This window comes from Meriones unguiculatus, chromosome 9 (genome assembly GCF_030254825.1).
Source record: "Meriones unguiculatus strain TT.TT164.6M chromosome 9, Bangor_MerUng_6.1, whole genome shotgun sequence".
Lineage (NCBI taxonomy): Eukaryota > Metazoa > Chordata > Mammalia > Rodentia > Muridae > Meriones > Meriones unguiculatus.
Window position 1 is genome coordinate 13,796,954 of NC_083357.1, and position 72,089 is coordinate 13,869,042.

Consider the following 72,089-nt stretch of genomic DNA (forward strand, 5'->3'; position numbering starts at 1 on the left):
AGTATGCAGTATGGTCTGAGGAATTTTACTAAAAAGAATTTTTTTTTTTTTTTAGAATACAAACTAAACGTAAATTGAATGGTTCTTGTGGAATACTGAATTAGGCATCCAGTTTTTAAAAAATCAAATAGATATATTTTAATGCCTAAGGAAGGAAATTTTCATGAGAATAAAAGGAATAGATGAAAAAAGAGATTAAAAATAACTGATACATAAAATATCATAATTATAAATAAATGTATGTATATAAATGAGACAGATAAAGCAGAAAACATGTGTTACTATATTTTTAAAGCCAGATAAACATATTTTCTACAGAGAAGAGAAAAGGCTAAGATCTCAGATCCATGACTTTGCTTGCAACAGCATGTCTGTACTCCTAAGGAGAAAAAGAGCCATGGGACAAAAATTCTTATACCCAGACAAAAATAATCATCCACCCATGAGAGTAGGAAAGGATATGCAGGTGTATGTACCTGGGCATGCTTGTGTCTGTACCTGTGTGTGTGTCTCTTCACATATGGAGAAAAATATAGAAATATGATTACATTTATCAAATAATAACATAATTAAACATTTATATTACAGAATAAAAAGTGAAAACATAAGCAAAGACCCTCAAAATATTTATGCATACATTTACATACATCCATTTAAACACATGTTTAGAGTAGAAACAAATAACATGACTGACTGATAATTTGTATTCTAAAACTCAACAGAAATACATAAAATATGTTAAGTAGAACAATATGGATAAGCTATAATGACGTGAAAATAAAAGAGTTCAGAATAACCTCAAAACAGGCTTAAGATTCATGATTTCCAACTGGATAGATTTAAAAGCCCTTGAATGGTTTTCTTTCTTTTCTTCTTTCCTTTTTTTCTTCCTTCTTTCTTTCTTTCTTCCTTTCTGCTTTCCTTTCTTCCTTTCTTTCATTTGTGAAGGTGGTGTGTAGTATTCAGAGATAAAAATCTTCATTATAAATAAATACTATTTGTTACTGATATAAAAACATAATATAAAGCAGGTTATCATTGAGGGGTAGTTGAGGAAGGCCATATCTATATGGTTGGCAGGATAATAATTGAGATAAGTAAGATATACTATAATCTCAATCCATAGACCCAGAGAGGTTAGGCAAAAAAGGAAGAATCTAGGGGCAACATATGTATCTTTCTGGAGGGAGATATAAAGTAGATTTATGGGAAGACTGGAGATAGGTGGGAACAGGAGCAGGCAGAGGTGTAGGAATAGATTGCAGGGAGAGAGGGCTGAAGTTTGGGGGTCGCTGTGGGGTGGGGTGGAAAACTAGTGTAGTTGAAGTGTTCTAGAAACTCTGAAGGCAATCCTAATGAGACTCCTTGTCTCATCTCCATAGGGGAGATGGAGTCTCAACTGGACATCTCTTGCAGCCATGTGAGGCTTCTAGGAGCAGGACTCGGTTGCATTAATTCAGTTGTTGGCCAAGAGTATCTAAAGGAAATCCCCAAGTTACCAAGACTGTTGCTAAGACAAAGGGTGGCTCGCAACAAACTGACAGTGGTTGATGACAACACACAAACAACATGAACATGAAGAAGTTGAGCTGGCGTCTACATGGAACCTTCACCTATATTTTCTATGCTTCTGAAAGAGAAATGTGAACACCAACCCAGCCACAAAACCTTTGACCTACAATCTCTCCTGCCTGAAAAAAAAAATGCCAGGGCAATGGTGGCACAGAACTTGTGGGAGTAACCAGTTAATATCTGATTTGATTTAAGGCCTAATCCATGCAAAGAAACCCATACTCTATACAGCTTTGGTAACCAATAAACAAACCGGATAGCCCAGAGATCTAGGGAAAAAGCAATCAATACTGCACTGAAAAAAACATCAATAAAATGTTTTCTAATGATATTCTGCTATACTCATAAGTCAGTGCCTTATTTGGTCATCATCACACAGCCTTCTTTTAGCAGCAGATGGACAGATTTGGAGAACTGTAGCCAGATATTATGCGCGCACACACACACACACAGAGAGAGAGAGAGAGAGAGACAGAGAGAGACAGAGAGAGAGAGAGAGAGAGAGAGAGAGAGAGAGCCTAAATTGAACGTCTTCATCAAATTTCTCCTCTCAGAGCTCAGGAAATCTTATGAAAAAGGAGATAGAAATATTGTAAAAGCCACAGAGGATGGAGAACACCAAGAGAACAAGGCCTTCTGAATCAACTAAACCAGGCATATATAAGCTATTTATTGGCTAATTAAAATATAATAGAATCTCAATCCATAGACCCAGAGAGGTTAGGTAAAAAGGAATGATCTGGGAGTGCTGCACATAGATATCACTGTGAGGGGGAAATAAAATAGATTTTATGGACAAACTAGAGACAGGTGGAGATGGGAGCAGGCTGTGGTGGAAGAGAGAGTGCAGGGAGACATGGCTGAAGGTTGGACTGAAGCAGTAAGCATCAGGCCCACTTGGGTCTACACCAGGCCCTCTGTATAATGTATAATATACATTATAGCTATTAGTTTAGTATTTTTGTGGGACTCCTGTCTGTGAGAAGGAGTGGGACTCTGTCTCTTTTCTTTTCCTCCTCTTGGATTGCTGTGTCCAACATAGTTTTTGTTTCATTTTGTTATATTTCGATTTGTCATGTTTGGTTTTTATCTTTCAGAAGCTTGTTCACTTTTCTAATGAAAGTCAGACAGGGAGTGTTCCTGGAGAGGAAGGGAGGTGGGGGAGCTCTGAAAAGTAGAGGGAGGGGAAACTGTCATTCAAGATACATTGTATGAGAAAAGTACTGATTTTAAATTAAAAAAAAAAAAGAGAGAGAGAATATACCTCAAAGGACATTGACACCTATTCTAAATTTACAATGTATTTGCCGTTGTACAAGGGTAGTTATATCGTATTTAGGCCTTATTTTTACCTGGTTATAGTTTTGATTTGGAGATTAATCATTACATAAAGGGATATGGTTATGTATCAAGTTGACAATGGTTAAGCCTGTGATGTTCTTCTTAAGTTACTAATTTTTAGGAATCAAGCCGGTTGTTTGGTGTTATACATTGACTATCTTTCTCAAAATTCATATGTTAGCAACACAATACTCAGTGTAATAGGTCTGATAAGATGAGCTCTAATAGGTGATGTTATAAAGGCTCTGTCTCAATAATATATTACTATTATTGTCAAAAAGGAAACAAAACAAAATTTTATTTGATAGAAATTATAAAATAAGTATAATTTATTCATTATATTACATCTAATGCTTTTATTTACAAATTAATTAACATCTAAAATGTCAGAAAGTTGAAGTGCTATTAGCTTATTTCATTTTTAACAATCTTCTAAAGTAAAGTATCAGGCATAAAACTAAATGAAAATTTAATATTATAGTAATTAAGACACCTTTCTTAAATAATATCTGATGTAAGATGACTATCAGTCTGAAAATGTATAATAAGTCAGCAAATTACAGGCCGACACTTATGTGATAGTGAAATGTACAACCAGAGGATATGGTAATAGTATCTTAAATTAATTATATATATAAAAGCCTATTAAAATACATTTGAGTATTTTGCAATAACATATTGAAAACACTAAATAATACAAGGACTTGAAAATGGGTATTAGTAAATGCTAAGAACTAAAGAGGTGGTACCCCATGCCAAGGAGGCCTGTAGGGCACTGGAGCAGAATTTGGCTTTGAGCTCTCTCTGCCTGCTCCTATTCTGCTTAGCCCATGGGACAGACAGCAAACCCAGCAGAGGGATCACCAGGCCTGCCAATACCAGAGACAAGCAGATGGCTAGAGAATGAAGGCTCCATGGCAAAAGGCAGCAGAAAGAATGTCCAACACCTGAATTTTGCTGATTTAGGGAATAAGTTTCACCCAATCTCCCAACGTCTCAAAAACAACAAAAAGGTTACGTTCGAAAAATGAAGCTCAAGTGTATCAAAGCAGATGCTGAGGCTCATAACCAAACTTTAGACAGGGAATCTTATGAAAGAAGGGGGAGATAGTAAGACCTGGAGGGGACAGGAGCTCCACAAGGAAGGCCAGAGCACCTGGGCCAAGGGACCACAGTAAAGGCTTTGAAACTGGGAGTACAAATAGCCCTTTTTAATGTTGCATATCCCAGTTAACAATGGCCACAGAAAGCTGACACAGAAAGCTATAAGTGAAGGATTCGAACTCACTCTGCAAGGCAATGGTATTTCAGGAAACCCCCAACTGTCCTCAGACTTGAGAGATCGCAGAATCTCATTGCTGGAAGGGGTCTTTCAGATCAGTGCTGTCAGGAGGCAACAGAATCGGGATACTATTGACGGAGGTGAAAGGAATTAAGAGGCCATGCTGAGGCCATGTAGGGACGGGCACCAAAGTCAATAGAAACTAGAGAACAAGGTTTGAGGATGTCACACGGCCAGGAATGTGGAGGGCTCAGAAGCAGAAATCACAGCAAAGCTCTGCTTGAAGGATGGAGTCTTCCCTGAAGAAGGTGTTCTGCTCTTCTATCTGTCCTTCATGTCTTGACAGAAAGGATCCAACTTCGCAGAGAAAGCTAATAGGTTCCTGAGCTTCTGTAGCTTGAACTGGGTGCTTGGAACTGCCTTCTGGTCAGAGCAATGACACTCACTGAAGTGGAAATCCCTCAGGAGATAGAGTGAGGCTGCTTTTCGGAAGCCGGAATGGATGGTGGGAAAACACCTGCTGAGGTCCACAGCTTCAGTGGTGCTTTTAATGGAAATGAGACCTCACCCCGTATTTTCTGCAAGTTACCTCGCACTGTCTGCCTGAAGAAGTCACCATCTGGAGGGGAAAGCACAGTGATGTTCGGGGCTGTAAGTGCCACAAGAACTCCAGGGATTTTCGGGACTGCTGCTCTTTCATTGTGGGGAACCGGATTCAGTCAGGGAGCCACGCCTCCTGAATGACAGATGCACCCGGTCCTAATGAAGTCAGTACAGGCAGAGGTGTCCAGGATTCAATCAGATCTGCTAGGTAAGACGCTAAACTCCCCAAAACACAGTGAAGAGCCATGGTCAAAAGGCACTCACCAATCCAGAAACACCCAGCTGGTTGATTGTGGTAGTTTGAATGAAAATGGCGCCATAGACTCATAGGGAGTGGCACTAGGAGTTGTGGCTTTGTTGGAGTAGTTGTGGCTTTGTTGGAGGAGTATGTCACTGGTAGTGGGCTTTGAGATCCAGAAGCTCAAGCCTCGCCAATATGTCACTGTCACTTCTGCTGCCTGCTGATCCAGATGTAGAACTCCCAGCAACTTCTCCAGTACCATGTCTGCCTGTGGGCTGCCATGCTGTTTCCTGCCATGACTAAACCTCTGAACTGTAAGCCAGCCCCAATTAAATGTTTTCCTTTGTAAGAAAAACAAAATGGTACCAGTAGCAATAAAGAAAACACAATCTGGGCAATCCTGGAAATGAAAAACCTAGGAAAGAGAACAGGAACTACAGACACAATCATCACCAACAGAATTCAAGAGACAGAAAAGATAATCTCAGACTTAGAAGACATGATTAAAGAAATCAATACATTAGTCAAAGAAAATGTTAAATCTAAAAAGCTTCTGACACAAGACATAGAGGAAATCTGGGACACTACAAAAAGAACAAACCTAAGAATAATAGGAATAGAAGGAGACTTCTAGCTCCAAGGTCCAGAATATGTTTTCAATGAAGTCATAGAAGAAAACTTCCCCAGCCTAAAGAAGGAGATGCCTATAAACATACAAGAAGCTTACAGAACACCAAATAGATTAGACCAGAAAAGAAAATCATCCAACCACATAATAATCAAAACACCAAATGTGCAGAACAAAGAGAGAATATTAAAAGCTGCAAGGGGAAAAGGCCAAGTCACATATGAGAATCATCTGAGAGTAAGTCACTATCAGAATTATACCTGACTTTTCATCTCAAACTCTAACAGCCAGGAGGGCCTGGACAGATAACTTACAGACACTAAGAGACCATAGATGTCAACCCCAACTACTATACTCAGCAAAACATTTAATCATCAAAGAGGGAGAAACACAAGGTATTTCACAACAAACAGATTTAAACAGTACCTATCTACAAATTCAGCCCTGTAAAATATACTAGAAGGAAAACTCCAACTCCAGGAGGCCAACTACGTCCAGAAAAAAAAACAGAAAATAAATAACTACATCACCAAAACCAAAATGAAGAAAACTCACACACACACAAAGACACTCCACCACCACCACCACCATCAAAATCACAGGAAATAACAACCACTGGTCATTAACGTTTCTCAATATTGATGGCCCCAACTCCCCAATAAAAAGACACAGGTTAACAGAGTGAATGTGAAGTATGTATTCTGCTGAACACACACCTCAGCAATAAAGGTAGATGTTACCTCAGAGTAAATGGCTGGAAAGAAGGTCTTCTAAGCAAACGGACCCAAGAAGCAACCTGGAGTAGCCATTCTAGTATCTAATAAAATAGACTTTCAATCAAAATTAATCAAAAGAGATGGGAAGGATACTTTATACCCATCAAAGGAAAGATCTACCAAGATGACTTCTCAGTTCTGAACATCTGTGCCCCCAATTCAAGGGCACCTACATTTGTAAAAGAAACCTTAGTAAAGCTTAAATCACACATCAATCCCCACATTAATAGGGGGAGACTACAATATCCCACTCTCTCCAATGGATAGATCATCAAGACAGAAAATAAATGGGGAAATAAAGAAACTAACATATATCATGAATTAAATGGACCTAAGAGATATCTATAGAACATTTCACACAAACACAAGAAACATACCTTCTTCTTAGCACCTCATGGAACCTTCTATGAAACTGATCACATCTTCAGTCACAAAGAAAGCACCCACATATATGAGAAGATTGAAATACCACCTTGTATCTTCTCTGACCACCATGGATTAAAGCTGGAATTCAACAATAACAGATACAATAAAAAGCTTACAAACTCATGGAAACTGAACAACGCCCTACTCAATAAACACTGGGCCAGGGATGAAATAAAGAAATAAATTAAAGGCTAACTAGTATTCAATGAAAATGAAGGCACAACATACCCAAACTTATGGGACACAATGAAAGCCATGCTAAGAGGAAAATTCATAGCACTAAGAGCCTTCATACAGAGACTGAAGAGAAACTATACTAGTAACTTAGCAGCACACCTGAAAGCTCTAGAACAGAAAGAAGCAAACACATCAAAGAGAAGTAGAAGACAGGAAATAAACTCAGGTCTGAAATCAATGAAGCGGTGAAGTAGAAAGAAATAGAACAATACAAAGAATAAATGAAACCAAGGGCACTTTGAGAAAATCAACAAGACAGACAAACCCTTAGCTAAACAAACTAAAAGAAAGAGGGTGAGTATATTATCAAATTATCAAAATAAAAAACGAAAGGGGGAGGGACATAACAACAGACAATGAGGTAATCCAAAAAAATCTAACTTCAAAGGCCTATATTCCACAAAATTGTAAAAATATAAAAGAAACTTATGATTTTCTTAATAAATTTCATATACCAAAAGAAAAAATCAAGATCAGATACACAGTTTAAATAGTCTGATAACTGCCTAAAGGAATAGAAGCAGTCATCAAAAGTCTCCCATAAAAAAAAAAATAGCCCAGGGCCAGAGGGTTTTAGTGCAGAATTCTTTCAGACATTAAAAGAAGAGCTAATACTAATACTCCTCAAACTATTCCACAAAATAGAAACAGAAAGAACGTTACCAAACTCATCCTAACAGTCACCCTGATACCTAAACCACACAAAGAAAGAAAATTTCAGCCTTCTTTCACTCATAAACATTGACACAAAAATACTCAATAAAAAATACTTGCAAAGCAAATTCAAGAATACATCAATTATGCCATCCAACAAGATCAAATAAGCTTCATCCCAGGGATGCAAGAATGGTTCAACATATGACAATTCATCAATATAATCCACCATATAAACAAACTCAAAGAAAAAATTACATGATCATCTCATTAGATGCAGAAAAAGACTTTGACAAAATCCAACACCCCCTCATGATGAAAGTCTTAGAGATATCAAGGATACAAGGCCCATACATAAACATAATAAAGGGCATATACAGCAAGCCAATAGCCAACATCAAATTAAATGCCAAGAAACTCAAAGCAATTTTAGAAAAATCAGGGACAAGACAAGGCTGCCCATTCTCACCATACCTCTTTAATATGGTACTTGGAGTTCAAGCTAAAGCAATAGACAGCTAGAGGAGAACAAGGGGGACACAATCTAGAGGAATGAAATCAAAGTATCTCTATTTGCAGGTGATGTGATAGTATATGTAAGGGACCCCAAAAATTCTACCACAGAACTCCTACAGCTGATAAATACCTTCAGCAAAGTGGCTGGATACAAGATTAATTAAAAAACTAAAATCTGTACACTTAAAGAAGCTAAACAAAAAGGAGGACCAGGGCTAAGATAATCAATCCTCACTTAGAAAGACACATGGGATGGACATTGGAGTAGGAGAAAATAAGTAAAAGAACAGGAGCCTACCACAGAGGGCCTCTGAAAGACTCTACCTTAGCAGTGTATCAAAGCAGATGCTGAGACTCATAACCAAACCTTTGGCAGAGTGCAGGGAATCATATAAGGGGGGAGTTGGTAAGATCTGGAGAGGACAGGAGCTCCACAAGGACCAAATATATCTGGGCACAGGGGTCTTTTCTGAGACTGTATCTCCAACCAAGGACCATGTATGGATATAACCTAGAATTCCTGCTAGGATGGAACCCATGTCAGCTCAGTATCCAAGTGGGTTCCCTAGGGACTGTCTCTGACATGAACTCAGTGGCTGGCTCTTTGACCCCCCCCCCCAATGGAGGAGCAGCTTTGCTAGGCCACAGCGAAGGACATTGCAGCTAGTCCTGAAGAGACATGATAAGGTAATGTCTTATGGAAGGGAAAGAGGACCTCCCCTATCAGTGGACTTGGAGAGAGGTAGAGAGAAAATAAGGAAGGGAAGGTGGAATTGGGAAAAGATAGAGCAGAGATTAAGGAAATGTCCAATCAATGCCTGGCCCAATGAAAGACCCACCCTATGGAAGAGTGCCAACCCCTGACATGATGAAAGATACTCAGCTAAGCTTGCAGATAGGAGCCTATCAGAGCTGTACTCTGAGAGGCTCTAATAAGCAGTGCCTCAAAACAGATGCTGAGACTCACAGCCAAACATTGGGCTATGCATAGGAAGTCTTGTGAAAAAGTGGGAGGAAATAGAAAAAGTCCTGGAGGTGACAAGAGCTACATAAGAAGACCAACAGAGACAACTAACCATTGCACAGAGGGGCTTGCTGAGACTGAAGCATCAACAAAGGACCATGAATGGACTGGAACTAGCCTGCTCTACAAAAATGTAGCTGATGGACAGCTTCATGTGGGTCTTCAAGTAAGGGAAGCAGGGACTGCATCTTACATTGACACTTTTTCCTGCTTTTTGATCACTTACTGTCTTTCCAGGCCACAGGAGAATAGGGCATTATCAGTCCTGAAATGACTTGATGTGAATGGGAATGGGGCTCTTTTCTGAGGAATATGAGATAAGGGTGGAACTGGAAGGTGAGGAGGGATGGGGCTACAAACAAGATATAAAGCAAATAATAAAATAATAACTAAAGTTTCAATGATGTAAAACAATAGAGGATATAATAAAATAAATAGGATATAAACAATCCATTTTATAAGAAAGACTTAAAATGGAGTAGAATTCTTAGAATGATGATATGGACCCTACACAGAGACCAGAAAAGCTTTAAACAATACATTTAGGAGTATGAGTGCAGAAATCTGTAAAAGTGTTCAACACTCCAGAAACATGAGAAGTTTTCAGTCTCAAGGTGGCTAGAAGAGTTTTCTGCCAATCATTTCCCACTGGTGTACAAAGTACACCAAAGCACACACTATTTAATAAAAAACAAGATAAACTAAATCAAAGCAGCAAGGCATCAACTAAAACATTATAATTATGAAACTAGAGCTGTGGTTACCTGCCCTGACCCTGCATAAGATAGGCTCTGTTAATAAAAACCCATGGAAGGTTGGGGAAAGAAATGAAATTTTAAAAATTGTATAAATAAGATTTTTGTTTAAAATTATTTTATTATGTATCACTGTTCTTAAGCAGGTATGAACTCTACTAACAACAACAAAAAAACAATCTGCATGTCAAGATGCGGCTACCTGTATAACAGTGACACCACTATTGTGGGCGTAACCAGCCACTCTCATTAGATTTAAGGCTCATACTCTAAGCCCAGTTATTAACGCATTACTATGCCTGAGAAACTAAATTGAGATAACATCAAATTTTCTTATAAATGTGTATGCTCAAATTCACAGAAGCTGCAAATTTTTTTTTTCACAGTGGCAACAAGTGCAAAGACTTATGGATCAGAAGGATGCTAAAAATAAGTCAGAGTTGAGCTCTCAGTCCCAAATAAGTCATTTATGTTCCTGCCAAGGCTCAGACAATATTAAAGAAAAGGGAGGAGAAAGTATTTAAAAATCAGAAACTAGTATAAAGGGTCATGAAATTCTGCCCTCTAAACTTAATGCAACATTTTCAATTATGAATTTACAACTGCATTGGATCGTCATAAGACAGGTGCAATCTACAGTCAATCATGAAGTAGATTCAGTAGGGCATAGGCATACTGATGAACTAATGGCTAACACAAGTATTTTGGACAGGAAGAATCATTTACTCTTTTTGTGTAACCATTGCTAAGTCCACCAGTCTTTAATGATAGCTCTGAAACCATGGACACTCTGATGGCCTCAGTGGGTCACAAAGTTAAAAAGAAATAGACATAAACATTGGTTGGCGATTTGTAGAGGAGTGTGGGTAATGGTGATAGTGAGATGGAGGAGGATAGGGTTTGAGACTGATCACTACATGTAGTGTACATGTGTGAAATATCAAATAACAAAATTAATTAATAATGAAAAAAATGATGAGGTCTTTCTAAGTAGCTTTTCCTAACTTCAAACTCACTAGCCTCCTTTCTTAGCCTTTTAAATGCAGGAATTATAGGTTCATGTTACCACAAGTATATAGGGGGTATTTTGGTAAATTTTGGTAACAAAATAATGCCAGAAAAAAACATAAAACAGGTAATTTTAAGTGAAGAGAATGTGTAACCATAGATAAATACAAGTTTGAAGAAGATTGCAGCAATTTTTACTATTGTTTCAAGCAGGTCTACAAACCTGTGAACAGAAGTTGCAGCAAGCAGATCTGGCTCCAACCCCAAAGCACTGCAGTCATCCAGGACATATTACTGGAGCAACTTTGCAACCCTTATATGATAATTTGTCTCTGTGACGCAGCATGGACTCAGACACAGAGAAATATAGCTCAGGGAAGCAGCAGGAAGTTTGGGCATATGTGCCAAAATGATGAGATGGCACTAGGCATCCAGAGAGTCATGTGGTGCTCCCAGCCCTCTCTTTAAACACAAAGCATAAACCCACAAAGCATTCTCAGTCAGCCAAACAACACCCAAACACAAAACTCCCCCTTGGGAATAGAACTACCAATCATTTAATAATAAAAAATAACAATTCCATAGTAGACAGAAACCATTTTCAACCTGTGAAAAATATTGTGCCAAGAAGAGTAAATAAAAGGGTCATTTCTGTGTCTTGTTGAAAAGGGATTGAAAGCACTGGTGGGAGTAAGGTAATGTAAGTATAAATTAATGCTCTTGCAAAACTCTGATAAGTATATGTGTTAAAATCTAAAGTGTAAGTACTTGAAAATGGAAATAAAACTAACATCTTTCAAATACTTATGATCGGGAAAGTGTAGATAGAGTCTTTAAGTTTGACCAAATTCTTCTTGCTTGTCTCACATGGGCTTTAACTAAGGAGTTAGGGTATCTGATGCTCACAGACCTAGCCAGTAGCATCTGAATTCTTTTCTTATAAATTCAAAGAACTGAATTCTTGGATTCCAGAAGGCTGAGTTCAGAAAGAAGTTTGTCTATAGTTTCATAGGTAGATGGTTAAGAGAATGAAGTCAAAGTTCCCATAGGAGAAGTAGACCCGCAGGAATGAGATGCCATTGAACTACTACTCTATAGACTTCTTATAGAGCTTATCAATGAGAATAAAGTAAGGTATGTGGAGAAAGATGATATAGTCAGCTCATATGAAGTGTCCAGCCTCGTCTCTGTTTTGGTCATAAAAATTTCAAGAAAGTGTGTTTACTTAGATTTAAAGAGAGAAGACTTCCCTTCTGTTGTCATTGGCCTCTCGCCAGGATAGAATCAAACTCAATTTGTCCTAAACATTTCTTACAAGCAAGCAAGAAAGGAAATGTTGTCTACATTGTATTCCACCCTTATCCCCCACGAAGGATCCTGGGAGAGGAGGACCTTCTTTATGAGTCCCTTTGTGGTCTCCATATATTAACAGGGAAATTGGCTTTTTTGTTTTGTTTTATTTTCTTAGTCTCATTAATAAAAAAAAAAGTTTAAGTTGAACAAGAAAGAAATTTGAGGACAACTTATTTACTGGAATTTAAGAACAGCAATAGAGATCAGCAACTTGCAGTACAGGGAGATGAATTATAAAAGAGAAAGGAAGCACATTCAAATTCCCGTCTCCTTAGCATGGAGGCTACCTCCTGGCCATGTGATTGACTCGCCGAGCTGAATTTATTCTTCAGGAATGAGATCATAATATGCATTTTTTAAATCATTTGAGCAGATCTGAATGCTATGTCCCTACCTGGAGACAAATGTAGATTCTATTATTTTGACCAAGATTAAATAGCATTCTTTAATCTCAAAAGAGCCCAGACAGCTTCACCTTTATAAATGGCATCTGAAATTCTAAAAAGTGGCAACATTGGTGTTTACCTTTCTAGTGTTGCCACAGAATCAATGGGATAAAAGTAGACCAAGAGGAGGGGGTCTGTCCTCAATAACCTCCAAAGATGTGTTGCTTCCTAACAGAGGAAAATAAAATGACAGAAGTCCCTCAATCAAATGTAGTAACAAATACATAAAAATTTTAAAAATAGTGTTAGTAGTGGGAAGGTAATGGTATTTTAAGACAATATAAACCATTAAACAAAATTAATAATGTAAAAACAGTAATTAGTGGTCAAAATTCATGTATTAAAAATATAGAATTCAGGAGCAAAAAATAAACATAGAATGATCAAACACAATTCAAGACAAAAACAACCCCCAAAACCTTTTGGTTTGATGAAAAGAATTATCCACCATGAAGATAACAGCCAATATATTTTATGCATCAGGGTAGACTTCCTGACATACGTAAAGAATAAATCATTAGTCATGAAGGGCAAATTGGCAAAGCTAGAAATCTGGTAAAAGAGTTTATTACACAGTGGCTGGCTCTTTGATCACCTCCCCCCCAGGGGGTGGGGGCAGCCTTCCTAGGCCACAGAGGAAGACAATGCAGACAGTCCTGATGAGACCTGATAGGCTAGGGTCAGATGGAAGGGGAGGAGGACCTCCCATATTAGTAGACTGGGGGAGGGGAATGAGAGGACAGGAAAGAGGGAGGGTGGCGTTAGGAGGGGTTGAGGGAGGGGGCCATAGCTGTGGTACAAAGTGAATAAATTGTAATAAATAAAAAATTTTTAAAGAGTTTATTACATCTTGTTCACTAATAGTGGGTAAGTAGACCAAAGTAAATATCAAATGTTGATACAAAAAATGTTGGTACAAAACAGAATTTGAATTCTACACATATTGTTTTGTCAATTTGGATAATGAAAAAGACCTATTTGTACAAATATTAATGTGAACTTTACAAAATGTATATTTAATATAGGAAACAAATATTGATTATGAAGTAAGAATCAAAATTAAGCTCAATAAGTTGCAAAAAGTATATTTCATGTAACCAATATCTATTAAGTAAGGTGTAATGAAAGTACTAACAAGAAGAGAGAAGAAAACTTGTGCTCACTGAAAAGACACACACTTACATGAAACACGCATACTCATAGGAACCTATTGACTTAGAAAACATATTAAAGCCAAAAGTACTGTTTAAGTGTTACACCAAGGATAATGTCCCAAAGCAATTGTAATTTCTAGTTTATGCATTGACTTGTCTGTACCATGGAATGTCGAAGAACCTGGACAGTTTGTCAAACAGACATGTTCCTAGAGTGATCAGCATTAAATTAGTATCCTAAGAGAGCAGATAGTTCTTGCTCTGTGGGCTAATGCCCACTCACAGAGTGGCATGAAGGCATGCATAGAACAGAAACAGAGGAAGGGGGAATGAGCTCTCCCTCTCATGCCCACACTTAGACAATCTTTTTTCCTTCATGATCCCAACACTCTGTATTTCAAACACAGATTAGAATCTACATTACTATCTCACTCATTCTCAAGCCCTGAAAGTATACTCTTCCTTCCTTGATCTTCACTTCTGGCTAGCAAGCACAGGGATCTTTTAGTCTCCATTATTAAGAGTAAATACCTATAATAAACCATTGTAGAAATAGATATCCAATCTTTTATTGATTGTGTTTATTTGTAGAATTGACTATTAGAGTTGTAAGTACTAATAGAATATAATCTTAGATTAAGTACTAGAAAAATAAAGTACATTTAAGGCTTAGAGTATCGGTACTTTTTTAGCGTTGTGTAAAGTCCATTATTTTTACCAGAGAAACACACACACTCTATCTAATCTATCTATCTATCTATCTATCTATCTATCTATCTATCTATGAACTGACACTTTGATATAAAAAGCCAGAAGGCATAGTTATCCATTGAACCAAAATCAGGAAGAAGATATTAAAATGACAATAAGAAAAATCAGAACACAGAAAGGAGAAAACAAAGCCAACAAAAGAATTAAAAAATTAATGTATATTTTTTTAAAAAAATATACCAATGTTCTTAAGATTATTATACCTATGGGGTTAATATACCTATATGATGTGGTTAGTTATTACTTAACAATGGGGAGTTGCCTTGGTTACATACTCCCCTAAAGAATTTGTCCACCTCATAGCAAATATCCCAAGTGTCTTCCAACCTGTTCAGTCTACACACTGAACCACCCTCGCCCTTTTAGAGGAGCAGAAAGGATGAGGTGTTCGGTTAAAGCTCCCTTCACCTGCTGACAATGCTGAATGATCAGAAACAAAGCAAGACCTAGAAGGCAAGCATTACACAGGATGATTAATTGCACTTCATGCAGCCCAAAATAGGCCATGCTCATTTACTAACTTTAAGGACCTTCATCAAGACAGGGGTCCTCTGTCAGGAAGTGAACACTAACCTGAGTGACCTTGAATTTTGGCTGGCTGATAATGGACCGCAAAGAATTGACAAAATCCAACTGTTTGCTGCAAGATGCATGGTTTCCTTCAGCAGACAGGTAAAAATTGAAATAAATTGGCTTACAGAAGGAAAGAGCTTTGGACATATTGATTTTTATAAACAAAACCCGTTGAGTGCCCTAGAAGTATAATGATACTATGACAATCCTTTTTCGTGAGACAAAAAGGAATCTGGCATAAATTAAATATGTTTTACTTGTGAGATATGTGCAAAATGGGGATAGCTACCTATGACTGGCCTTTTTATTTCATTCTTTTTAATAAAGAGAATCTTGTTTACATTTTTTTTCTTTTAATGAAGTGAATGTAAGGCTTTTTAACAAATTTCTGACAAAAATTAGGAGTTTGTTTGGAGCTGGAATGTGTGGTTACAAAACCCACCCTCAGCCAGCTTCCTTCTTCACTAGACGATTTCAGACTATGCTGGCTAGTCTTACGTCAACTTGATACAACTAGAGTTATCAAAGAGAAGGGAACTTCAATTCAGAAGATCTAGCACTGAGGGTCTTAGTAATTAATTAGTGATTGATAGGGGAGGGTCCATCCTATTGTGGGTGTGATGCCCTCCTGGCGTGATGGTCTTGGGTTCTTAGGAAGGCAGACTGAGCAAGCCAGTAAGCAGCATCCTGCTGTAGCCTCTGCATCAGCTCCGGCCTTCAGGTTCCTTCCCTGATTATGTACTTCTTTTGATGATGTACAGCAACATGGAATTTTAAGTCAAATGAACTGTTTCCTCCCCAACATAGTTTTTCTCATGGTGTTTCAGGACAGCAACTCTAACCCTAACTAAGACACACACAGTGTTAACAAACTTTAATTTAGATAATAGAATTTATTGTGGGACTCTGAGAAGTTAAAATTTTCTCTGAATATGGCTTTATATGCTTTTTTCTAGACCACAAATTCTCAGGTTTATTTTACCAGTTTTCCTCTTGCTATAACCAGTGTGGAAAAACACCAAAAAGTCACTCTGTGCCTTCAAAAGTGAAAACTCAAACCATATTTATGTTTTAAGAACCAGGGAAGAAAAAAGAAAACAAAGGAGGAAGGTAGAGAACTCCAGGACTTAATGTTTTTTGTTTGTTTGTTTTATTGAACTATCTTCTTAAATTTTTAAAATTTTTTTATGTTTATTAATTAGTTTGTTCACTTTGTATCCCTCCTGTAGTTCCCTCCTTCTTTCCCTCCCAATTCATCCTCCCTCCTTCTTCTTTACCCATGCCCCTCCCCCAGTCCACTGATAGGGAAGGGCCACCTCCCCTTCCATCTGATCCTAGTCTATAGGGTCTCATCAGGAGTGACTACATTGTCTTCCTCTGTGGCCTGCTAAGGATGCACCCCCTCAGGGGGAGGTGATCTAAGAGCAGGTCAATGGGTTCCTGTCAGAGACAGTCCCTATTCTCGTTATTAGGGAACCCACTTGGACACTGAACTGCTATGGGCTACATCTGTGCAGGGGTTCTAGGGTCTCTCCATGGATGGTCTTTGGTTGGAGTATCAGTCTCAGAAAACACCCCTGTGTCCAGATTTTTTATCTCTCTTGCTCTCCTTGTGGAGCTCCTGTCCCCTCCAGGTCTTTCTATCTCCCACTTCTTTCATAGGATTCCCTGCACTCTGCCCAAAGTTTGGCTACAAGTCTCAGGATCTGCTTTGATACCCTGCTGGGTAGAATCTTTAAGAAGCCCTCTGTGAAGTAATCTAATTAAAAAATGGGGAACAGAGCTAAACAGAGAATTCTCTGTAGAGGAATATCGAATGGCAGAGAAACACGTAGAGAAATGCTCAACCTCATTAGCCCATCAGGGAAATGCAAATCAAAACAACCCTGAGATTTCACCTTACACCCATCAGAATGGCCAAGATGAAAAACTCAAGTGACAATACATGTTGGAGAGATTGTGGAGAAAGGGGAACCCTCCTCCACTGCTGGTGGGAATGTAAACTTGTACAACCACTCTGGAAATCAATTTGGTGCTTTCTCAGACAAGTAGGAATAGCACTTCCTCAAGATCCAGCCATACCACTCCTAGGCATATATCTCAAGTACACAATAAGGACATTTGCTAAACCATGTTTGTATTAGCCTTATTTGTAATAGCCAGAAGCTGGAAACAACCCAGATGTCCCTCAACTGAAGAATGGATGCAGAGAAATTGTGGTACATCTACACAATGGAGTATTATTCTGCAATGAAAAATAAGGAAATCATGAAATTTGCAGGTAAATGGTGGGACCTGGAAAGGATCATCCTGAGTGAGTTGTCCCAGAAGCAGAAAGACACACATGGTATATACTCACTCATGTAGACTTATAGGATAAACCTAAAATCTGTCCATCTAAAGAAACTAAGCAAGAGAGAGGAACCTGACTAAAAAGCACAATCCCCATCCAGAAAGGCAAAGAGGATGGACATCAGAAGAAGAACGAAGCTGGAAACAACCTAGGAACCTGCCACAGAGGGCCTCTGAAAGGCTCTGCCCTGAAGACTATCAAAGCAGACGCTGAGACTTTATGGCCAACTGTTGGGCAGAGTGCATGGAATCTTATGTAAGAAGAGGGAAATAGTAAGATCTGGAGAGGACAGGAACCCCACAAGGAGAACAACAGAACCAGAAGATTTGAACACAGGGGTCTTCTCAGAGACCCATACTTCAACCAAGTACCAGGCATGGAGATAACCTAGAATCCCTGCGCAGATGTAATCCACGGCAGTTTAGTGTCTAAGTGGATTACATAGTAATGGGAAGAGGGACTGCCTCTGACATAATCTGATTGGCCTGCTCTTTGATCACCTCCCCCTGAGGGGAGAGCAGTCTTACCAGGCCACAGAAGATGACAAAGCAGCCACTCCGGATGTGATCTGATAGACTAAGATCAGAAGGAAAGAGAGGAGGACCTCCCCTATCAGTGGACTTGGGGGAGGGGCATGCATGAAGAAGGAGGAGGGAGGGTGGGATCAGGAGGGGAGGAGGGAGGGGCTTATGGGGAGATACAAAGTGAATAAAGTGCAAAAAAAATTAAAAATAAAATAAAAAAAGAAGCCCTCTGTGGTAGGCTCCTCTCCTGCTCCCTGTTTTCTCCCTCTTCTGATGCCAGGACTTAACTTTTGTGAGCCATTACTCTGCAAAAGAGATCATCTAGATTATTTCCTATTGTGTTACATTTAAACATACAGCAATATTAATGACACTAATATCTTCCAATTACATATGAAGCTTACAAAATATAAGGGCTTTCACTAAGGTTAAAAAACCTACAACTTTGCTTTAATTTAAAAGTGCATGCTCTGTTATTACATTATTATACCAAATCTTAGTCAAATTACCTTGCTTGCAATATTGGTGTTCTGCACACAAATGAAAGGTGAATCTTTAAACTGCTCAAGCTAGCAAAGAAAAGTGACTTTTTCCATAGCAAATGCTGTGATGCCTTTGGTAATGGTGATCTTGATATGTAGCTGAGAAAGAGAAAGTTTCTCTTTAGGATGAATGGAGTTGTCAAGGAGAATATGCAATTCAACCTTCGGTCATCCAGCCGCAATTGGAATATGAATCCACTGAAGGCATTTCTAGGTCTCATTTGATATCAAAAGTTATAGCAAGATAACTCACATTGGTAGAATATCAGTTAATTTGTTAAATTCATTACTTTCAAGTAATAAGAAAGCACAGCATGCATGCCTTCCTTCTGGCCTGAATGAAGGTTTGAATTGTGTATTTTAATTATACTTCAGTTTTTAACTTGTTATTATGTATATGTGTTAATATACATATTTACAAGTATGTACATGTATGTTGCGAACATATATGAGTTCCTTAAACACATAAGCTTACATACAATATATACACATATACATATGTGTGGGTAATTTTGTTTCAAATAACATTAAGAAATTTTAATTGGGATCAGCCTATGACAAATGTTTAGACATAGTAATTTTCTTCTCACAAAATTAAAGAAAACAGTTAATCAAAAGTCAGCAAAGATTTTCTCTGTTGATATCAATATCAGAAGTTGACAAATATGTTTCCGTATCACTAATACAAATACAACTCAACTTATCATTTGTTGGCCCATGTTGGATTAGTGCCCAATTTTTTCTGAAAAAGAACTGCCATATGCTACAATGTCATTTGACATGTACTGGCCTCAAAGAGGTGAGAACAGGTTGCTACCATTTCAATGTATTTAACAGATCAGGGAAAATAACTGTAAGCCTGAGTAATGTATTCCTTATGAATCTTCTTTCCTTTTTTTTTTCTGTTTTATCAAGACAGGCTCTCACCTTAGATCTCAGGATAGCCTTGAACTCATAGTCAACATCAACATCAACTTTCTGAGTTCTAGGATTACATTAGTGAATCACTGTTCTCAGTCTTTGATAAGAACTTTGATGAAAACGGTCACTAAACATTATTTTTTATTTTTAGAATATAATAACTTCATACAAAGCTAAACTGTTTAGGCATTCAGTGATTATTAGGGCCAAACTAGTACATAATTATACTTACCCGAGCTTCCTTAGTTTGGGGATCATTATAATGTTGAATAAAGAACACCAAATGTTGTATTTAGAATGACCAAGGTTTTGTCTGTACAGATACTCCTTAACTTGAGAAGAATGGAGTTATGTCTCAAAATTATCATTGTAAATAAAGAATATACTTAATTAAAAATGAATTTAAGAAACTCATAGCTTAGGCTATGTTACTTTACAGTAACCAGAAATTTAATGTAAAGCATATTTTATAATTAAATATTGAATACATAATGCAACTAATTGAATATTGTATTTGAATAAAAAAAAGAATGGTTGCATGAATACACATTTATACCATTATGAAGTAGAAAACTCTTAAGCCATCATAAGTCACTGTAAATCCGGGATCATTTGTGCTGAAAGCTGACTATTTTAGACTTTCCATATAAACATCAGTGCATTTTTTTTAATCTCATATGCTCTTCTTACAATGTGAAACTAATGCTCAAGCAATACAGATATAATCTAAATCTCATCATCTTGAATATGGAAAGGACCATTTAGCTATCATACCAATGGAATTAAACTAACAGAATTGACAATAAATAACAATTAAGGACAAATTATAAAATCCAAAACCAGCCCTTTCTGTGTCTCTGTCTCTCTCTTTCTTTGTCCTCCACTTTTCTTTATTCTGCTTTTTCCTCCCCTAGCTACATTAGGATAACTTAGGGGGAAGCCTACTACCATACTGTAAGAAACCACTTAGAGAAGCTAAAGCCCTTGCCTGTTTAAATGTTAAGTTCTGGGTATGGAACTCACCTCCAAGCCTCGGGCCGCCTGGGTGCTGTTGAGTAGAGACAGCCTGTGGGGCATCTTGAACAGATTACAAGCCATGACCCAACTCAACATTGGTTTCTCTGGTTAGGTTTTGAGTGGATATTTTAGGTACTATCAGCTAATCAACATAGACAATGTTGATTAGACATTGACATAGACAATGATATTGATTGCAGTCCAAAATAAGCAGAATCTAAAAGTATAATACTAGTTTTGACCAGCAGCAGTAGTTAGGACCTAAAGGAAGCCTAATAACACCATTGTGGGTTCTTTTTGACAAACCAAAGAGGAAATGAAGAAAATCCAAGTAAATGGAATCCTTTAATTGACTTATGGCAATCTAGTAATAAGAGAAGTGTTAAATGTGTCAAGTAGAAAAAAAATGAATCAAATGAGCTAACCGGCTGAACTAGAGAATTATGGGCAAATGGTGAAGGTTCCTTGGCATGTTTATAATGAAATATGAGAGAAATGGGGAAATAATTGTTAAATACAAATTTAAGCCAGAATTTTCTGGGACTGAAATAAAACTTTCTCATTCTTTTATTTCAGTTCCAAAGGTCAGGAAAGACTTAAGAGCAAAGACAAACTCTACATGCACTATAAGATGCCTCAAGACTTCAGAAATATCTTTCATGGAGTCTCAGGGAGCCACTCAATCAGAGAACAGCCTTTCCAGACAAGCAAGTGCTTTGTAAGCGCCATGTCCCAAAGCTGACTGAGACAGAAAGTCTGAAATAGAGAAACCTTTTCTATAGATGTGGCTATTTGTCTGTTACAGTTGATTATAAAGTAATTCACAGAGAGTTCACAATGTGTAAAAAGAATTACATCACTTCAACTGAAGAAATAAAGACGATATACAATGTAAATGAGCCCTTGAATCTGCAAATTAGTAGTATTAAAGCAATCTTGGGGAAAGATATTTTTATACATTACTCGCTGGGTAAAACTGAGGCTAATATGCAAGGTTGAGAATGTTAGAGAGAGAGTCATTTCTGGGCAACAAGGCTTGTTCTCTTTCAGAAGCCAGCATCCTACATTTTTTTCTGGATTTCAACATTACTGGTGAACAGGAGGCACTGCATGCCTTGATGTTTTCTCTTCTTTGCACACAAACGGCCAGAGCTAACAGTTGCCTGTTCTACCACTGAATGTTGGGTAGGCAATTGACATAACTTTCCTCCTCAGTTCATAAACTGTCAGAGTTTAAGAAATTCTTCACAATTAACTTAAGAGAGTTCACCTAACGTGCCCTCATTAATAACTAAAAATGATTTGATTGCTCAGAAACTGCGTCTTAAAATGATTCTTTAAAAATTATAGACATACTAGCCACAAACCTGAGATGAGATAGATCATAAGCCCCAGAGGAAAACTCAAGGGACATAGCAATAAAACAACTCCTAATGACACATTGCTATACACATAACATCTAACCTGCAGAGAAACTGCTTTCAGTAGACAATAATTAACAAAGAGATGAACAGCAGGGCAATGTGCAGAGAATGAGAGACTTTGGAGTACTCAGTCTTTTTTTTTTTAATATAAGTTTTTATTTATTACAGTTTATTCACTTTGTATCCCAGCTGTAGCCCCACCATCATTCCCTCCCAATCCTGCCCTCCTTCCTTCTTCTCCTTCCATGCCCTTTCCCCAGTCCACTGATAGTGAAGGACCTCCTCCCCTTCCATCTGACCCTAGCCTATCAGGTCTCATCAGGACTGTCTTTTGTAGTCTTCCTCTATGGCCTGGTCAGGCTGCTCACCTCCTCAGGGGAGGTGATCAGGGAGCCAGTCACTGAGTTCATGTCAGAGATAGCCCCTGCTCCCCTTATTAGGGAGCCCATTTGTAGGAGCATTCAGTCTTAATGGGATATCTTCACCAAACCCCTCATTTCAGTGTTCAAGGATCTACATGGAAGAAGCAGAAAGACTCCAAGAGCGAGAGGTGGTGAATGACATTAAGGAAACTGTGTCTTCCATGCACAACAGGACATATACACATCTGGTACTGTGACAGCATGTACAAAAACTACACAACTTCAAGCCAGACACAATCCCAGCTATGAGAATAGGACATTAGCACAAAGTCATACACCTAACCAAGAAGGTGTTTTCAAGTGAGACCTGCTAAAATAATGAACACAAGTTTTCTCCAGTGGAATATCACTTAGTATATCAACTACAACCCAAGGAAAGCAGTATACTTGGGAATAGCTAGCCAACGGAGAAAGCATGAAGTTGGATGATTCAAGGGGTAGGAAATATCACAGAGGAGTAAGGGACAGGTTAGAATAGGATTGAAAGGTGTAATAACATTAACATATGCTTATAGTATTAAGTGATAATTCATCTAGTTTCTAATTCAACTAGTCAGAATCATTGAGAAAAATTACGACAAACACTGTGAAGAATTTAAGCGTGGATGGAATTCTTATACACCGCTTGTGAAAATATAAATCAGTCCATCAGTCCCACCATTATGAAAATCAGAACTGCCGTAAAATCCAGCCATACCCATGCATGCAGAAAGGGGGGAAGGGTGGGACCGGGAGGGGAGGAGGGAGGGACTTATGGGGGGATGGGGGATACAAAAGGAATAAAGTGTAATTAATAAAAGTTAAATAAAAAATTTAAAAAAATCCAGCCATACCTCTCAGATATATATATATAGATATATAGATATATATAGATATATATATATTAATCAGAGGCTCTCCAAGAAAATACATCAAGTGAAATCTACACTTCTTTTTCTAGCACTGTACATAACATCAAAATTAGCGGGATAAGCCTAGGTATCTCTTAATAAGAGAAAGGATAGAAAAGATGTGATACATATACACAACAGAGTTTTATTTGGCTATGAAGAAGAATGAAATTCTGTTGTTACTGGGAAACGAATGCAACTGGAGATCATTATATGAAGCAAAAGGATGTATTCTTGAGATGAGACTTGAGTTTCTTAGGAGAGATTAATGTAGTTGGATATGAGAATTATTGTTTTCAGAAGAGAATTTGTTCCTGGTGGTATTTTCCAAAATTGGAAGTTCTAAATATGACTGACCCCAAGAATTTTTCTTACAGTGTGACATTAGCATTTTTTTCCATTAAGAGATGAGATAATTTTCTACTACCTGGAATCAGGTAAGATTCCATATTTGCCCACACAAGTAGAATTAATAGTGACACCGTGACTCCCAGGCTGGATCACAGAGGCAATGTTTATGATTGATGTTTTGTTTATCTCTGTCTCCTTGCAAGCCTCACTATCTGGGCAAGCAAATGTTTGGGGAAGAAGCCTGCTCGGCTTAAGAAGAAAGACAATGTGAAGGTGATCTGTGGATAGGAAAAGAACACATGTAGTTATCACTGGCATGTAGTATATGATCAAGAAATGCTTTTGGATGCTTACAGTCTTCATATGAAGATGGTGTACATATGGATTTATGTGCCTATATATGCTATGTTCACATAAGCATCTATAGTTTAAATTATGCTTATAAAAAACTAGCCATTCTCAAAACTTATTCAAATTTTAGATTTATAAGCAAAATAACAATTCAGAGGAATTACAATGAGGTACTAGGGCACCCAAAAGCAAATGACACTGAATGTTTATATTACAATCACTTGAAAATAATATACTAATGTTTTACCTCGTGGCTGCAAACCAGTCATATGTGTATCATGCCAAACACTGGCTTTTATTCCCCAGATGCTGAAGGTCCATGTTGGGTTCAAGAAGACACAGGGATCCATGCATACACATATGCCTGAAGGCACACGTGTTGTGCATGGGCACACTCCCACAGACAAACACATACATACAGATAATGACCATCTCAGTCTCTGTCATTGGAATACTATCCATCCATCCACACTGTAACAAAGCCTTCACTTAAGAAAATAGCCTCCAAAATTGTCTTTCTATCTACTTCTGTATTTCAACCTATAGATTTTACCCTCACCTTCCAGCTTTAAAATATGTGTTTCTGCATGTATGTGTGTGTGCATGCAGGTGTGTGTGTGTACCCTAGAGGTTAGCCTTTAATGGAGCTCTGCAGGATGCTTTCCACATTATTTCTTGAAACAGACTCTGTCGTTGATCAGGAACTTGCCTATTGAACTAGGTCGTCTGGTCTCTGAGGCTCCAGGGTCCTCCTGCTTCTGCTTCACCAGCACTGGTAGTACAGGTACCCATCAGCATGCTGATATTTTTTGTGCAATTCTGAGAACTGAACTTATGTGCTCATTCTTGTACCATGTCCTCTTTACTGATGAGATACCTCCTTAGTCCCTGTACTTGAGAACAATTAAACAAGTGGTGTAAAACCCTAAACAGAGCCATTGATGAAAATTTTTATTGCATCTACATTTATTCATATTTTGCAGTGGAAATCTCCTTTCATGGCTTGTGTTGATACGCTTATAACTGAACTGCCGATATTTGCTTCCTTGTTATTCAGCTCAACCCCTGCTCACCTTTCAACTTCTCTTGTCTTTCAGTTACAGTTAGTGTATACCAGCATTCCTATGTGCTTTTTGTTTTAGTTTCATGTAATAAAGTTTCAGAGATTCAACTCTACCTTACTGAAGCACTCCATCATTATCAAAATAAGAGGTTATTTCCTATCCTTCATGACTACGAAGCCACTACACAGTCAAGTAGGCACTGTAAGGGTAACTTCTTCTTTCTTTCTTTTTTTTTCAGTGTAGGCCACAAGATAGTAATGAACCATACTAGGTGGTTATAGCCTGCTGTGGAGTGTGGTCTTACTCATTCTGCCAAATAGCAGGAGATGGGTGTCTTCTTGTAATGGACAATGTCATTAATACTGTCTAGAACTGAAAACTAATGATTGCAAAATACATTGATATTTTTATTCTATGAAGTGTTCTGCTCTCATCTTCACTGCTTCCTTAATTACACAAGAAAAAACAGTTCTTTTATTCTTGTAAAGACTGAATATATATGTTTTTAATATTTTCCATTTAATAAATTAAAAATATATTATTGTCTTGATTAACAGTTCTTTCGTGATAAAAATGAATTTTCTTCATTTATTTATTATTTTTATGGCTTAAAATATTTATGTGTTGTTTGTCTTTTCTAGTTATTTATTCTTACTAAAAATGATAGATCCCAGTAAAGCTAGTATTTGAAGACAAAATCCCTAGACTGTAGGAAAGTCATGTTACACTTTTTTTCATCTGGAAACTCATAGAGTTGTGGTCTCTTGATGTCATAATGCTATAAATATTTAAGTGTATGCTCCTCAAGAACAATCCTTAGGAGTATAGCTAGATGATAGAGTGCTTGTCCAGCATACACAAGGCACATGTTCCACACAAAGTAATGAAAAATGTCTTGATGTGAATATTATTATTTCTTTGTTAATTTATACCAGTATCTTGAGCCACATCTTTGGCTCCTATAGTTTACAAGTGGAACTTCAGCGCTTTACCTTTTTTTTTTAACTTTTTTGTCTTTTTTTTCTTTTATTTTACTTTATTAATTACACTTTACTCACTTTGTATCCCCCCCCCGCGGTTCACTCCCTCCTCCCGTCCCAATTTCTCCCTTCCTCCACCCTCTGCATGCACACCCCTCCCCAAGTCCACTGATAGGGGAGGACTTCTTTTCCCTCCTTCTGATCCTAGTCAATTAGGTCTCATCAGGAGTGGTTGCCTTGTCTTATTCTGTGGCCTGGTAATGCTGCTCCCCCCTCAGGGGGAGGTAATTAAGGAGCTGGTCAATCAGTTCATGTCAGAGACAGTCCCTGTTCCTATTACAATGGAACCCACTTGGATACTGAACTGCCATGGGCTACATCTGTGCAGGAGTCTTAGGTTATCTCCATGCATAGTCCTTGGTTGGAATAGCAGTCTCAGGAAAGATCCCTGTGCTCAGATTTTTTTGGTTCTATTGCTCTCCTTATGGAGTTCCTGTCCTCTCCAGATCTTATTATTTCCCACTCCTTTCCTAAGACTCCCTGCACTCTGCCCAAAGGTTGCCCATGAGTCTCAGTATCTACACTGATAGTCTGCAGGGCAGAGATTTTCAGAGATCCTCTGTGTCAGGTTCCTGACCTGTTCCCTCTTTTCTCCTTCTTCTGATGTCCAGCCTCTTTGCCTTTCTGGATAGGAATTGAGCATTTTAGCAAGAGTCCTCCCTCTTGATTAGTTTCTTTAGGTGTACAGATTTTAGTAGGTTTATCCTATATTTTATGTCTATATGAGTGAGTATATATCGTGTGCATCTTTCTGCTTCTGGGATAGCTCACTCAGGATGATCTTTTCCAGATCCCACCATTTATCTGCAAATTTCATGATTCCCTTGTTTTTTATTGCTGAGTAATATTCCATTGTGTAGATATACCACAATTTGTGCATCCATTCCTCCACTGAGGGGCATCTGGGCTGTTTCCAGCTTCTGGCTATTACAAATAAGGCTGCTACAAACATGGTTGAGCAAATGTCCTCACTGTGTACTTGAGCCTCTTTTGGATATATGCCTAGGAGTGGTATGGCTGGATCTTGAGGAAGCGCTATTCCTAGTTGTCTAAGAAAGCACCAGATTGTTTTCCAGAGTGGTTGTACAAGTTTACATTCCCACCAGCAGTGGAGGAGGGTTCCCCTTTCTCCACAACCTCTTCAGCATGTGTTGGCTCTTGAGTTTTTGATCTTAGCCATTCTAATGGGTGTAAGGTGAAATATTAGGATCGTTTGATTTGCATTTCTCTGATGGCTAATGAGGTTGAGCATTTCTTTAAATGTTTCTCTGCCATTCGATATTACTCTGCAGAGAATTCTCTGTTTAGCTCTGTACCCCATTTTTAATTGGATTACTTGATTTTTTGCTGTTTAACTTCTTTAGTTCTTTATATATACTGGATATTAGCCCTCTGTCAGATATACGGTTGCTGAACATTTTTTCCCAATCTGTAGCTTGTCATTTTTGTCCTGAGGACAGTATCCTTTGCTTTACAGAAGGTTTTCAGTTTCATGAGGTCCCATTTATTGATTGTTGCTCTTAGAGCCTGTGCTGTTGGTGTTCTGTTCAGGAAGTTGTCTCCTGTGCCAATGAGTTAAAGGGTATTCCCCACTTTTTCTTCTAAGCGGTTTAGTGTGTTTAGTTTTATGTTGAGGTCTTTGATCCACTTGGACTTCAGTTTTGTGCAGGGTGATAAGTATGGATCTATTTGCATTTTTCTACATGTAGACTTCCAGTTAGACCAGCACCATTTGTTGAAGATGCTGTCTTTTTTCCATTGAATGGATTTGGCATCTTTGTCAAAAATCAGGTGTTCATAAGTGTGTGGATTTATGTCAGGGTCTTCTATTCGATTCCATTGATCCACCAGTCTGTTTCTATGCCAGTACCATGCAGTTTTTAGTATTGTTGCTCTATAGTACAGCTTGAGATCAAGGATAGAGGTACCTCCTGAAGATCTTTTACTGTAGAGAATTGTTTTAGCAATTCTGGGTTTCTTGTTATTCCATATGAAGGTGAGAATTTTTCTTTCAAGGTCTGTAAAGAATTGTGTTGGTAATTTGATGGGAATTGCATTGAATCTGTAGATTGCTTTTGGTAAGATGGCCATTTTTATTATATTAATCCTTCCAAGCCATGAGCATGGGAGATCTTTCCAGCTTCTCATATCTTCTTCTAATTCTTTCTTCAGAGACTGGAAATTTTTTTCATACACATCTTTGACTTTCTTGGTTAGGGTCACACCAAGGTACTTTATGTCCTTTGTGGCTATTGTGAAGGGTGTTGTTTCGCTAATTTCTTTCTCGGCCTTTTGTCCTTTGTATACAGGAAGGCTACTGTTTTTTTTTTTTTTTTTTGAGTTAATTTTTTATCCAGCCACTTTGCTGAAGATGTTAATCAGCTGTAGGAGTTCCCTGGTGGAGTTTTGGGGTCACTCAGGTATACTATCATATCATCTGCAAATAGTGATACTTTGACTTCTTCTTTTCCAAATTGTATCCCCTTGAGCTCCTTCAATTGTCTTATTGCTCTAGCTAGGACTTCAAGAATAATGTTGAAAAGATATGGAGAGAGTGGGCAGCCTTGTCTTGTCCCTGATTTCAGTGGGAATGATTTAAATTTCTCTCCATTGAGTTTGATGTTGGCTATAGGCTTGCTGTACATCGCCTTTACCATGTTCAGGTATGTGCCTTGTATCCCTGATCTCTCCAAGACTTTAAACATGAATGGATGTTGCCTTTTGTCAAATGCCTTTTCAGCATCTAAGGAGATGATCATGTGGTTTTTCTTCTTCAGTTTGTTTATGTGGTGGATCACATTGATGGATTTCCGTATATTGAACCACCCCTGCACGCCTGGGATGAAGCCTACTTGGTCGTAGTGGATGATGTCTTTGATATGTTCTTGGATTCGGTTTGCAAGTATTTTGTTGAGAATTTTTGCATCAATGTTCATGAGGGAGATTGGCCTGAAATTCTGTTTCTTTGTTGGGTCTTTGTGTGGTTTAGGTACCAAGGTGACTGTGGCTTCATAGAATGAGTTTGGTAGTGTTCCTTCTGTTTCTATCTTGTGGAATAGTTTGAAGAGTATTGGTGTTAGCTCTTCTTTGAAGGTCTGGTAGAATTTGGCACTGAAACCATATGGCCCTGGGCTTTTTGTGCATGGTAGACTTTTGATGAGAGCTTCTATTTCCTTAGGGGATATAGGACTATTTAATTGGTTTACCTGGTCTTGATTCAGCTTTGGCATGTAGAATCGGTCAAGAAAATTGTCCATGTCATTTAGATTTTCAAATTTTGTGGCATATAGACTTTGGAAGTAAGACCTAATTATTGTTTGGATTTCTGCAGTGTCTGTGGTTATGTCCCCCTTTTTGTTTTTGATTTTGTTGATTTGGATAGTGTCCCTCTGACTTTTAGTTAGTTTGGCTATGGGTTTGTCTATCTTGTTGATTTTCTCAAAGAACCAGCTCTTGGTTTCATTGATTCTTTGAATTGTTTTATTTGTTTGTTTGTTTGTTTTCTAATTTTTTGATTTCAGCCCTGAGTTTGATTATTTCCAGCCGTCTATTCCTCTTTGGTGTGTCTGTGTCTGTTTCTTTTTCTTTTTTTTTTTTTTTTTTTTTTTGCTAGGGCTTTTAAGTGAGCCATTAAGTTGCTTGCATGAGATGTTTCGAATTTCTTTTTCAAGGCACTTAGTGCTATGAACTTTCCTCTTAGCACTGCTTTCATTGTGTCCATAAGTTTGGGTATGTTGTGCCTTCATTTTCATTGAATTCTAGGAAGTTTTTAATTTCTTCCTTTATTTCATCTCTGACCCAGCTGTCATTTAGAAGCAAGTTGTTCAGTTTCCATGTGTGTGTAGGCCTTTTGCTATTTTTGTCATTGAGGTCCAGTTTTACTCCATGGTGATCAGATAGGATACAAGGGATTATTTCAATCTTCTTGTATCTGTTTAGGATTGCTTTGTGACCAACTATATGATCTATTCTGGAGAAGGTTCCATTCCATGAGGTGCTGAGAAAAACTCAAAAGTAAATTCTTTTGAGTTTGGGTGAAAGGTTCTGTAGATGTCTGTGAGGTCCATTTGACTCATGACCTCTGTCAGAGTTTTTGTTTCTTCATTTAATTTCTGTTTAGTTGACCTGTCCTTTATTGAGAGTGGGGTGTTGAAGTCTCCCACTATTAATTTGTGGGGGTCTATGTGTGATTTAAGTTTTATTAAAGTTTCTTTTACAAATGTGGGTGCCCTTGCATTTGGGGCATAGATGTTCAGGACTGTGATATCTTCCTGGTGGATTTTTCCCTTAATGAGTATGAAGTGTCCTTCTCTATCTCTTTTGATTGATTTTGTTTGAAAATCTACTTTATTAGATATTAGGATGGCTACTCCTGCTTGCTTCTTGGGTCCATTTGCTTGGAAAACTGTCTTCCAGCCCTTTACTCTCAGGTAATGTCTATCTTTGTGATTTAAGTGTGTTTCTTGTATGCAACAGATTGTTGGGTCTTCTTTATGCATCCATTCTGTTAGTTTGTGTCTTTTTATTGAAGAATTGAGTCCATTGATGTTGAGGGAGATTAATGACCAGTGGCTGTTAGATCCTTTGATATTGATATTGGCCATGGTAGTGTGTTGTGTTTGGCTGCTTTTGTTTTGCTGTAGTGAGGTTATTTATTTCCTATGATTTCTTAAAAGTAGTTAGTTTTCTTGAGTTGTATTTTTCCTTCTAGTATATTCTGTAATGCTGGATTTGTGAGTAGGTATTGTTGAATATATATATTTTTTTGTCGTTGAATATCTTGTTTTCTCTGTCTATGAGGACTGAGAGTTTTGATGGGTACAGTAGCCTAGGCTGACATCTGTGTTCTCTTAGGCTCTGCATGGTATCCGTCCAGGCTCTTCTGGCTTTCATAGTTTCTGTTGAGAAGTCAGGTGTAATTCTGATGGGTTTGCCATTATATGTTACTTGGCCTTTTTCCCTTGCAGCTTTTAGTATTTTTTCTTTGTTCTGTATACTTATTGTTTTGATTATTATGTGATGGGAAGATTTTCTTTTCTGGTCTAATTTATTAGGTGTTCTGTAGGCCTCTTGTATTCTTATAGGCTTCCCCTTAAGTTGGGAAAATTTTCTTCAATGACTTTGTTGAAAATATTTTCTCGGCCTTTAAGGAGTGAATCTTCTTAGGTTTTGTCTTTTTATGTTGTCTTGTATTTCTTGGATGGTTTGTGTCAGGAATTTTCTAGATTTATTATTTTCTTTGATGGATACATCGATTTCTTTCATTTTATCTTCCACACCTGATATTCTTTCTTTCATCTCTTATATTCTGTTGGTTATGCTTACCTCTGTAGTTCCTGTTTTCTTTCCTAGGTTCTCCCTCTTCGTGATTTCCTTCCTTTGTGTTTTCTTTAATTTTTCCAATTCTATCTTCAGATCTTGAACTGTTTTGTTGATTTCCTTCACCTGTCTGACTCTATTTTCCTGTTTTTCCTCAATTCCTTCAGCTGTTTGTTTGAACTTTCCTCTGTTTCTTTTATTTCTTTCAGTGACAGAGACTGTATGGCTGCATCTTTCTGTATTTCTTTATGGATGACCATAATCTGTTTTATTATATCTTCCCCTAATTCTTTACACATTTTATTTACTTCCTCCATTAACCTCTTCATTAAAATAGATGTTAGGTCATCTTCTTGAATTTCACCTATGTTAGAGTGTCCAGGGTTACTTTTCCCTGGATAACTGGGTTCTGGGGATGCCATGTTGTTTTGCCTTTTGCTGGTTGTGCTTTTTCGCTGGCCTCTACCCATCTCTCTGTCTCAGGTGTTGTCTGTTAATTTCTGGTGCCTGCTGAGTCCTGAGGTGGGGAGAATCCACTTGGCGGGGTTCTGAAGTTCTCCTCTGCTTTTTGGGTATGGTCAACTGAATAGTGGTGCTTCTCAGGAATTGTCACAGTTCATTTCAGGTGTATGGACCTGTATGATAACTGTGGTATTCAGGAAGGCTCTCCTCTCATCAGGAGAGGTCCTGGTGATGGCTGTCCTGCTGCTGGGTTTCTTGCTCTGAATTTATTGAGCAGCAGCTGTTGCTCTTAAGATGTAATTGTTGGGTACTGCCCTCTTGAAGGACCAGGGATTTCCACAGTTTTGTCAGTTTAGCTAGGGATAACTGGTTGATCCTTGGCACAGTACCTGAGGGCTGCTGTACTGGCTCTCTGGCTTCTGTAGGTCTGAGGATGCAGCGTGTACCCCAGTGGCCTAGCGGTACTCAGTAATGGCGGGTGAGCACAGCGCTCCTGCCTGCAGTAGAAGGCTAAAGCCTAGAGTCTGCGTGAATCCAGAAAGACTTTTGGTGCTGGGTGTCCTGAGCATTAGACCTGATGATCCCCCTGCTGTGGGGTTTCTTCCTGACAGGGACACCCAGTCTTTGCTTTGGGAACCGCCATTCTGTCTGGGATGGTAAGTAGAACCTGCAGGCACAGACGCCTGTGGCTCTGCCTTTCTGGCCTTTGGGAGCCTGCGTGTCTGCCTAAATTGGGTAATTTTTCCCAAGACCTTTTCGGGGTGGTGGTATCAGCTGAGTGCTCTGAGATCAGACCAGCCGATTCCCTCCCTGTTGGTTTGCACCTGACAGTGAAACTCAGTCTCTGGTGCCCTGGGGCCCACAGTTCTATCTGGGGCAGCGAATCAGGAGCGCAGGCAGGGCTCTGTGCTGGAGCCTGGGGCCCTGGCTCTGGCTCTGGGTTGGCTCCTGGGGTGCCCGTGGAACCCAAGTCTTTTCCAGGTGATGTCTGGGTGGCCTAAGGTTGGTCCCAATCGTTTCCTGCACCGTGGGGTTATTTCTTGACTGGAAATTCCAGTCTCTGATGTTATGGTGCACACAGTTCAGTCTGGGACAGTGACCAAAGCCTGCTGGCTTGTGGCTCTGGGCTGGCGACCAAGAGTCTGGTGGAACCAGGATCTCTTCTGCGGTTTAGCTGGGTGAGTTAAAGCTGATTGAATCCCCCACCGTGGGGTATCCTCTCACCTGGGAAACACAATCACTTGTGTTTTATGGCAGTGAGTTCTGATTGCTGGTCACTGTGCCAATCCTGCTGTGCTGCTGGTCAGAATGAGAGCTCATTGCTTTACCTTTAACTATTGCCTTAAATTGTGATTCTTAGGAGATGCCAACTGTTAGAGTTTAAAATGTCAGGAAGCTTTTTGAGTTTTCTTGAAATCAATTTTATTTACTTTTGTTTTCCTGAATTGACACATTGATCTGGTGTTTTGTGACAGTAAAATCCCTAATGTTTAATGAGAGACGGTTTCATGAGGAATTGGCCTCTTTGTAGCTGAGGATGATTTGGACTTCTGGTGTCCTGTTTCAGTTTTCAATTACTGGGTGGCATATGCCACTATGACTCATGTATATGGTTCCGGGATTAAACCCAGACCCCGGTGAACTGTAAACAGGAATCCACCAACGGACCTATATCCCAGCTCAGTCGCTGGCTTCTATTAAATAATTGACAGTCTCTAACTCTGTAGACATTGATTTGTAGATTTCCATTTGCATGATTCTGCTATATTTTGATATATCACTTTTAGAAACCTCCCTGGCAAATTTAAGTGGTTAGCTTTATTCATTCTGAGTATTAAATTGTGTTTTGTTGTATGGAGGTTTTCTACTTCTGTGTCTTTGCAAGGACTCATTTTTATTATCAGTAAGGCCTGAGGCCTCACATCATCCCTTAACACATTTATCAGCTGCTTTTCAAGTTATCTATTATCAGTTTCTCCATGTCACTTTGTAATGATGTTGCGGTCTAGGTTAAGGTTTTGTAAAACTGATCTGTTATATGATGAGCTTATATTAAGATATGCCATGTGTTATATTTGTTTTCAGCTAAGCATTTCTTTTGAAATTATTTTTTCATCTCCTTTCTTTCCTTTTGCTTTTTGCTTTGTTTTGTTTTCTCTAGTTTTATTCAGAATTTTTTGAATAATTTTCAATGCATAAAATTTCAGGGTGCTAGAAGGAACAGGAGTTCTATTAAAAGAGCAACAGAGCCAACTAATTGGGGCCCAGAGGGACTTGTGGAGACTGAAGCAAGAATCATGCATAGATTGGATCTAGGTCCCCTACACAGATGTAGCCGTTGGAAAGCTCAGTCTTCAGGTGGGTTCCCTTGTAAGAGGAGTGTGGGCTGGCTCTGATGTGGAACTCTGTTTTTTGCCTTTCTATCACATTCTTCTGGCAGGGTTGCCTCTCCAGGCTATAAGGGAAGAGGATGTGCTCAGGCCTAATGTGACTTGACGTGCTATGGTACATTGGTATGGAGGAGGGTTCTCTTTTTCTGAGGAGTAGGGGAAAAGGCATAGAAGGAAGAAGAAAGAAGGGTAGGACTGAGAGGATAGAAGGGATGGGGCTATGATAGAAATGTAAAGTGAAAAGATAGATAGATAGATAGATAGATAGATAGATAGATAGATAGACAGATACATAGACAGATAATTTTTTTAAATTTCAGAATCCTATATTTTATTTTAACTAATTTCATTATTATTATTATTATTATTATTATTATTATTACTTGTATTTTGGTACTGGGCAATCATAACCAAAGACCCTGTGTATGAAAGGCAAACACCATTAAGCTACATCTCTGTGCCTTCATTGTTCTTACTTTTAAAAAAATACAATATTTTTATTAATTCATTGAGAATTTCAAATTTGATCAAAATTAGGAATAGTGCTACCTCAAGATTCAGCTATACCACTCCTAGGAATATATCCAAAATATATTCAAGTATACAACAAGGACATTTTCTCAACCATGTTCGTAGCAGCTTTATTTGTAATAGCCAGAATCTGGAAACAACCCAGATGTCCCTCAATGAAGCAATGGATACAGAAACTGTGGGACATTTACACAATAAAATACTACTCAACAATTAAAAACAAGGAAATCATGAAAATTTCAGGAAAATGGTGGAAGCTAGAAAAGATCATCCTAAGTGAGCTATCCCAGAAGCAGAAAGACACACATTATATATACTCACTTATAAGTGGATATTAGACTTAATATAGGATAATCATACTAAAATCTGTACATCTAAAGAAGCTAAGGAAGAAAGAGGACGCTGGGTAAGATGCTCAATCTTCATTCAGAAAGGCAAATGGGATAGACATTAAAAAAAGAACACAATCAACAATAACCAGGGCATTATGGCAGCAAACTCTGGATATTCTAACACAGCTGAAACACAAGAAAATGAACTTTAATTTATGTTTATGAAGGTCATAAAGGACTTTAAAGAAGAAACAAATCCCTCAAAGAAATACAGGTAAACAAAAACCCCAGAATGATAAAATCAATCTATATAATGAAATTAACTTCTGGAGATATCTCCATCCTTGACTTCAAGCTATACTACAGAATAATAGTAATAAAAACTGCATGGTACTGGTTAGTCAATGGAATCTAATAAAAGATCCAGAAACAAACTCACACACCTACAGATACTTGATTTTTGGCAAAGGAGCCAACAACCTACAGTGGAAAAAAGACAGCACATTCAACAAATGGTCCTGGTCTAACTGCATGTCTTCATGTAGAAAGAATGCAATTAGATCCATATTTATCATCCTGCACAAAAGTAAAGTCCAAGTGGATCAAAGACCTCAACATAAAACCAGATACAGTAATTCTACTAGAAGAGAAAAAAAAGTAGGGCACAGAGCTAAACAGAGAATTCTCAACAGAGGAATATCAAATGGCCAAGAAACACCAAAAGAAATGCAAATCAAACCAACTCTGAGTTTCCATCCTACACCCATCAGAGTGGCTCAGATAAAAAACTCAAATGATGGAGACCAGCACAGATCAGGGAGCAGCAGACAAGTGTCTAGTTTGATTGTGGTCTGGGAGGCTCCAGGTAGCCACAGGTCTGAACAGATGCCTGGACCTGCAGCCAAGCATGGGGCAGAGCTCGAGGGGTCCTGTGGAAGTGTTGCTAGAGGAATGGAGGGACCTGGAGGAGATGGGAATGTCACAAGAAGATTAACAGAGATGGCTAACAGAGTCCCATGGACATTTTCAGAGACTGGGACATCAACATGGGAGCATGCATGATCTTGACCTGGACTCCCCTACACACATTTGGCCGATGGGTTGCTTGGTCTTCATGTGGGTTGCCTGGTAAGTGGAGGGGGTGCTGTTTCTAATGTGGACTCTATTACCTGCTTTTGGATCACTTCCCTCAGGGAGGGCTGCCTTGCCTGGCCTCAGGGAATGTGGATATGCTTAGTCCTGATGTGAATTGATGTGCTGGGGAGGGTTGATGAAGATGAGGAGGCCTCTCCTTTTGAGGGGGGGAGGGGGAAAAGGAGAAGTGAGAAGGGGATAGGAGAGGAGGGAGGATGCAAGGAGGATATAAGAAGAAAATGAAAATAAAGAAAAGAAAAAAAAGAATAAAGAAAAAAACCTCAAATGGTAGCACATGCTGGTGAGGATGTGGAGCAAGGGGAACCTTCCTTCTTTGCTGGTGGAATTAAAAACTTGTACAGCCATGTTGGAAATCAATCTGTCTCTTTCTCAGAAAATTGGGAATAGCTCTACCTCAAGACCCAGCTATACCACTCCTGGGCATATACTCAAAGATGGCTCAATATACAACAAGGACATTTGCTCAACTATTTTCATAGCAGCTTTTGCTTGTAATAGCCAGAATATGAAAACAACCCAATGTCCCTCAACCAAAGAATGGATAAAGAAATTCTGATACATTTATACAATGGAATATCAGCTATTAAAAATAAGAAAAATCATAAAATTTTCAGGCAAATGGGTGGAACAAGAAAAGATCATCCTGAGTGAGGTAACCCAGACCCATAAAGGCACATATGGTATACACTCATTTATAAGTGGTTATTAGCCATAAAGTACACTATAACCATGACACCATCCACACATGCAAAGAAATTAAGTAACAAGGAGGACCCAAGGGAAGATAGTTAAATCCCACTCAGAAGGAGAAATAGAATATATAACAGAAATGGCTAAAGAGAGGGAACAGTGTAGGAGATGGAACACAGAGAGAAATGAGGGTGGAGACCAGCCCTGGGGACAGTGGGGGAAGGAGGACAGAGGATCTACAGATAGAAGAGAAACCATGGGCAGGGACATCTTTATAACAGGCTAGATACCTAGTAGGCTCCTGGGAGGATATAGGGGTGACAATAGCTGAGACTCCTAGTAGGAGGAATCATTGAGACTAAAGAGGCCATCCTCTAACTAGGCAGGACTCCTAGAGGAGTGAAGGGTTCACCAACACACACACACACACACACACACACACACAAACACAAACTTTGACCCAAAATTTACCCTGCGTACAAGATGTGCAGGGATAAAGATAGAGCAGAGATTGAGAAAATGTCTAACCAATGCCTGACCCAACCTGAGACCCATCCCATGAAAAAGAGACAACTCCTGACACTGTTAAAATATTCTGCTATGCTCACAGGCAGGAGCCTAGCATAGCTGTCTTCTGAGAAGCTGCACCCAGCAGTGGATTGAAAGAAATGCTAAGACTCACAGCCAAATATTGGGTGAAGCATAGTGAGTTTTGTGGAAATGTGTGAAGAAGGATAGAAGGACCTGGGACCTCCACAAGAAGACCAACAGAGTCAACTAACCAAGGCCAAAAGGGACTTATGAAGACTGAAGCACCAACCAAGAACCACGCATGGACTGGAAGTAGGCCCACTACACAACTGTAGGAGATGGGCACCACAGCCTTTAAGGGGGTCCCGTACTAAGGGAGGGGGACTGTATCTGACATGGACTCTGTTGTCTACTTTCTGATAACTCCACACCAACCACCCAGTGGGGCTACATTGCAAGGCCACAGGGGAAGAGGGTTTGCTCAGTCCTGATGCAACTTAATGAGTGTGGGTGGATAGATAGGGTGGCCTTCCCTTATCGAGGGCACAGGGAGGAGAGGGGAAGAAGGAGGGAGGAAGCTACAATCAGGATATAAAGTGAGAAAATAAAAATATTAATACAATGTGTGTCATCGTATGACTTTTCTAACCTTTCTTAGTGCCAGTTATCCTCCCTATTTCCTCTCTGTCCTTATATTCATTATCCCACTAACCTCCATCTCTTTTTGCCCTTTCCCTCTTCAAGTCACCTGTTCTTATATCCTCTTGCTATTGCTTTTTTAATATAATTTTTTATTTATTACAATTTATTCACTTTGTATCCCAGCTGTAGCCATACCCTCGTCCCCTCCCAATCCCACTCTCCCTCATCTCTTCCCATGCCCCTTCCACAGTCCACTGATAGTGGAGGACCTCCTCCCCTTCCATCTGACCCTAGCCTATCAGGTCTCATCAGGAGACTGTCTTTCATAGTCTTCCTCTGTGGCCTGGTAAGGCTGCTCCCCCGTTATGGGGAGGTGATCAAAGAATCAGCCACTGAGTCCATGTCAGAGACAGCCCCTGTTCCCCTTACTAGAGAGCCCATTTGGAGACTGAGCTGCCATGGGCTACCTCTGTGCAGAAGGTCTATGTTATCTCCATGAATGGTCATTAGTTGGGTAAAACACAGTTTTTTTTCCAATCTTAAATATCTACCATGTAACATTATTATTTATTATTACTATTTTAACTCAGGTAACTCACTTTTACTATTCAAATTTTCCATAATATTTAACTCTAACTGAAGTGCTCTTATAAATTTCTTTGAGATGAGGCCTAATTTACTGGTTTCCCATCTTGAATGAGGCCACAACTAGGCATATGTGATATAATTTTGAATGAGAATTATCTATCTATATCTATCTGTCTGTCTATCTATCTATCTATCTATCTATCTATCTATCTATCTATCTATCTATCTATTCACTTTACACCAAACATAGACATCTCTCTCCCCTCCTCATGTTCCCATCCTCCTCTCCTCTTCTTCATATCTCCCTCCTTTTCTGCTCAGAAAAGGGGAGCCTCTCCAGCCCAGCTAGCACATCAAGACTGAGCACATCCTCTACCACGGGACCTGGCCAGACAGCCCTGCCAGGGGAAAGTGATAGGAAAACATATAACAGAGTCCTTGTCAGAGACATAGCTTGCTCCCCTTACTAGGGAACCCACATGAAGACCAAGCTGCCCATCAGGTACATCTGTATTGGTGGCCTAGTCCAATCCATTCATTGTCCTGGGTTGGTGTTTTTTTGTTTGTTTGTTTGATTGATTGCTTAATTACAATTTGGAGATTACATGAGTAAAATGTAGATGTCAGTAAGTAAGGATTTTACTAAAAAACAAAGATAAGCCTTTTAAAGTAATCAGTTCTGTAAAAATATAGAAAAGGAGCCTATATAGCATGTAACATATAACATTGTACAAATATTAAATATTGCTGTGATTTTTTTCCAAAGTCTTCATTAAGACATTACTCAAAATATTTAACTCTCTCTCTCTTGATTTTTTTCTGATTATTTTCTTCCACTTTTCATGTTAAACAATGTCAAGTTACTCATAGTATTGCTTATTTTTTCTTTCTTTTGTCTTTTCTTTCTTCATTGCTTATCTACCTAGTTATTCTTTTTTAATTTTTTTTTTTGTCAATACAACTGTAGGCTCAGAAACTTCTCACTTCTGGATCATCCATCAAGTGCTGGAGTTAGAATAAAAACATTCAGATTTTGTCTCAGGAGTATAATTTTGTTTATTACAGAATAATTTTTTTCCCAAAGTAAATCTATAATTACATGAGAATTAATTTGGGTATCGCTTTATTAAGAAATTGTCTTTTCTATTAAAAATTTCACAGACAATAATGTGTTGACGTCTTTAAGAAAGGAAAGTAGAATGAAACATTTTTCCATGTTAATTTGATCTGGAGCCATTTTAAGAGAACATTTTTTTCATATAATAGGTTTTGAGAAGAGCTCATTCATACTACTTTGGGTATTGGGGCCTGAGGATCCTGCCAGACTCAGAAATGGAGACATTTATCTATGTGCATTGAGAAACTGACTGTGGAATTATTCACAAGTAAAACAAAAAGTGTGTGTAATGGAAGTTTTGGTGTTTTCCAAACCCCAGTTATGTTACGTAATTATGTTTTTGTTTTAATCTGAAGTGTGAGATTGTAGTTGGAGCTTTAGTTTATCCTCAGCTGTGATTGCCTCCTGCACGGCGTGGCTTTTGCCAGCTGGTAACTGCCTTCCTCTTACAGCATGGAGAAGGGTGTGGCCTAGGACTCTGAGAATATAAAATATGAGAGCCCAGAGCAAGAGAAGCTGGCATGTGGTGTTGACTTGTGTCATGTAGCAGTTTGGAGAGACTGGAGAGGCGGACAGTCTGGCAGTTTGGAGCAGGCAGATGGAGAGAAATGCATCAGGGCACAGTGGTTTGGGAAAGACTGCTGGCTGTGTTTGCTGTTGATGAAGATTGGTATAGCCTCATAGACATCGACCCTAAACAACCAGAAGAGGTGAAGGGGTCTGTTCACCCTCTCCCCACTAACCTCTCTTTCTCTGACGTAGGGTTGGGGGTTGGTGGGAGGGAAGTAGAGACCTAAGCACCCCAAATAGTGTTTTAAAAATAAGTACTACAATTGCGTGTGTGTTTATATGAATGTGTAAATACTATTTAAAGTATAAATTATACAGTACCTAGCAGTAGTATTAAAATTTTTATTAAGATTTTTGTCTTACATGTATAATAAATTATTATGCAAAGAATGACTACTGGAAGATATAAAAGAAAATTATAATCTTGTAAAACAGAAAGATAGTATAAGAAGTAAAAAACGTTCTATAAGATTGGATTTAAATTTTTAAATATGTAAGACTCCTGATTTATATTTATTGGAACCAACTTCTATATGACCAGGTAAAATATTTAACAAACTGAATCACCCTTATTTTAGATGTTGCTGAAGAGGGACTGACTAGAAAATTTTTATATTCTGTAAACATGACAATCATCAGGACCAACTAAAAGCTGGTGGATGTCATACCTGGGATGAAAAAAAAATATCTTCAACCTAGAGAATTTTTTAATTACAACATAGAACATTATTAGACTATGTGTTTTCATTCTTTTGAGGTGATTTCAATTAGAGAAGATAATTCTTTATAAGAATATATTGGAGATCCAAGATGGTGGTGCTGATCACATAGGGTTTCTGAGCAGCATCTCAGCAGTGAGAGCAGGTTTATCAGCAAACAGGCTGTACTGAGGACCCCAAAAACCCTGTTGTCAATGTTTCTCAGGTGAGAGGAGAATCCACAGAGATACTCGAAGGTCCTTCTTCAGTCCACCCAGCCGGGTACCTGAAAAAATTCCCAGGCTCCTACCCTGCACTGCCACAGACCTAGGCCACCAGAACAATCCCACCACCCAGGGCTACCTTCCTAGGACCAACAGCACACATGTCGAGCTCCTACCCTACAGCCTTAGGCCACCCACCCACCCAAACCCACCATCTGTGGATACCTTCCTGTGACAGGAAGGGCCGGTGTACTCAGTTCTGACCCAGCAGCCTTAGGCCACCCATGGCAAAAGCCCACTTTCTGTGGACAACATTTTAAGAACAGCTCCTGTAGGCTCAGACCTTAATTGCTCACTCTCAGAAAAGTGCGAGTGGTAGAGGATGGAGGCGCTTTCTGGGAAAGCCCTGGGTGATGGGGGACAATAAAAGGACTTCCAGGGAGTAACCTAACTGCCAACAATGACCCAGCAAGGCAGAATCCTGTCAATCAGGCAGCCAACTCTTGGAGCCAACCCAGCAGGCTCACTTGTCTGAGACCCTTGCTGTCTTCCCTTTTCTCTTGTGGTCTTCAGACTGCTAGAGGCTCAGGCTTGAAGAAAGACAGGAGTGAACGCCATGGTGGTTTCTGGAAACATAGGGTTTACTCTTGCCTCTGACACTTCTGGCCATTTATCTGGAAAAAAAAAATGATCCTGGGAAGTCAAGGACAAGACTGCACAGATCAGGTAATCACTCTGAAATCTCAAAAGGTTCCTCTAATTAGATCTGTGTGTTTGGTAGGGTGTTCTTGAATGTTAATATTTATGATTGATTTATCTTTTAGTTAAACAGCAGTTATTCCTAAACCAGCTGTATATTCAAATCACCACACAGAGACTAGTATTATTTTAATTAACCTAAAGCACAATGCTGAGCAATAGTTACTTCACCCCAAACTTCTAAGCCTACATAGTTTCCTCCTATTCAGATTTCCCACAATATACTTGCTTTTAGTCATATCTTAGGACCAGTTCAGCTCTCCTCCTGGTTCCAAGTCCTCTCCTCAGAATCTCTCCTCTCAGATCCCCCACTCAATTCCTTCTCCCTTCTGGACCAGGAGGTCCTACCCCATTTTCTCCATTGTTCAGCACTGGCTGGTTGTTTAAGTGACAATTACAGAGAACAAATTGCAGCATGTTTACACAAACTTGTCCAGATTGAAACCAGGTAGAGCGGTAGAGAAATGAGGATTTGAATAAACAAGGGTAAATTGTGCACCTTCTATAAGAACATTAAACCAACATTTGCCCCTTTAAGTCCAATAAAAGGCTCCCTTTCTTCAATACAATAATAATTACAAAACAGTTATGAAAACTATTAAGTAAGATTTAGATGTGCAATGTCCAGCCCATGTGCATTTGGCAACTTAGGAGAAAGTATTTGATGATCTATCCTATTTTGACAAGTTTAGAGTTCTAATTAGAGTACCTAAATTAACTTTTATCCTTATTGAAAATAAGATATTACCTATATGAAAATTATGTATATGAAAATATTTTCTTAAATTCTAAACAACTTAAGCTTAATTTTAGAAATATATCTATTTGGTCTTCAACCTCACCAGATACTTGAGAAGGAATAAAATTAGTTACTGCTGGAGTAAATAGGAAATGCATGTTAGCAGCTTCCAAAAAAAAAAAAAAAAAATCAACAGAGACAGATTGCTGCCTGAATATTCACCCAGAACTCTCTATAATGTTGGGGCATCATTTTTAGCCTTCTGACTCAGTATATTTGACAGACATATATATGAAGCAGGAACTATTTAGGACTTGCTTACCCTGTCTTGGCAGAGTTCTGCAGTCGATTTGTCCTGCATCTAAGCTTGCCAATTTTTGGTAGAATTTTTTCTGTAGTGAAAGGAGGGCATTTTATTTTTGCCCAGGGGGCTCATTTGCCACATTTGAAGCCATCTCCATATAAAGGTTCTTCAATGCTCATCATCTTCATTGAGGTAGGCCCCCTTTACAAGGAGATTAGCTGTCTCATTGTCAAAGAATCTTTAATATAATAAAGACGTCTTTTAATTAAAATTTTATTTTTTTTATTAATTACAGTTTATACACTTTGTATCCCAGCTGTAGCCCCATCCCTCGCCCCCTCCCAATCCTGCTCTCCCTCCCTCTTCTCATCCCATGACCATTCCCAAGTCCACTGATAGGGGAGGTCTTCCTCCCCTTCCATCTGATGCTAGCTTATCAAGTTTCATCAGGACTGGTTGCATTGTCCTCCTCTGTGGCCTGGCAAGGCTGCTCCCCCCTCCCGGGGGTGGTCAAAGAGCCCACTACTGAGTTCATTTCAGAGACATGGTCCCTAGTTCCCTCTACTAGGGAACCCACTTGGATACTGAGCTGCCATGGAGTACATCTGAGCAAGGGTTCTAGGTTTTATCCATGAATGGTCCTTGGTTGGAATATCAGTCTCAGAAAAGACCCCTGGGCCTAGATATTTTGGTTCTGTTGCTCTCCTTGTAGAGTTCCTGTCCTTTCCAGATCCCACTCTTCACCTTCTTTCATAGGATTCCCTACAGTCTGCCCAAAGTTGGTTCAGTGTCTCATCATCTGCCTTGATACACTGCTTGGGAGAGTCAATATAGACATTTTTTAAATGCTGTAATCTGTAGCTCTCTGAAGTTTTTGAAGACTTGCCTATCTTTATGTAAATGATCTGTCTGCAAAATCTTATCTGTCTGTTACTAGTGTGATAAATTAGACTAGTGTCTGACATGACCATGAATTGATTGACTAGCAATTAACTTACATTACCCTAATACCCTAAACAGTTTGTAATAGTAGTTTAAAAGTATTGGAAGTAAACTTGAATTTGTATCAATATACTAAAATTTACCAATGAACTAAAAATAGACTTATTTTTGCATCAATATGCAAAATCCTATATTAGAGTTAAAAATAACCTTATTTGAGAATAACAAATAGACTTGAGTATATTCAATAATATACCTTTTGTCTTATTACTCCTATAAGATATTCTTGTATTCCCCTTTCTTTCTTCTGAAGCCCTTTTCTCCTTATCTAAGAAAAAAAGAGAAAAGAAAAAGGGAAAAAAAGAAATCCCTGAATTTAACCTTGTTTTGTCTCTGAATAAGACCATTAATAATTTATAACCATTTCCCAATGACAATAAATATTCATAGCAACAGAAAACAACCAAAAACCTACTCAAATCCCTTAAAGCAAATTGGATATCTTTCGCATGAATTGGAATGATCATAACCAATCAGAATGTTACAGAACTGTGACTGTTTGAGCCATCGACCTTGATCTCTCCTCATGGGGAGCAGTAGTTTGCCCTAACAAACATGGAGAGACCCACATCAGTACCAACATGGGAGAAAACTTGGTGAACCACCTGGTGCTTTCCCTGCAGATCGGGGACCCTTTCATTGTCCTTGCCTTCATGTACATATATCCAAAGTTTGCCAATACTCAGCAGGTGCTGGACCTTCTGTTCAAACAGTGAGTCCCCAACTCCAAGCCCAGAGTTTTCAGATCCTCTTGCTGGTTCTGGGAAGAACTCTGTCTACTTATTGTTTAAAGAATTGTCATGATCCAGCATCATAAAGTCAGAAAATTCTTCCCCCAGGATTGGTCCAAGGGTGTTGGCTGCCCAGAGCTGAGACCCTAATGGATGTACCTTGAAGAATGCCCATTACTCTGAGGCCTTGGTGAAAACACTTCTTTCCTTTGTACAGGAGGCTCTAGAACTATTGGGAGTACCAAATAGAACTATGTCCAGAGTAAAGACAGTGAAAGGTAACCCAAGGGACCCTGTGACCATAGAGATGTCTGGATAGACCTATTTGTACTCACACATTGTAGAGATATATTGAAAGCACCTACTGTAAGAACAGAAAGACCTTGCAGGCTTTGAACTCCATTTCTCTACAGGAATCATCTTGCCCCTAGATGTTTTTTAAGTGAGATGCCTAGGATTTTAAGGTGACATCCTTTCTGGTCTCTACTAGTTATAAAGGCTTCCAACCTTACTATGAAGTTGAAGAAGTAAATCACATCACCTGCACCTTCCTGGACACTTGGATGGACAAAAACCCTGACTTTTCAACAGAGACTATGAAGGCCAGAAGGGCCTGGGCAGATATGATGCAGACACTTAGAGATCACAGATACCATCATACACTACTATATCCAGCAAAATTTTCAATCAACATAGATGTAGAAAACATCTACATCTGTGACATAACTAAATATATATATGTATATATATATGTATGTATATATATATATATATGCACTTATATATGCACGTAACAATCCAGACCTACAGAAGATGCTAGAAGGAAAACTTCAACCCAATGAGATCAACTACACCCCAAAAAATGCAGGATAAAGACACCATCACATCAAAAAAGCAAAAGAAAACAAGCACAGAAACACAAAAGCACCACCAACTTCACAATAAAAGGAACTAACAATCAGCGGTCATTAATATCTATTAACATCAACGCTCCAATAAAAAGACACAGAAGAACAGTTTGGTTGCAGAAGCAGAATCTAACCTTCTGCTGCATTCAAAAACATACCTCTGCAACAAAGATAGAAACTACTTCAGAGTAAAGGGCTGGAAAAAGGTTTTCCAAGCAAATGGACACAAGAAGCAAGCTGGAGAGCCTTCCTATTATCTAACAAAATAGATTTTAACAAAAAATAATAAAAAAAGATAGAGAAGGACACTTTATTCTCATCAAAGTAAAAAAAAAAAAAAAGAAAACACAAGGAGGACATCACAATCCTGAACATCTATGCACCAAACACAAGGGCTCCTAAATTTGTCAAAGAAACATTATTAAAGCTTAAATCATACATTTATCCCTAACCTTTATAGTGGAAGACTTCAACACCTCACTCTCGCCACAGGACATATCATTGATTAGACAGAAGCTAAACAGAGAAATAATGACACTTAACAGAGTTCTTAAATCAAATGGACCAAATAGATGTCTATAGAAACCCTCACCCAAACACAAAAGAGTATATACCACCTTCTCAGCACCAAAGGAAACTCCTCTAAAATTGACTTTATAATCAGGCACAAAGAAAGCATCAACAGATACAAGAAGAATGAAATAATCCCTTGTGTCATATTAGGACCACCATGGTCCCAAAACTTAACTTCAACAATAACAGAAATAACAAAAAAAAAAAAAAATATGGACACATGGAAACTGAACAACTCTAACATAATGACAACTGGGACAGACAGGAAATAAAGAAATTAAAGGCCTCCTAAAATTCAATGAAAATGATGGTACAACTTACCCTAACTTATGGCACACAATGAAAGCAGTGCTAAGAGGAAAGTTCATAGCACTAAAGTGCCTTCATAAAGAAATTTCAGGCATCTCATAAAGGCAACTTAATGGCCACTTGAAAGCACTAGAAAAAAGAAAAGAAGCAGACACACCCAAGGGGAGCAGGCACATAGAAAGAATCAAACTGAGAGCTGAAATCAATACATTAGAAACAAAGAGAACAATTCAAATAATCAAGGAAACCAAAGAGTTGGTTCTTTGAAAAAATCAATAATATAGACAAACCCTTAGCCAAATTAACTAAAAGGCAGAGGGACACTGTCCAAATCAACAAAATCAGAAATGAAAAGGGAGACATAACAACAGACACTGAGGAAACCCAAAGAATCAGTAGGTCCTATTTCAAAAGCCTATATGCAACAAAATTTGAAGATGTAAATGAAATGGACAATTTTCTTTATAGATTTTATTTATCAAAACTGAACCAAGCTCAGATAAATAAATTAAATAGTCCTATATCCCCTAAGGAAATAGAAGGTATCATCAAAAATCTCCCATCAAAAAAAAAAAAAAAAAAAAAAAGACCAGGACCAGATGGTTTCAGCCAAGAATACTAGCAGACCTTCAAAGAAGAGCTAACACCAATAGCTTGAAGAGTTTCAAGCTATTCCACAAAATAGAAACAGAGAGGACATTACCTACTTCATTCTATAAGGCCACAGTCTCATTGCTACCTAAACAGCACAAGGACACAACAAAGAAAGAGAACTTAAGACCAATCTAGCTTATGAACATTGAAGCAGAAATACTCAATAAAATGCTCACAAACCAAATCCAAGAACTCATTAAAAAATATCTACCAGGAACAAGTATGCTTCATCCCAAGCATGCAAGGGTGGTTCAAAATTCAAAACTCCATCAATGTAATCCACCAGAAATAAACCCACTAACCTATGGACACTTAATTTTTTACAAAGAAGTCAAAACCATACAATGGAAAGAAGATAGCATCTTCAACAAATGGTGCTGGTCTAACTATATTTACATGCAGAAAAATGCAAGTAGACATATGTTTATTACCCTGCACAAAACGAAAGTCCAAGTGGATCAGAGACCTCAACGTAATACCAGACACACTATATCTTTTAGAAGAAAAAGTGGAGAAAAGCCTTGACCTCATTGGTACATGAGACAACTTCCTGAACAGAACACCAACAGCACATGCTCTAAGATCAACAGTAAGTGGGACCTCATGAAACTGAAAAGCTTCTGTAAAGCAAAGGATACTGTCATCAGAACAAAACTACAGCCTACAGACTGGAAAAAATATCTTCACCAACCCTATATCTGACTGAGGGCTAATATCCAGAATACATATAGAACTGAAGAGGTTAAACACCAACAAACCAAGAAATCCAATTTAAAAATGGGGTACAGAGCTAAACAGAGAATTCTCAACAGACAAATTTCTGAAAGGCAGAGAAAGTCTTACCAAAATGGTCAGCTTCCTTAGTCATCAGGGAAATGCAAATCAAAACAACCCTGAGATTTTTACCTTACACCCATCAGAATGGCCAAGATGAAAAACTCAAGTGACAATACATGTTGGAGAGGTTGTGGAGAAAGGGGAACCCTCCTCCATTGCTGGTGGGAATGTAATTTTGTACAATCTCCCTGGAAATCAATCTGATGCTTTCTCAGAAAATTAGGAATAGTGTTATCTCAAGATCTAGCCATACCACTCCAGGGCATATACCCCAAAAGATGCCCCACCATTCAATAAGGACATTTGCTCAACTACATTCATAGCAGTTTTGTATTTGTAATAGCCTGAATCTGGAAACAACCTAGATGTCCCTAAACCAAGGAATGGATACTGAAAGTGTGGTACATTTACAGAATGGCATACTACTTAGCAATTAAAAACAAGGAAATCATGAAATTTGCAGGCAAATGGTGGGAACTAGAAAAGATCATCCTGCATTAGCCAAACCAGAAGCAGAAAGACACATATGGTATATACTCACTTTATACGTGGCTAGTAGCCATATAATATAGAGTAAGCATACTAAAATCTATAGTTCTGAAGAAGCTAAACAAGAAGGAGGGCTCTAGGGAAGAGGCTGAAACCTCACTCAGAAGGGCAAACAGGATAGACACCAGAAGTAGAAGACAAGGAACAGGACAGGAGCCTTCCACAAAGGACCTCTGAAAATCTCTACCCACTAGGGTATTGAAGGAGATACTAAGACTCATAGGCAAACTTTGGGCAGAATGCAGGCAACCTTATAGAAGAAGAGGGAGATAGAAAGACTTGGAGGGTACAGGAACCCCACATGGAGAACAACACAGGCAAAAAACCTTGGCCCAGAATGTCCTGCAGAGACTGATTCTCCAACTAAGGACCATGCATGGAGAGGACCCACCCTGTTCAAAGGAAATCCATAGGCTGCTCAGTTTCCAAATGGGTTCTCTAGTAAGGGAGCAGGGGCTGTCTGTGACATGAATTCAATGGCTGGCTCTTTGTTCAACTCTCCTTGTGTGTGTGTGTGGGGGGGGGGTTCACAGCCTTGCTAGGACACAGAGGAATATGATACAGCTAACCCTTTTGAGACCTTATAGGCTAGGGTCAGATAGAAGGGGAAGTGGTCCTCCCCTCTCAAGAGACATAGTCCTCTAGGGGACTATGGGCATAAGGAGAGAAGAGGGAGGATGCTGCAGCACAGATGCAAAGTGAATAAATTTTAATAAATAAATAAAAATTTCCAACTACCAAAACTTCCAAATAAAAATTCAAATGTAGTAAAATTAAAATAATTGAAAATGGAAAAATCAACTATAAGGTTTGATTCATACTTTCATTTGTAGAAAATTATACTTGACTTTCTAAGGAAAATTTATTGCCAATGTGTTCAAATGTAGAGCTTATAGAAAAGTAAAATATGTAAAAAAATAATACAGAGGATGGGGCGAATTAGAAATAATTTCTTTGAAGCTTCATATACTAAAAGCTAAGGAGAATGCTTTGGTTTGAATGTAAGTTCAGATTAATTAAGTTGTATCATGAAAACTTTGGAGAAATTATTTTTAATAGTATAAATCAGTCAACAGAGGAAACGAAAATCTCTAACAGTTAGAAAGTAGTCAGAAAAATAAAAAAAAAAATGATAGAACAAGTGGAAAACAGTACCCTAAAGTGTATATATTAGTTCAATCATACTGCTCATCATATAATTAGTAAACATGAATTATTCATGACATTGAGATTGTCATATTAGATAATATAATACCCTGCCAGCAATGTCTACAACAAAATTCTAGTTTAAATTACAAAAATATCAATATGTAGTTCAATATTTAAAAAGCAAAAATGCATATCATATAAGCCAAAAGAAAGACAAAGTTTTTATATAATCACTTACTACATGAGAACTTTCAATGAAACTGGACCAGTTTGTATGCTATGCTATATAGATAAATATTATAAATATACATTTCTTACATACTGTGTAAATACAAACACAGTATATATACTGTGAAGTTCCTTGAACTGACAACGACTCACAGGAACCAGAGTACCAAAAGCCCAGGACCATTTATGAGAACCCTCCACTTGAAGGGTTGTGCAACATGTCTAAGTGACTCCCAAAATAACATGGATCATCAATATAGTCCTGAGTTCCTCATCAGCGATTGAAGGAGCGATCCTTTTAATACAAACATCATACTTAGGACACAGGACTCAGACTGTTCAAACTGGACCTGATCTGAAAGCTTCTTTCTTACAGCCAGGCTTCCATGGTTCCAGAAAATATTATGAAAGGTACAAGGGAGGGGGGCAACTAAACAGTCCATCCCAATTGTAACACCTATGAACCAAGACAATGGTCAGCATGGCAATAAATAAATAAATAAATAAATAAATAAATAAATAAATAAATCTGTAAAGGTTTAATATGTGGTAGTCACATATTGGTGACAACCAACAGATATCTAATTGGATTTAAGGCCATTCAGGGGGATAGAAATCATGCTAGGTACTGGAAACCAAGTCATCTTCCCAGAGCTACTAAAACTATGGGACTTAGAAAAGAACCTATTTCCACCACTTTGCTAGAACAGCTTAATTCCTTACTACATTTTGAATTTAAATCCTTGCACTCAGATAAGTGAAGCTACCATCCTCCCTCAGAGCAGCTTCTTTTTATAGTAAGTAGAGATCATCACAGAAAACCACAATTAGACACAATACAGAGATCAATGGATTGTGGGGAACCGTCACCTAACATTTACATCTATACCACAGCTCCTGCATCTATGGCTCAGGGAACAACAAGGAAGAGGGGTAGGAAAGATTGTAAGAACCAGAATAATAGGAACTCTACTGTGAAACAGTCTCTCCTAGAAATGGCTGCATTAACGAGACTGGAGCAACATCAATATAAATGGAGATTTTACTGTGGAAAGGGGACATTTCCATGGGGTCCCACCCACAGGCAACTACTAAGTGCTGGGAGGAGAATTTGGTCTTTCCTCAGGATTACCCCCTTATTTGTTGTGTAATGGGTTTTCAGTCTTTCAATCATGTACATATAAAAAAAGGACACAGTAGGATACGTGTGCTGTACATATGAACATGCATGTGTAAGTACGCGCGTAAGAAAGAGAGGTTACCAACTTAAAAGTAGGGTGGCATAGGAGGGATCCAAAGGAGGGTAAGATTTGATGGAGTAATGGGATGAGGAAGTAATGTAATTTTATTTCAATTAAAAACACATTTTTAAAAACTTCTTGTACATGAGCCCTTGCAGCATAAATTATGTCTTATTAAAAGCAATTTTTAAATCCTATTGCTTAACCAAGTGCTAACCATGTTAGCATCATAACAACAGTGTTGTTTACCTATTTGTGGTAACACTGGGTACAAAAAAATTTATTTTGCTACTATATGAAGTTCAGCGAGTAGAACGCTATGCCATCAGTATGCACTGTTTGACAGATAGAGTAAATGGTCATGTTACTGGTTCATGTTTGTGCTGTGCTACGCTTTCATATAACTGTATCCTCCTAATGAAAAATATTGATATGAAACAATGATTTGTTATGCCAGCATTGGGCTCATATGTCTCATGTTTACAGGTGTCTTAACTCCACCAAGAAGGCACAACGAGAGACAAGCTTTCCCTTGAAAGATGATGAAATCTCTTATTTTACTGCTGACATATCCCATTTTCATGCAACATATGACATTAATTTCACAAAATAAATGTTTAAACATGAAGTGTTTTTATAGACAAAGATGAAAATTAATTAGTGATAAAACTCAGTTTTATTAGAAGGCAGATTAACCCTACATGTAGCAGACATTAAAGCTACAGGTATGCCTCAGTAGCCGCAGGAGATGGCAGAACCCCTAAAAATCCATGATGTGGATGCTCAAGGCTCTGAGGTTGAACCCTGCCATATCTGCAAACCTGTACTTATCACTGGGTCACTTAGAATCCCCAGAACAGTATAACTGCTCTCTAAATAGCTGGCCTGCTGGATTGTGAAGAGAACGATGACAAGAAAATGAGTGCATGTCCAAGTAGGACAATTGTTTAAATATTACCCTTTGGATCTACAGATACAGAACACATAGTTCAAGAGAACCTGTGTATCTGAAAATACACTAGTCTTAGATAGAAAAATCTAAGACTAGAGCTGGAGACCTACACTGCACTATTTCACGAAGAAGACAATGAGATGGAGAATTAGTGTGTCTCAGAGTCCTAAGATGGAATGTAGACTTTGGCAAATGAGTCCCAATGTATATCATAAACATACAGCTTAACCTCACTACAGAAGGTAAGGAGAAAAATAACTGGCCTTTCAGAAGCACTGATTATTTTAACTAGACAATCAGAGTGCTGGGGAAGGAGAGAAACACAGCTTCTGGTATGCAAAAATGTTCCTCAAAGAAGTGCAGGTTATTTGTTTTGAAACTATTTCAAAAATATATTAGATGTTCATAAAATAATATATGGTTAGACCAGAAAGTCAGAATTTTTTCTTTCAAAAGCAACATTATTAATAGGCAAGGAACAATGTAAAATGAACCTCTAATGACATGCTGGTAGAGTATCTCAATATAAACATATTTTTAAGGTATATATAGATGCATCAATATGGATACGTGGTATCCCAAGGGAGAGATTGAGATCACTCAATCTATATCTCCAAACATGTTCTGGAACTCTTACACTATTGAAGACTTAAGAACTAGATCAGAAAAACTATAATTATGGATAGTATTTTATACCAGAATGCAAGGAAATCTCTTTAAAATGAGACCCTGTCACAAAGGGAAATGTTTTTAGTGCCAGAAACCAATTTCAGTCTTTAAATGACCAAAGGAAAAAATGATAACTTTGAGTGATATCCACCAAAATAAAGTATCTTTCAGTCTATTATTTAAACGCTGTCTTAGTTAAAGTTGTATTGCTCTGAAGAGACGTGATGACCAAAACAAATCTTATAAAAGCATTTAATTGATGGCTTGCTTACAGTTTCAGTGTCAGTCTATTATCATCATGGCAAGAAGCATGACAGCCAGCATGGCTCAGGAATAATAGCTGAGATCTATGAGCTCTCACGTGTGAGGCTGTGACTTTGGCCAGCTAAGAACATCCGTGGGTGGACTTGGAGGAGATGACAAACACAGAGGTCCATGCAGAGTGAGACATCGCTTTTTGGATTGGCATCACGGTGCTGATCTTTGTGCTTTGACACTTGACTTTGCAGAGAGAAATGTTCCAGAGAGCTTCTCTGGGCAATCCAACTGAGTCTTGCGACTTTCACTGACTTTGTGTTGCCTCTTAGTGACGGCTTTTGAACTGGACTGCTGGTATCCTGACTACTGAGTCTGGTAATTCCCTAAAAACCCATTAACCTTTGTCAGCAGGAAGTTGATAAAAGAGGTCTACAGCCCTTTTCCATACCAATCTCCTACCTAAGTTTGTGGCAGGTTGGAAGGGAGGTAAAGGTGCTTAAGAACCCTAAATAAAGTAGGTTTGGTGAAAAATGTAAGCCTAAGTGTCTTTTGAAAACCTCAAAGCCTACCTCCAGTGACATATTTCCTCTAACAAGGCTACACCTACTCAACAAAGCCAGACCTCCTATTTTTTCTCAAATTGCTCCTAGTGACCATTCAATTCTATGAGACTATCAGGGCCATTCTCATTCAAATCTTGACATTACACTCCCTGGCCCCATAGGCTTATAGCCATATTATAATGCAAACATGTATTCAATCCAACTTCAAAAGTCCTTATAGTCTTTCAGTCTAAATGCTATTTTAAATCCAAAGTTCAAAGTTTCTTCTGAGACTAATGCAGTTTCTTAACTGTATCACCCATGTAAAACCAGAACAAAAAAGCACATCACATATTTCCAACATACAATGGCCATAAAGTATACATTACTATTACCATTACAAAAGGGAGAGTAGTGAGGAAATATTGGACCAAAGCAAATCCAAAACCAGCATGACAAACTTCACATTCTTCAGGTCTATGTCTGATGCCAATGTGCTCTTTAGGTCTGCAACTCCTTTCAGTTTTGTTGACTGAAAGATATTTCTCTCTCTTGGGCTGGTTCCACACCTGGTTTGCAGTTTTCCTTGGCAGGTATCCCTTGACTCTGACATCTCCACCGCATCTTGGGGATTTCCCGGTAACCCAAGCTTCACCTTCACAGCTTCATGAAATGGCTTCCCGGAGCTTCTCTGCAGGGCTTCCCTTGACACACACAGGACCTCAATGACCTTCCTTAGATATGAGGGAGATTTCACAACCCCATTCCTGTATCCTGGACTCTAAAGCCAAAACGGCGTGGTGGCTACCAACTTCTGCTGTTTGATAGGGCTGGAATGTGGAGTCTCTTTCATTACTTTTGCATCACCTTTCTTTTGTTGATGCTTTTCTTCCCTGCTTAAGCTTTTCTTCAATTCCTGTATATAAGCTAGAAGCTTAGCTGGGTGGGGTCTTGCCCTGAGGTCACCACTTCTTTTATTCCACTTAACATCCAGCTTTGCTTTAAACTTTTATTTCCTTTAGCACTTGACTTAGCTTCTTTATACTTTCTGGTGCTCTTTTATTCCTCAAACTGTGCATTTTGTACTTCTCTGTGTCCAGCTTGCTCCTTTTCATTGTAGTTCTAAATTAGAGTGATTACTAATAACAACAAGACACCAGTTAATACTAGACTGTCTTGAAATCCTCTCTGTTAAAACCATTAATCCAAAGCCCTTTGATTTAACCTTGGGCAGATTTTTAGGACGAAGGTAAAAAGCAACATATTCTTTGCCAAACTGTCACAGGAATGGTTTCCATGCTACTTATTAATATTCTTCCCCTGTGAAACTTCTTGAACCAGGCCATCATACATTACTCTCAGTACCACTGTCTTCCATCTCTGTTAAGACCCCTTTATAGTTTTGAACTGCTTTACTAATCTAAAGTCCCTAACATTAACTTTCTACCATAAACCTGTTATATCAATAACTTGCCTGTCATATCAATAGCTTGCTAATTTGTATAACATTTTCCTTAGTCACTATTGTATTGATGTGAAGAGATACAATGGCCGAGACAAATTTTATTTCCTTTTTTTTGTTTTTTTAATTTTATTTTTTTCTTATCAGTTACATTTTATTAACTCTGTATCCCAGCCGTGTCCCACTCCCTTATTCCCTCCCAATCCCACCCTCCCTCCCTCATCTCCTCCCTGCCCCTTTCCAAGTCCACTGATAGGGGGGACCTCCTCCCATTCATCCCAATCCTGTTTTATCAGGTATCTTCAGGACTGGCTGCAAAGCCCTCCTCTGTGGCCTAACAGGACTGCTCCTCCCTTTGGGGGGTGGGGAGGTCAAAGACCTAGTCATTGAGTTCCTGTTAGAAATAGTCCTTGTTCCCCTCACTTTGGGAAACCAATTGGTTACTGACCTACCGCAGGCTACATCTGAGCAGAGGTTCTAGGTTATATCCATACATGGTCCTTGGTTGAATGTCAGTCTCAGAAAAGACCCTGTGCCCAGATATATTTGGTCCTTGTGGAGCTCCTATCCTTTCCACATCATACTAACTCCCCTTCTTTCATATGATTCCGATTCCCTGTACTCTGCCAAAGGTTTGGTCATGAGTCTTTGTATCTACTTTGCAAACACTTCTAGTTAGAGACTTTCAGATGCGCTCAGTAGACTCCTGTCATACGTTCAATGCACATCCCATCTGTCTTTCTAAATGAGGATTGATCATCTTATCCCATGTCCACTCTCTTGATTATCTTTTTTAGGTATATAGATTTCATTATGTTTATCATATCTTGTAGGTCTATATAAGCGAGTATATACCGTGTTTGTCTTTCTTCTTCTGGGATATTTCACTCAGAATGATCTTTTCTAGATCCCACCATTTGCCTGCAAATTTCATGATTTCCTCCTTTTTGATTGCTGAGTAGTATTCCATTGTGTAAAAATACAATGTTTTACAAATTCTGTAAACATTCCTCCATTGATGGACATCTGGGTTGTTTCCAGGTTCTGGCTATTACAAATAAAGCTGCTATAAACATGGTTGAGCAAGTGTCCCTTTTGTGTACTTGAGCAAAGTTTGAGTATATACCTAGCAGTGGAATAGCTGGGTCTTGAGGAAGCACTATTCCTAATTGTCTTAAAAAGTGCCAGATAGATTTCCAGAGTGGTTGTACCAGTTTACATTCCCACCAGCAGTGGAGAAGGGTTCCCCTTTCTCCACAACCTCTCCAGCATGTGTTGTCACTTGAGTTTTTCATCTCGGCCATTCTAACGGGTGTAAGGTGAAATCTCAGGGTCGTTTTGATTTGCATTTCCCTAATGGCTAATGAGGTTGAGCATTTCTTTAAGTGTTTCTCTGCCATTTGATATTCCTCCGTCGAGAATTCTCTGTTTAGTTCTGTTCCCCATTTTTTAATTGGATTACTTGGTTTGCTGTTTTTCAGCTTCTTTAGTTCTTTGTATATACTGGATATTAGTCCTCCCATCAGATAAAGGGTTAGTGAAGATTCTTTCCCAATCTGTAGGCAGTCGCTTTGTTTTGATGACGGTGTCCTTTGCTTTACAGACGCTTTTCAGTTTCATGAGGTCCCATTCATTGATTGTTGCTCTTAGAGTCTGTGCTGCTGGTGTTCTGTTCAGGAAGTTGTCTCCTGTGCCAATGAGTTCTAGGCAGTTCCCCACTTTTTCTTCTAACAGATTTAGAGTATCTGGTTTTATGTTGAGGTCTTTGATCCACTTGGACTTTAGTTTTGTGCAGGGTGATAAATATGGATCTATTTTCATTTTTCTGCATGTAGACATCCAGTTGGACCAGCACCATTTGTTGAAGATGCTGTCTTTTTTCCATTGAATGGTTTTGGCTTCTTTGTCAAAAATCGAGTATTCATCGGTGTGTGGGTCTATTTCTGGGTCTTCTATGCGGTTCCATTGATCCTCCTTTCTGTTTTTATGCCAATACCATGCAGTTTTTATTACTATTGCTTGGTAGTACAACTTGAGATCGGGGATGGAGATACGTCTAGATGATCTGTTGTTATACAGGATTGTTTTGGAGATTCTGGGGTTTTTTGTTTCTCCATATGTAGCTGAGAATCTTTTTTTCAAGGTCTGTAAAGAATTGAGTTGGTATTTTGATGAGAATTGCATTGAATCTGTAGATTGCTTTTGGCAGGATGGCTATTTTCACAATGTTAATCCTACCAATACATGAGCTCTTTGATCACCTCCCTCTGGGGGGAGCAGCCTTACCAGGCCATAGTAGAGGACAATGCAGCCACTTTTGATGTGAACTGACAGACTAAGATCAGAAAGGAGAGGAGAACCTCCCCTATTAGTGGACTTGGGGAGTGGCATGCAAGCAGAGGGAGGAGGGAGGGTGGGACTGGGAGGGGAGGAGGGAGGGGCTTATGGGGGGATGCAGAATGAATAAAGTGTAATTGATGAAAAAAAATACATGAGCACAGGAGATCTTATCATTTTCTGATATCTTCTTCAATTTCTTTCTTCAGAGACTTGAAGTTTTTCTCAAACAAGTTTTTCACTTGCTTGGTTAGTGTCACCCCAAGGTACTTTATGTTATTAGTGGCTATTGTAAAGGGTGCTGTTTCCCTATTTTCTTTCTCGGCCCTTTTGTCTTTGGTATACAGGAGGGCTTCTGATTTTTTTGAGTTAATTTTGTATCCTGCAACTTTGCTGAAGGTGTTTATCAGCTGGAGGAGTTCTCTGGTTGAATTTTGGGGGTCGCTCATGTATACTATCATATCATCTGCAAATAGTGACACTTTGACCTCTTCCTTTCCGATTTGTATCCCCTTGATAAGACAAATTTTATAAAAGAATGCATTTAACTGGTGGGCTTGCAAACACTTTTACTGATTAAGTAAAAAGTGGGGCAAAAAATGGAAATTTTTATTCAGGAAGAATTACAGTGACTAAAATAGATAAATGAATGATAAAGAACACTATGGCTAGAACATCAGAGGAATAATTGATGTGCATACTATTCGATAATAATATATGAAATACTAAAGGGACTTAGACACCAACCTGTGCATCTCTCTCCAGGCATTCAGTCATCAGGAAAGTGGGTTTAGGATATCTCCGATTTCTTTGCTGGACTTCCCACTCCTTCCAAATGAATTCTAGGTGATGAGTCACATCTAATAGAATCAGGATAGGGAAAAAAAAAAAACCTTTCATTTTAAATTGAGAATCAAAGCAGGCATGACCTTTACACAGTGATCAAGGTTATCATCACCTGTCACATTGACATTATCCTCTGATCATAATGTCACCCTAAAACGCCATCACCGCTTTGGTATTCATCCCCAAAATGTATAGTAAGTCTAGGCACAACAACAACCATAAAAAAAAAAAAAAAGAGGTTTTATAACCTACCTGACCAAACAGATCTTGAAGGTGTCAAGTTCATCAGGACAAGACATAACTAAGGGATCATATCTAAGATAAGGATTGATGACAACTGAATTTAATGTACTGTGTAGAAAAATAGATATGAATAGAATCTACTGTTCAGCTATTGACATCATCTTTGTGTCAATTTCTTAGCTATAAGTCCTGTAGACTGGCTCTGAGGTTCTATGAAGAACAGTGCCTGATATTCAGAAAGAAACTTAGCTAATACTCTACAAGAGACTATGTGATAATGACTAGGCTAAGTTGGTACAGTTTTGCTCTACTTTCTCTTTCTTTCTTTCTTTCTTTCTTTCTTTCTTTCTTTCTTTCTTTCTTCCTTCCTTTCTTCCTTCCTTCCTTCCTTTTTCCCTTCCTTCCTTCCTTCCTTCCTTCCTTCCTTCCTTCCTTCCTTCCTTCCTTCCTTCCTTCCTTCCTCTCTATCTCTCTCTTTCTTTTTTCTTTCTTTATTTATTTTCTATTTATTTTTTATTAGTTACATTTTATTAACTCTGTATCCCAGCTGTATCCTACTCCTTCATTCCCTCCCAAACCTTCCCTCCCTCCCTCATCTCCTCCCTGCCCCTTTCCAAGTCCACTGATTGGGGAGGACTTCCTCCCCTTTCATCTGACCCTGTTTTATCAGGTATCTTCAGGACTGGCTGCAAAGTCCTCCTCTGTGGCCTAGCAGGACTGCTCCTTCCTTGGGGGATGGGGAGGTCAAAGAGCCTGCCATTGAGTTCCTGTCCGAAATAGTCCCTGTTCCCCTTACTATGGGAAACCAGTTGGTTACTGAGCTACCACGGGCTTCATTCGAGCAGAGGTTCTAGGTTATATCCACACATGATCCTTGGTGGAGTGTCAGTCTCAGAAAAGACCCATGTGCCCAGATATATTTGGTCCTTGTGGAGCTCCTATCCTTTCCACATCATACTAACTCCCCCTTCTTTCATATGATTCCCTGCACTCTGCCAAAGGTTTGGTTATGAGTTTTAGTATCTGCTTTGATACACTGCTGGGTAGAGTCTTTCAGGGGCCCTCTGCGGTAGGCTCCTGTCCTGTTACTTGTTTTCTCCTACAACCAATGCACCTCCCATTTGTCTAAGTGAGGACTGATTATCTTACCCTGGGTCCTCTTTCTTGTTTATCTTCTATAGGTGTATAGATTTCTTTATGTTCATCATATCTTATAGGACTATATGAGTGAGTACATACTATGCGTGTCTTTCTCCTTCTGGGATACCTCGCTCAGAATGATCTTTTGTAGATCCTACGATTTGCCTGCAAATTTCATGATTTCCTCGTTTTTGATTGCTGAGTAGTATTCCATTGTATAAAACAACCACAATTTCTGTACCCATTCCTCCGCTGAGGGACATTTGGGTTGTTTCCAGGTTCTGGCTATTACAAATAAAACTGCTACAAACATGATTGAGCAAATGTCCTTGTGTACTTGAGCAAATTTTGGGTATATGCCTAGGACTGGTATAGCTAGATCTTGAGGAAGCACTATTCCTAATTGTCTGAGAAAGTGCCAGATTGATTTCCAAAGTGGTTGTACCAGTTTACATTCCCACCAGCAGTGGAGGAGGGTTCCCCTTTCCCCACAACCTCTCCAGCATGTGTTGTCACTTGCATTATTCATCTTAGCCATTCTGATGGGTGTAAGGTGAAATCTCAGGGTCGTTTTGATTTGCATCTCCCTGATGGCTAATGATGTTGAGCATCTCTTTAAGTGCTTCTCTGCCATTCTATATTCCTCTACAGAAAGTTCTCTGTTTAGCTCCGTACCCCATGTTTTAATTGGATTACTTGCTTTATTGCTTTTTAACTTCTTTAGTTCTTTATATATGCTGGATATCAACACTCTGTCAGATATAGGGTTGGTGAAGATCCTTTCCCAGTCTGTAGGCTGTCATTTTGTTCTGATGACAGTGTCCTTTGCTTTACAGAAGCTTTCCAGTTTCAAGAGGTCCCATTTATTGATTGATGATCTTAGAGCCTGTACTTTTGGTGTTTGCTCTACTTTCAATGCTAGGATAAAGATATTCTTTTTTTTTTTTTAAGAAAATGGTTTATTTGGCTTACATTTCCATATCACTGTTCATCATCAAATTAAGTCAGGAAAGAAACTCAAACAGGGCAGGAATTTGGAAGCAGGAGCTAATGCAGAGGCCATAGAGGAGTGCTGCTTACTGGTGTTCTCATCATGACTTGCTCAGTTTCCTCTATTGTAGAACCCAGGACAAACAGCCCAAGGATGGTATCATCCACAATGGGCTGGGCTCTCCCCCATCAGACACTAATTAAGAAAATACCTTATAGATGGATGCTTACAGAGGCATTTTGTCAATTGAAGTTCCCTCCCTTCATATGACTCTAGCTTGTATCAAGTTGACGTAACTAATACTAAAGATGTCAAGAAAAATGTCACACTTGGTTCTTCCTGTTTCCCTCCCCACACATTCTCCCTCCCAGTTCCCTTCTTCCATCTATCTTCCATGTCTATTTTATAAACTTTCTCTGTGATATTAAAGCACCTGCCCTTTGGCTCTCCTTGTTACTTAGCTTTCTTGGTCTTGTATATTGCAGCATGGCTATCCTGTACTTTATGGCTAGTATCTACTAGTGAGTACATACCATCTGTGTCTTTCTAGGTCTGGGTTAACCCAGAAAAAATATTTTCTAGTTCCATCCATTTGTGTGAGGGTGGGATTAGAAGGAGAGAAGAGAAAGGAGTGGTATCAGGATGTAAAATAAGTAAATAAATGAAAAATATATTAATAATCTTCTATTTTTATATTTCTATTAGCTCAGGATATCTTGTTTTTTATATGTTAAAAAAGACCAAGAATTTATTCAAAAGAAGAATAAGCTACCAAATGCTGGAGAAATTCAACCAATAGCTCCTCTGAAAGACTACAGATACTGGATCCTATATGGTTTTATTTCAGTTTTGAGATTTTATTTGTTGCTTTAAAAATTGTATTTATTATAATTCATTCATTTTGTATCTCTGCTGTGGACCCCTCCCTAACCTCCTCCTGCCCCCACCCACCTTGCATCTTCTCCCCCTGTGCCCTTTCTCTAGTCCCCTGAGAGGGGAGGACCTCCTCCCCTTCTATCTGACCCTAGGCTATCAGGTTTCATCAAGGCTGGCTGCATTATCTTCATTTGTGGCCTGGCAAGACTGTCCCCACCAGAGGAAGGTGATCGAGGAGCCAGTACAGAGTTAATGTCAGAGACAGCACTTGCTCCCCTTACTAGGGAAAAACCCACTTGGAAACTGAGCAGCCTATCATCTTCCTCTGAGCAGGGTCTCTAGGTCCTCTCCATGCATGGTCCTTTGTTGGAGAATCAGTCTCTGCAGGACACCCTGGGCCAAGGTTTTTTAGCTGTGTTGTTCTCCATGTGGAGTTCTTGTCCCCTCCAAGTCTTTCTATCTCCCTCTTCTTCTATAAGGTTGCCTGCATTCTGCCCAAAGTTTGCCTATGAGTCTTAGTATCTCCTTCAATACCCTAGTGGGTAGAGATTTTCAGAGGTCCTTTGTGGAAGGCTCCTGTCCTGTTCCTTGTCTTCTACTTCTGGTGTCTATCCTGTTTGCCCTTCTGAGTGAAGTTTCAGCCTCTTCCCTAGAGCCCTCCTTCTTGTTTAGCTTGTTCAGAACTATAGATTTTAGTATGCTTATCCTATATTATATGGCTACTAGCTGCATATAAGTGAGTGTATATACCATATGTGTCTTTCTGCTTCTGGTTTGGCTAATGCAGGATGATCTTTTCTAGTTCCCACCATTTGCCTGCAAATTTCACGATTTCCTTGTTTTTAATTGCCAAGTAGTATGCCGTTCTGTAAATGTACCACACTTTCAGTATCCATTCCTCGGTTTAGGGACATCTGGGTTGTTTCCAGATTCAGGCTATTACAAATAAAATATGAACATAGTTGAGTAAATGCCCTTATTGAATGGTGGGGCATTTTGGGGGGTATATGCCCTGGAGTGGTATAGCTGGATCTTGAGATAACACTATTCCTAATTTTCTGAGAAAGCATCAGATTGATTTCCAGGGAGGTTGTACAAGATTACATTCCCACCAGCAATGGAGGAGGGTTCCCCTTTCTCCACAACCTCTCCAGAATCCCCTGAGTTATGTTCTTAGCCATTATAATGGGTGTGAGGTAGAATCTCAGGGTCCTTTTGATTTGCATTTCCCTGATGACCAAGGAAGCCGACCATTTTGGTAAGACTTTTTCTGCCTTTCAGAAATACGTCTGTTGAGAATTCTCTGTTTGGCTCTGTACCCCATTTTTAAATTGGATTACTTGGTTTGTTGGTGTTTAACCTCTTCAGTTCCTTATGTATTCGGGATATTAGCCCTCCATCAGATATACGGTTGGTGAAGATCTTTTTCCAGTCTGTAGGCTGTAGTTTTGTTCTGATGACAGTATCCTTTGCTTTACAGAAGCTTTTCAGTTTCATGAGGTCCCACTTATTGTTGATTTTAGAGCCTTTACTGTTGGTGTTCTGTTCAGGAAGTTGTCTCATGTGCCAATGAGGTCAAGGCTTTTCTCCACTTTTTCTTCTAAAAGATTTAATGTGTCTGGTATTATGTTGAGGTCTGTGATCCACTTGGACTTTCGTTTTGTGCAGGGTGATAAATATGGGTCTACTTGCATTTTTCTACATGTAGATATAGTTAGACCAGCACCATTTGTTGAAGATGCTATCTACTTTCCATTGTATGGTTTTGACTTCTTTGTAAAAAAAATTAAGTGTTCATATGTTATTGGGTTTATTTCTGGTGGATTACATTGATGGATTTTTGAATGTTGAACTACCCCTGCATTCCTAGGATGAACAATAATCCTACTTGTTCATGGTGGATGATATTTTTAATGTGTTCTTAAATTCAGTGTGTAACTATTTTGATCAGTATATTAACATTAGTGTTTATAATGAAGATTGGCCTGAAGTAATCTTTGTTGGGTCTTTGTGTTCTTTAGGTATAGAGGTGACTGTGGACTCATAGAATGAGCTTGGTAATGTTCCCTCTGTTTCTATTTTGTGGAATAGTTTGAAGAGTATTGGTGTTAGGTCTTCTTTGAAAGTCTGTTAGAATTCTGGGCTGAAATCATCTGGCCCTGGATTTTTTTTTTTTTAAGACCTTTGATGACACCTTCTATTTCCTTAGGGGATATAGGATTTATTTACCGGAGCTTGGTTCAGCTTTGGTTAACAGAATCTACCAAGAAAATTGTCCATTTCATTTACATCTTCAAATTTTATTGCATATAGGCTTTAATAGGACCTAATGATTTTTTTGGATTTCCTCAGTGTCTGTTATATCCCCTTTTATATTTCTGATTTTGTTGGTTTAGACATTTTCCCTCTTCCTTCTAGTTTGGCTAAGTGTTTGTCTAACTTGATTTTTTTCAAAGAACCAGCTGTTTGCTTTCCTTGATTAAATTGTTCTCTGTTTCTAATGTAATGATTTCAGCTGAGTTTGATCATTTCTAAGTGTCTACTTCTTGTGTCTGCTTTTTTTTTTTTCTAGATCTTTCAGATGTGCCATTAAGTTGCTGTTATGAGATGCCTCAAATTTCTTTATAGAGGCACTTAGTGCTATGAACTTTCCTGTTAGCACTGCTTTCTTAGGGTAAGTGGTACCTTCATTTTCATTGAATTCTAGGAAGTCAATTTCTTTCTTATTTCCACTCTATCCCAGTTGTCACTGAATAGAGAGTTGTTCAGTTTCCATGTGTGCGTAGGCATTTTGTTATTTCTATTATTGTTGAGGTCTAGTTTCAGACCATGGCGTTCTGATATGATACAAGGGATTATTTCATTCTTCTTGTATCTGTTGAGGCTTGCTTTTTGCCCAACTATGTGATGAATTTGGAGAAGGTTCTATGAGGTGTGAGAAGACGGTATATTCTTTTGTATTCGGGTGAAAGGTTCTATAGACATCTAACAGGTCCTTTTAAGACTGGGTGGCCTGAAAATAGACCTTCTAGTATTCCTGTGGGTTGTACTCTCTCTTGAGAAACACAGATTTCATGCTTTGGGGTCCACAGCACAGCCTGCAAGCCACCCTTTTCTCGCTGTTGAGCTGCTGTTCTAATATCTAGCATGGTCAATCCTGTCATCTTGGCTCTCCATGTCTTTTTTTTTTTTGTGGCAATGAAAATACCAACAAGTTTTAATAAATTGTTATTAAATTAAACTAAATTAAAATTTTATTGTTATTATTATTCAATTAAAACAAACAGAGTAAATACATTAAAAAGTGGAGAATAAAAGGCTACTTCTCAGGGGATGGGGGAAGGTAACTACAGGGGTGGAAATGCTGTGGGCCATTCTCTAAGTAGGCCGACCTACTGCACCAAGGGTGAGATATGTGAAAGACACACTGTATCAGCCAACAATGCTGGATACAGGTTCCACAGCGGCTATCAAGTGTGTGGCTGGAGTGCCGCTGCCACATCTGGTTCCAACAGCTGAGGTGTCACAGAACCTTCTGGTTGTTTTTGTGCTGTCCTTCTCTGGTGCACAAGCTGGTTCTGGCTCCAGAGTTGCTGTTTTCACTGACGACTATCACACTTCTATCTCTGAGTCTGAGGTTGTGTGGCTCCCCGGATGTGGATCTTTGTCATCATCAGACTCTGAATCACTGGCCTCTTCTTTCAGCAAGTGTGTCTGGAGCATATGGACGTGAACAAGAAGGTCAGAATAAGGCAAGTTCACAATCAAATAGGTCTTCAGGTTTTTCAGAATGGACAGGTCCGAGGTCTGATAGAACTCTGCAGGGTTCTTGTCCATCCATGCGTCCAGGAAAGTGCAGATGATGTTACTTACTTCTTCATCAACTTCACAGTAAGGTTGGAAGTTGTCATACCTAGAGGAGACCATAAAGGATGTCACGTGTAAAGTCCTAGGTGTCTCACTTAAAAAACAACTAGGAGTTGAAGGAGATCAAGGGGATACAAATTGGAAATGATGAAGTGAAATTATCACTATTTGCAGATGATATGATAGTACACGTGAGTGACCCCAAAAACTCTACCAGAGAACTTCTACAGCTGATAAACACCTTCAGCAAAGTGGCTGGATACAAAATTAATTCAAAAAAATCAGTAGCCCTCCTGTATACAAAAGACAAAAGGGCTGAGAGAGAAATTAGGGAAACAACACCCTTCACAATAGCCACAAATGACATAAAGTACCTCGGAGTAACTCTAGCAAGCAAGTAAAAGACTTGTATGAAAAAAAATTCAAGTCTCTGAAGAAAGAATTAGAAGAAGATATCAGAAGATGGAAAGATCTCCCATGCTCATGGCTTGGCAGGATTAACATAATAAAAAGGGCCATCTTACCAAAAGCAATCTACAGATTCAATGCAATTCCCATCAAATTACCAACATAATTCTTTACAGACCTGGAAAGAAAAATTCTCAACTTCATATGGAATAACAAGAAACCCAGAATTGCTAAAACAATCCTCTACAATAAAAGATCTCCATCCCTTATCTTAGGGTGTAATATAGAGCAACAGTAATAAAAACTGCATGGTACTGGCATAGAAACAGAATGGTGGATCAATGAATCTGAACAGAGGACCCAGAGATAAACCCACACACTTATGGACACCTGTTTTTGACAAAGATGCCAAAACCATACAATGGAGAAAAATAGCACTTTGACAAATGGTGCTGGTCCAACTGGATATGTACAGGTAGAAAAATGAAAATAGATCCATACTTATCACCCTGCACAAAACTGAAGTCCAAGTGGATCAAAGACCTCAACATAAAACCAGACACATTAAATCAGTTAGAAAATAAAGTGGGGAATACACTTGAACTCATTGGCACAGGAGACAACTTCCTGAATAGAACACCAACAGCACAGGCTCTAAGAGCAACTATCAATAAATGGCACCTCAGGAAGCTGAAAAGCTTCTGTAAAGCAAAGGACACAGTCATCAAAACAAAACGAATGCCTAGAGATTGGGAAAGTTTCTTCACCAACCCTCTATCTGACAGAGGACTAATATCCAGTATATGTAAAGAACTAAAGAAGCTGAAAAACAGCAAACCAAGTAATCCACTTAAAAAATGGGGAACAGTGCTAAACAGAGAATTTTCTGTAGAGGAATATCGAATGGCACAATGGCACAGAAACACTTAAAGAAATGCTCAACCTCATTAGCCATCAGGAAAATGCAAATCAAAACAACCCTGAGATTTCACCTTACACCCATCAGAATGGCCAAGATGAAAAACTCAAGTGACAGCACATGATGGAGAGGCTGTGGATAAAGGGGAACCCTCCTCCACTGCTGGTGGGAATGTAAACTTGTACAACCACTCTGGAATTCAATCTGGCACTTTCTCAGACAACTAGGAATAGCGCTTCCTCAAGATCCAGCCATACCACTCCTAGGCATATATCCAAAAGAGGCTCAAGTACACAATAAGGGCATTTGCTAAACCATGTTTGTAGCAGCTTTATTTGTAATAGCCAGAAGCTGGAAACAGCCCAGATGCCCCTCAACTGAAGAATGGATGCAGAAATTGTGGTACATCTACACAATGGAGTATTACTCAGCAATGAAAAATAAGGAAATCATGAAATTTACAGGTAAATGGTGAGTCCTAGAAAGGATCATCCTGAGTGAGCTGTCCCGAAGCATAAAGACACACACGGTATATACTCACTCATATAGACATAACATAGGATAAACCTACTAAAAACTGTACATCTAAAGAAACTAATCAAGAGAGGACCCTGACTAAAAAGCTCAATCCCCATCCTGAAAGGCAAAGAAGATGGACATCAGAAGAAGAAGAAAACAGGAAACAACCTAGGAACCTGCCACAGAGGGCCTCCAAAAGCCTCTGCCCTATAGACTTTCAAAGCAGACGCTGAGACTTATGGTCAACTGTTGGGTAGAGTTCGTGGAATCTTATGTAAGAAGTGGGAAATAGTAAGATCTGGAGAGGACAGGAACCCCACAAGGAGAGCAACAGAACCAGAAAATTTGACCACAGGGAACTTCCCAGAGACTCATACTCCAATCAAGGACTATTCATGGAGATAACCTAGAACCCCTGTACAGATGTAGCACATGTCAGTACAGTGTCCAAGTGGGTTACATAGTAATATGAAGAGGGACTGCCTCTGACATAATGTGATTGGCCTGCTCTTTGATCACCTCCCCCCTGACGGGGGAACAGCCTTACCAGGCCACAGAAGATGACAATGCAGCTGCTCCTCATGTCATATGATAGACTAAGATCAGAAGGAAGGAGAAAAGGACCTCCCCTATCAGTGGACTTGGGGAGGGGTATGTGTGAAGAAGGGGGAGGGTGGGTGGGATCAGGAGGGGAGGAGGAAGGGGTTTATGGAGGGATACAAAATGAATAAAGTGTAATAGTAAAAAAACCAATAAAAAAATAAAAAACAAAAACAAACAAACAAACAAAAACCAAAACAACTACTAGGGTCAGGATGATTCCTGGAGAGGAATGGAGTTCAAAGCCTGCAAGGTCTTTCTGGTCTAGGGATTATTAGTTCACTTGCATACAGTAGGTGCTTTTAATATATCTGTACAATAGATGAGTACAAACATGTTTATCCAGACATGCCAATGGTCACAGGATCCCTTGGGTTACCCTTCATGGGTCTCTGTTCTGAACACAGTTCTATTATTTATTCCCAATAGATCTAGAGCTTCCTTTATAAAGGAAGAAGTGCTTTCACCAAGGCCGCAGAAGTACTGGGTTCGGATAGAGGGCTTCTTCAAGGTACATCCATTAGGGCCACATCCATTAGGGTCTTAGCTTTGGACAGCCCACACCCTTGGACCAATCCTGGGAGAAGAATTTTTTGACTTCATGCTGCTGGATCATGACAATTCTCTAAAAAGTAATTGCTCTTCCCAGAACCAGCAAGAGGATCTGAGAACTCTGGGCTTGGAGTTGGGGACTCACCGTCTGAACAGCAGGTCCAGCACCTGTTGAGTATTGGCAAACATTTGATATATGTACAAGAAGGTAGGGATAATGAAAGGGTCCCCAATCTGCAGGGAAGGCACCAGGTGGCTCGCCAGTTTTTCTACTATTTCGGCACTGATGTGGGGCTCTCTGCAGGGTTCCTCCAGGTTGGCTGTGGCAAACTCCTGCTCACCCTGAGGAGAGATCAAGGTGGAAAGTTCAAACAGGCACAGGCCTGCAACATTCTGATTGGTTATTATCATTCCAAGTTTCCCTAACACACACAGAGTGAAATTAGAGGAAACTTTGGGATTTCAGAATGGTTACCTGGTTGTTGCAGTCATGTCCTTGACTGCCCTGGTTTAAGTTTCTTTTTTTCCAGGTAAATGGCCAGAAGCGTCGGAGGCAAGAATAAACCCTGCGTCTCCAGACACCACCGTGGCATTCACTCTGCTCTTTCTTGAGGCTTGAGCCTCTAGAAGCCCGAAAGCAGCAAGAGAACATCTTGTCTTCTCAAGGGTCTCAGACAAGTGAGCCTGCTGGGTTGGCTCACAGAGTTGGCTGCCTGATTACCAGGACTCTGCATTGTTGAGTCATTGTCAAGGCAGTGAGGTCACTTCCTGGGGGTCCCTTTAATGTTCCCTCTTCACACAGGGCCTTTCCAGAAGGCTCTTAGTTTTCCTCCCACTTCCCTAGTGCACGACTAGACACATTGACACAGGTCTTCCCATTCCACTGCTCCCAGGGATGTCTGGGTACAGGTAGCACCCCAGTTTTGCAATATGATTCCCTGCTGGACTAGTAATGGCATCTGTAAATGTACTTCTAAACTCAATCCTAACTACCCAAGTCCACCATAAACCCTAGTCATGTTGTCTTCCTTCTATGCTACCTTGCCTGTGTTCTGTGTGGAATGAGAGCTCATGAATACCAGTGCCAGCCACCAGCCCAACACCGTCAGTGTTCCCGCATAGGAATTGTGTTTTTCAGACTCAGTTTCTACCCTCATGATCATTTTAAGGCTCAAGCCCAGGGTGTTGCAGCTCTAAACAGCTGGCTCAGCCACTTCCTCCAGCTTATAAGATGGAAGCTCCCCCCACCCCGAAGCAGTTTCAGAACTCATTCATCCTCAGTTGTTCCTGGTGGCTTAATTCTCTTCTGCCTCCTGTTGAAATGTGGCCAACTGCTTCCAGGCACTCCTTGACATTCTTGTTTGGCTCAAGCATACCTTTAAGTGTGAGATGAAGTTGGTTTTGTCATTAAATTTTATTATGGTAACAGAAAAAGAAAGTAAAACTGTGTGTTAGAATGGTGATGTGATACATTTAACCAAAATTCATAGTTTCCTCTAAACTTGATTTGTTATACAGCTCTATGAGTTTGAATAAATATATATCATATCCACCTTACAATACTGGATAAAATAGCACACATCCATACATAATCTCTCCCTATTACAAAACTATGATGGCCATGATACTCTTCCACTGTCTATGGTTTCCTTTTGTCAGAATGTCATATAGTTGGAAGAATTCAGTACTTGAACATTTGAGACTGACTGTAACTTATAAAAATGCTTCTCTTGCTGCTTTGTTTCTTTTCAGTGTAGCATAATATTTTACTGTGTCGTTATGTTATTCACCAACTGGTAGACAGCTTGGTTACTTCCTCATTTCCAAATTGTAAGCCAATCTGCTATAATCTTTAGTGCTTAAGGTTTCTTATAGATCTACACTCTCAATGCAGCCCACTTGTTTTATGATATAAGAATAACTTGATATCCCAATATGACAAGGACTGTGTGAAGAAGAGCAATCTGTGTGAGGAATATAGGCGTGAAACTTTCGAAATACTTATTAAGCCAAATGTAGTGTTATGTAAAAGCAAATGTACCTTTTAACTAAGTTCACTCTTTCATTTCAGGAATTGACATTTGAAAATCAATCATGCAATTTACTACCTTAAATAGAAGAAAGGAACAAATCATATAAATCACCTCAATTCCTCTACAAAAACTAATGATGTTACCAACAGATGATGAAATGTGTGTACATCTGTGTGTGTACCTATTCACAAACACACACAATTTGCCTATCAATTATTTTTAAAAAAATTATTTTAACCTTATTTAAAAATTATGTATATATTTCTGTGAGTGGTACATGCACATGAGCACAGTTTCTCTCAAAGGTCAGAGGATCCCCTGGAGCTCCAGTTACTGAAGGTTGGGACCACATAATACCAGTGGTGGGACACAAACTGTGATCCTCTGGAAGAGCAAGAAACACTCATAATCAAGGAGCCCTTTTACAGCCCACCTGCCTATCCAAGGCCAGGGAGCGGTGGAAGTAGAACAAATATTTGTTCTAGAAATGGGATGGTAATGGGAAGTAAGAGTCTGGGGAAAGTTATCTTTATTTCCAGATATCCACAAACATGTCACTATTCTGTACCTGGTTACACTATTTCCTACAAAGCACATGGAGACTTTGAGGGTCCAGACACCACAGTGAACAAGATTCAAGTAAGCCTGATTCTTGAATTATTGTTACATGTCATGATTACTTAGAGAAAAAATATTGAAGAGTACGCTTTTTGAAGAATTAAGTTTGTGAATCATAAGCATCCTGAGACCTATGTGTTTAATGGTAAAGTACACGAATTTCAAATAATTGGGAAACTGAAGTTTTCATTATATAATCTGACTCAAGGATGAGAGTCAGGAAGCAGGTTAGACACACAGAGGGCCTATCATCTCCTGTTTTGGAAGGCAGATTCTGGACTTAGTGGCACCATGGAATCTGCATGTAGAGGACCAGTACAATCCCAAACTTGGCAATATACATGATTTTTGTTTCTTTCAGATATTATTATGAGTTTAGTAGCTTAATAGTGATAATGCACTATTGAGCATTTCTTGAGCTCCCACTACCCTGGGGCTCAGAGTCCTGGCCCCATCATTAGCCCTCAGAATTATTTCTCCCTCAACTCAGTACCTGCAAAGAGTCCCCCAGTAATCCTGGATTTAGTAAGCTTCAGCTTTCTTAAGGATATGCCAAGTTGTTAAAAGTGGACCCCAGCAAAGAGTATCTATGGGAAGGTGTAAGTGCACACATTTAGGTGCTCAGCCCAACTCTGTTTCTAAATAATGAACAAATTTAGGCAGCACCAATTGATTTTTCAACAAGGATGGGCTCTTGGGCCCAACTACCAGGACCTTCAAAAGTAGCTTAGTTCTTCTTTTTATATAATTATTATCAAAATATGGA

The 72,089-nt window shown here is 38.9% G+C and overlaps 1 non-coding gene across 1 annotated transcript; it reads right to left on the reverse strand.

Moving 5' to 3' along the window:
• Nucleotides 1–25,455: 25,455 nt before the first annotated feature.
• Nucleotides 25,456–25,563, reverse strand: LOC132656679 (small nucleolar RNA SNORA4). The gene has a single exon (XR_009594394.1). It is a non-coding gene; the product is annotated as a small nucleolar RNA SNORA4 (small nucleolar RNA).
• Between the last annotated feature and the right edge of the window lie 46,526 nt (nucleotides 25,564–72,089).